The sequence below is a fragment of the Ambystoma mexicanum genome, chromosome 4p, assembly GCF_040938575.1.
Source record: "Ambystoma mexicanum isolate Mex_15411 chromosome 4p, UKY_AmexF1_1, whole genome shotgun sequence".
NCBI classification, from domain to species: Eukaryota; Metazoa; Chordata; class Amphibia; order Caudata; family Ambystomatidae; genus Ambystoma; species Ambystoma mexicanum.
This window is the reverse complement of record NC_090927.1, coordinates 1,031,701,810-1,031,773,898: the sequence shown is the minus strand read 5'-3', so window position 1 is coordinate 1,031,773,898 and position 72,089 is coordinate 1,031,701,810.

Sequence of the window (72,089 nt, the reverse complement as noted above, 5' to 3'; positions counted from 1 at the left end):
CCAAATCGCGTGTGAAACTTCCCGCGCACCCCTGAAATTCACATACCCAGCCAAATCGCGTGTGAAACTTCCCGCGCACCCCTGAAATCCACGTACCTGGCCAAATCGCGTGTGGAACTTCCCGCGCACCCCTGAAATCCACGTACCCAGCGAAATCACCTGTGAAACTTCCCGCGCACCCCTGGAATCCACGTACCCAGCCAAATCGCGTGTGAAACTTCCCGCGCACCCCGGAATACACGCACACATTATTTTTCAGTCAGCGGGTGTCCGTGTTTGTGGGTACCCCTTTGCACGTCATTTGTCCTGGAGGGCCACAGTATAGGACATTCATCATAGCTGTATATAGGTGCTATTTGTTGGCGCACCTTTTAGCGCACATTTATTACAGGCGCAGGGACGCTACTGCCTGCTTTCTTGTGGCGGTCGTGTTTGTGCCTGTGCGCTGGTTTGACTGTTTTGCCCTATTCGATTCCATGAATACGTGTTGTAGGCGAGCGTGTGGGCGTTCCGCGCACTTGCACCCTGGACTTCCCCCGTGATGCCCACATTTTGGCAAGTTGTTCCCCATTCTGAGTGTTACGCCCCGTGTTCCGTCTACTTTTGTTGTGTGCGCCGCGCTATGTGCGATTTTCGCTGTGGGCTGTGCGATTTTCGCTGTGACCTGGTGCACGCCGTTAGATGGTCTGTGCGCCAACGTGCGCCGCGCACTTTTTTAGCGCACCCCAATGGTTTTCTCACGCACGGCCTTCCATGAATCGATGTGCGCTGCTTTTCGTGCGATTTTCGCACTTGCACTGCGATTTTCGCTATTCCACTGCAAATCGCATGTTTTTTGGCCACTTGTGCCGCGCTAATTATTCCATGAATTGGCCTGTAAATGTCAACAGAAATAACGTCTTAAGTATCTGAGGAGGTGAATGGAGTCACACTACAAGCACAGAACCATACTTTAATGATGAAGCATACAAACAAAAGCACACAAATACAATTGCCATACATAGCAGTGGACGAGGTTATGAAAAAGTTAATAATACCATAATGGAACAAGAAATACTGCTTACAAAAATATCCCCAGAAAACTCAGAATTACCTCTCCATTCAACTGAATCAGAACGTCTAGTATACAAATGGCCATGCATGTCAATGTGTAACATTCCCAAAGAATCTTTCAAGTCTTTATGCCAATTCCTCAATCAATGTGTGAAAGTCAAAGACAAAATGAAAATTAAACTACTGCAAAATATGGATACGCAAGTGTGCAATTACACAGGACTACAAGGACATTCATTGGCCTGCATTTCAGGACCTACTAGCAAAACCACCATCTATTATATCAAAATGATATCAACATATCATTCAACTATAAGAAATCTAGTCTATAAACTGTACTATGCTAAAAGTCCTGCTTTAGCACTAGCCAATTTAAATAACATTCTTCTACATGGTACGGCAAAAGACCTTCTTGAAGTGATCTACTATATCCAGGAAAAAAATATTTTGGAAGTGAAAGCCACTTACAGATTGAAATAGCTTTACAACAAATTAGCAACAATTCTATGCATGGCACCCTTCTACTACACACATACAAAAAAGAAATACTGAAATTTAAAAGTACATCTGCTGAAATACGAAACCATGTGTGTGTATGTTGCCGTAGAACTTTTTATAAAAGTAACACAAAAACTGTATACCTAACATACAAAATAGAAGACAATGAAGATTCTAAATGGTTTGAATTAGCTCTCTACCTTATAGCAGAAAACCAATACGAAATAACTGACCTCTTAATACTTTGCAGTTACTGCACTACAAAACTTGATAACAACCAAACTCCTTCACGTGCGATCACAAATAATTTAGAATTATTTCCACTACCAAAACCCCTACAACAACTGAATTTATATGAAAGCATCATAATTCAAACAGTGCACCCATTTCAAGCAATAATACGCCTTCAACCAAAAACAGCAAAATTACCTCCTTCTGAATTAGTGAAAGGTATTCGGGGAAAAGTAGTGTATTTACCATTAGATCTAAAAGAAAATGTGCACACTCTAGGAGTGCGCGTCCAATGGAGCAAGCTTTAATTATCTTAGTAAATGGTGTACTTACAAAAGACAACTGGTAGATTTACATAAAGTTAGACAAGCCTTGCAATATCTAAAAGACAATAATGAATACTACAAAGAAATTAATATTGAAGAAAACTTGAAGGATACCACTGAAATAATTCAAGAGAGACAAGAAGCTGGTCAATTTGAGCTCCTAGATCCTGCTACAATATCCAATACTTTAGACATTATACAATTCACCCATTGCACTCTAATGACACCGTATAAGATGCACTAGAAACTTACCAAATGCGTCAAACAAAAGGATCACCAATCAGCGTATGGGAAAAAAGTATAGAGGCACGTGCTCTTCCTCTACTTTTTCCTACTGGCAAAGGAGGAAGGTATAATGATAGACCGATTCAAATGACAGCATCAGAATATCACTCAATACGAATGTATTCTGAAGATCCCAGATTTAGACAAAATGTAGAATACATATTCCACCTACTCTTTAAAAGTGAACTAGCAACTTTATGTTACGGAGTTGCACACACATTAAAATCAGGATCCCACTTTCAAAATATGTCAGCTACACAATTATTACAAAAAGTGCAACAAAAAGATGAGGTTTTACAATCAAATATTACAAATCTATTAGCAAATATGTGTAGTACTAAAGAATACTGGTTTCAACGTCATGGAGATGTACTTTGTATGATAAGAAACCTTGGCACACCCACTTGGTTTGTTACATTAAGTTGTGCAGAATATGCATGGGAAGATGTACATGATTTCCTACGCATATCAAACAAAACAAAACAAACATAGATATACTAACACCTGGAGAACTTTGTTCTCTAGATCCTGTTAATGTTTCAAGATATTTTCACCATCGCTTCATTGCTATGCTACACTTTATTTGTAATAAAACTGCTCCTCCCCTCGGAGAAGTGCAACACTTCCTTTGGAGAAAAGAATACCAAGCCATAGGAGCACCACATATCCAGATGCTTTTATGGATTAAAGATGCTACTAAATTTGGTCAAGACAGTGACGCCACTGTTTTACAGTTTATTGAAAAATATGTCACTTGTCAAATTCCATCAGAAGCAACAAATAGTGATCTTCATGCACAAATTTTACAATTTCAAATACACAAATGTGGCAAATATTGTTGTAGCAAATACAAAAACAAAGGGAAATACTACACTAAATGCCGCTTTGGTTTCCCTAGACCGGTTACAAAAACAGGTCAAGTGAACAACTTCATGTCTTCAGTTAGACATAGTGTTAAAGGTAAATCACCTAAAAATACATAAAAAGAACAGAAGAAGAACAATATATCAGTGATTACAATGGCATCATTGCCCACTTATGGAATGCAAACATAGATGTGCAGTACATTGCAGACAATTCCACTGCAGTTGCACGATATGTTACAGCATACTCAACCAAAGCAGAAAAAACAGAGCTCCAAGACCTCTGGAATGACCTGTCATCAGACAAAACACTGTCTCAGAAATTATACAGCTTGGGCATGAAAATGGTCTCCCGTAGAGAATGTGGCTCCTATTAAGCAGCAGATCGTTTAACTGGTACTGCTTTGTATGGAAAATCTGAAAATATGGTATGGCTAAGTCTAGGTCCTGCAAAATCTAGAAAAAGAGTTCTAAAATCATATGAAGATATAGAAACAATAGCCAAACATGATCCCAACAGCCAAGACATTTTAAAAAACAATTTGCTGGACACATACTACCCAAACAGAAGTACCACCTTGGAAACCATGTGTCTATACCACATTGCCCAAAACTTCACATACAAAAATAATATAAAACCTGATGAAAAAAAAGGTAGATACAGAGTGACAAATTGTGAAGGCAGCTTAGTAAAACTCACCAAACCAAATTTAATTAATCATATCAAATTGTCATTAAAGACTCCTCAACATAAAGAACTATATTACATGTCCCTGCTACAAATCTTTAAACCATGGAGAAAAGAAGAATAAATACTAGATAACTATGACTCCTATGAAGACGCTTCAAAGCAAATGAAAGCACTATAACTGATGTAACCTTTACACAGTACAAAACAATGTTGCACAATGAACAGCAACAGTAAGAAGAACTGCAGGCCCAACTAGATAAGGACACTCCTGACAGTAGTCAAGCTTCTGCAACAGGAAGCCAAGAACCACTGGGAGAGCCACTAATAACAAATGAGGCAGAATTAGCTATGACAGAAGTAGAAAACACCATGTGTCAGTATGAAGATAAAGAAGACTTAACTATACTACAATCAAAACTAAACAATGAGCAATGTAGCATTTTTGAAGAAGTAACAAAAGAAATTGCACATGGTGTACAACATGAAAACAAAGAATGCACCTGCCAAAATTACAAACCTACACTGCTGTACGTCAGTGGTGAAGCTAGTTATGGCAAAACATTCTTAATCAAAATTATCAGTAAATTCCTTCAACAATTGAGAAACAACAAACTGTCAGCTGTTGTCACTGCCCCCACAGGTTTAGCTGCCTACAACATCGGCAGTGTCACTTTACACTGATTACACCTCCTTCCAGTAGAACACCTAAACAAATTAGACTATTACAAACTTTCTACAGAAGCTGCAATGGAACTACACAGAGTGTTAAAACAAATGAAAATGCTACTAATGGATGAAGTGAGCATGGTCTCCAACCTAATGTTGGCCTTGATTCACCTCAGATTACAAGAAGTACTCAAAACAAACTACTAAGAGCTCTTTGGAGGAAAACACATTATTGTTTTCAGGGATCTTCTTCAATTGTCACCCGTGAAAGGTGAGCCTATTTTGAAAACCTCAGGACACAAACTCTGCCGTAATAATGTTGGCAGCATTGGAAATGCCAACCTTTGGCAACATTTCCAATACAGAGAATTAACTGAAAACATGTGGCAATCTGCAGATCTCACGTACGCCAACATCTTAAAAAGTATTAGAGTTGGTATATTATCTCAAGAAGTACAAGCAATATTGAAAACCCGGCACATTCATGCACTTCATGGCGATAATGCATGTGCTACGGATGTTATGGAACAATTAGCCCACAAAACTGTCAATTGTATGACCTTAATGCCAACTCTTGCAAGCTGTTTCAAATTCAATTAAACAATGTTAAAAAAAGAAATGCAACCAATAATTGAAATTAGCGCCACAGACAAACTAGACATACATGGTATGACACTACCCATGTGTGAACAAGCCACAACAAGACTAAATAGTTTAGAAAATTCAATCTCCAACAAAGCTGGATTAGAAAAAATATTAAAATTATCCTCAAATTGCAGAGTAATGCTTAAACATAACCTTGACGTGGATCAAGGACTAGTTAATGGAGCACTGGGTATAGTTGTTGGCTTTCAAACATACCCACGTGACAACAACATTCAGTTTGTCAATATTCTCTTTGACAAACTTTCAGAAGTGAAAAGGATAGGACGCTCAACAGCTCCATTCCTTCTCTTCAAAGACGTGTATGTACGAAGAGAACAATTTTCTCTAACTCTTGCATACGCAGTCACCATTCATAAATCACAAGGTCTTACCCTAGACAAAGCATTGATAGAAATTGGTAACACAGTCTTTAAAGAAGGCATGAGCTACGTAGCACTATCACGCTTACGTACACTTGACGGTCTATTTCTAATCAACTTTGATGCAAGTAAAATAAATGCCGATATTGCTTGCATTTCAGAATACAATAGACTTTGTTCACTATACACCCCCATCTAAAAACATATCCTATTCCACAAAAAGTAAAATGTTCTAAAAGAAAACTAAATCAAACAGAAATGCAACAGGACGTCACTGCAAATCCTCCAAAGAGATTAAAAGAAACTAATACTTCATCAAGTACCACAATCAAAAAAGAACCTATTAGGGAAAGTAAACCAGGTACTTCTTCAAAAAGGAAGACAAACTCCAAAAAAAGCACTCAGATACAGAACTACCTGGTCCATTTAAACTTTCAAATGTAATTGGTGTAAGTTGCTACACAAATGTAGCAATGAATATTTTATTTCAATTACCACCAATAGTTGACAACATTTACTTACACAGTACAGACCATTTGTGTTTGCAAATGTTAGTACTTCATAGAAACGCAACAAACAATCCTGACAACACGTATAGTGTTTATGGAATAAGACAACAATTGGACTACTGTGCTGGAATGGTAAAATTCACTTTAAACTCACAGGAAGATCCACAAGAATTTCTAATGCACTTACTACAAGTACTGGAAAAACAAAAACATACCTATAAATTAAATCTTGCAGATTTCATACATGTGGAAACATACATGCACTCTGTGCAACAATGTGACACAAGAACAAATCCCCAATGAGCGCTTTGTGTATGTATAAATACCTAATTGTGAATCCGTTCCATTTCAGCGTACAAAATGCAAACCATGGTAGATTATGTACTACCTGCAATTCGGATAATCCCTCCAGCTTACTAATACAAACACAAAGTAAATGCTTAATACTAATTCTTCTACGTGACAATGCAGATGGTACCAAAAACAACTGCAAGCTGACTGCATTCACACATGTCAAGTATCACTTGGTAAAAAAACCTTCACAACAATAGGTATAATCTACCACACAGGAACCACAACCAATGCAGGTCAATATACTGCATATATAAAAAAAAATGTGGATGGTTTGAATGTAATGATAGTACCATTACTCTAAAGCAGAGATTACCTGTCAATCTTACTAATGCTTATTTAATGTTCTTAAAACCTTAATTTATTAACTAAACTGTACTTAAACATTAACTAAACTTCTATTAGAAAAATATAAACTGTAACAAGAGACGAACAGCTATATAACTGCCCCAAGATTCTACAACAACTAAACAGATAAATGAATACCACTAAATTATATAAAAAATAAATAGTTAGAATACACCAACTGGTATCTAACTACCCAAAAATGTTACAATATCCAAACAGATACATCAATACCACTACATTATAACAAACAATAGACTGTTAGAATATGTCAACAGAAATCTAACTGCTCCAAAAATCAGCAACAAGCCAATATATGGAGCATTAGACAGAAACAACAAGTGAACACTGAAAAGAAACAAACAAATAGACTGTATCATAACAAAAAAGGTTTTGTTTTTAAACCAACATGGATTTTTTTTTCTCCCACAGACCCAATTATTTTAGCAACAAACACAGAAACTGAGCAAATTGCACAGTACACTGGTTTGTAATCTACTAAATATGAAGGTAAAACAAATGTTGATTATTCAATGTTATAAGTTGTTACAAAATACCAATACTAACATGATCTTTTCTTTTATCACAGAAATAAACAAGAAATACATGTACTCCAGTTACTAAACCAAACAGTAAGTATATTAAATTAAGTACAACCATCACAGCAAATAACACCCATAGTGACTTAACATTTTGCTGCCTATAAATTTGATTTTGTCCATGCACCCAAGACTATAGGCCCTGTCCACAACCGCCACAGAATATCACACCCATAGTGGCTTATAACTTCTTGCTTATAAATTTGTTCTTGGATCCCAAAGTCATAAGCCACTATGGGTGTGATATGCTGCGGTGGTTGTGGCCAGGGCACAGAGTCTTGGGAGCATGGACATATGGCCATGCTCCCAAGACTCTGTGCCCTGGCCACAACCACCGCAGCATATCACACCCATAGAGTCAAATATTTTGACTATGCCAAATGGACACTTTTAATGTCCGCGGCCATCATGAGTGTTCTTAGAACAGTTTCAACTTGCCTACGAACAGTACGGACAGACAGAGCGTCCTCAGGACACCCTCATTTCGTTTATTTACGAACATCCCAGGACACATAATGTGTTCTAAGAACACTTTGAACGTGCTTGCGAACATGGGTTCTTAGAACAATTTGAACTTGCTTGCGAACAGAACGGAACGGACAGGCATACCGTCCTCAGGACACCCCCATTTTATTTATTGACCAACATCCCAGGACACATGATGTGTTCTTAGAACAGATTCAACTTGCCTGCAAACAAAACAAACAGGCTTACCGTCTTCAAAACACACCCATTTTGTTTATTTTCAAACATTTCAGGACACCGCCAGTGTTCTTAGAACACTTTCAGCTTGCTTGCGAACAATACATACAGGCTGAGTGTCCTCAGAACACCCCCATTTCGTTTATTTAGAACATTTCAGAACATCTGCGTTGTCCGCGGACAAAGCGAACACAACAGGGGGGTTTACCACCTAAATAAATACAACATTTAACCCATCTCTTACTCCCCCACCCTCCCTAAACACTTTTACACACCAACACATTCTACTAAATAGTATTTTTCCACCAAGTTTCACTGCGCTGTCCGCGGACGTCTGCAAATCCAAGATGGCGGGCGTTCCCGAAAATCTGACGCGCTTTACACTCTTCACCGTCCAATCAATGAACACGTTGCATGTCCGCCGACATGACGCAAGCCGGTTGGCCAATCAGGACACTGTCCGCAGAGCAAACAGGGAAATGTGTCCGCGGACCGAACATAGATATCACACATTTTTTGTGACCTACTTTTTGATCATTTTACAAAAAACTACTGGAGGGATTTCACCAAATTTGCAAAAGCATGCTTTCGGGATCAAGCTGCTGCTCCTGGTCCAAATTTGGTGAAAATCCGTCCAGCAGTTTGGCCTGTAGGCGTGAGCACATTTTTTTTCCCCATTTAGTCTATGGGAAAAAAATAAGTTTTGGGACCCCCCGTATAACTTTGCCCCGCCTGGACTGAACCTCACCAAACTTTGCAAAAGAATTCAGAGAGACGCATATACTTTTTTTGTAAAGTTTGGTGAGGATTCGTCCAGGGAGATCGAAATTATGAGCCGCCCAAAAAGGGCTCTTCCTATGGAAACAGCAACTTAACCACAACTACACAGCCACTACCGTGGCTGTGTAATATATATATATATTTATATATGGCACTGCTTGCACTCTATTCACTACATATAGCCAACCTCATGATTACTTAGTATACTTAAGTTAAAGAATATATACATTTATAAAAACAGCCTGCATTTTCTTCACTGCTCTCCGCACGTGCAATCTTCATTTTGCTCATGAAATGTTACTCAATTCTTTGCTTCTCCATCAGATTGTATAAGGTCTATATACTCTCTTCATTGGAATGTCTTCTAGGTGCAACATTTCTGCTTCATGTGATATCATCAGTCTTCTCTTTCATTCATTTTCACACTTCTCCCGGAACCTCCTTTCTCCATGGGTACATCATATAGGGTTTTCTCAATGGACACCTTGTTTCGAGGATTCTTCGCAGTATAGGGACCATTATTGCCGTTGTGCATGTTGCAATTTCTGGTTTCCAACATCTAGGTAAAATAGGGGCGGGACTTCTGGTAGAGGCATTTGGCTCCTCCTCTACACTCCCCCCTATGATTGATTCCTCGACCACTTTCTCATCAGTCTTCACATCTAGACATCCTCGCCTGACAAAGTGCTTCTTTGGAGTCTATGGGGGTCATTACGAATATGGTGGAAGCCACGGAGCAATTAGCTCCAATGCTGCCTCTCATACAAATGACCGTGTCCGGTTTGGTACAATGGGGACTTACCGGTCTAGTCCGACCCTGGCGGGATTGGTAAGTCCTCATTGCACCAACCATTCCCCATTCCCATTTGAGCCTGTATAGGGCTCAATGGGAATGGGGAGGTCACAAATAACGGGCTCGCGAATGTCAAGCCCGTTATTTGCGCCCTGGTCCCTTAATGGGTCCCATCCACAATGGCTCGTCAGACCAGCCGTTACTGGAGGGACCCGCTAAGGGACCTTGTAGTAGGGCGGTAAGGTATTACCGGCACCGGTCTCCTCACCGGTGCCCAGTATCCCTTACCGCCCCACTCGTAATGACCCCCTATATCTTCATTACTATTTTCAGAGATCCTGCTGATTTCACATGGTCAACGACACTCCAGGTCACGAGACTACGTTATCTCTTCGGGCAGCCGTAGATCCATCTTCCCACATACTTCTTGTGGTTTCTTGGATACAGGAACTTTGTTCCCTCAGGTACTAGAATACTCACTTCTATATACTTTCTGATTTCTTCCTCTGTCAGCGCTTTGGGTCCAAACCCTGACTCGACATTGATCATGATCTTCATTCCTACGGATTTCTTTGCTGTCTTCTTACACTGGGTGAATATTATTCTGATCACACAGAATCTAAACCTGATCATCACCAACAATGCTCAGAGGAACTTGAAGATATTCGCCATCCATTGTGGAACCCATGAAAAGGTTGATGCAAACCAACTGTCATCTACAATATCTTCTACGTCGTCTTCCATCTTGATGTGCAAGTTTGTCAGCATCATTATGGCCTCGGTCAAGGTCCCATTCTCCTCATCGTGAGAAGGTAGAATGTGCAACATGATTCTCTGATTTTGGCACAAACACCTCCATCCATGGCTGTAATCATATCCGAGACATAGCTATTTTGCAGGGTCATCAGTCTTATGGCTCTCAATTCTTCTTTGATAGCGTTGAATCCCTTACTGGTAGTGTTGATAATCTGCAGGAGCTCCCATCTGGTAATCAGTAAACATTTGGCATTTGCCATCGTCTGGATCTCTGACATGAAGATTGTTGCAAATACTGCCAAAGTCTGACTGGATAACCTGTGTGCATATGGAATAGAATCAACAGCTTCTATCGATTTAGCTGAAAAGTATTTCTCCCTTTTTGTTTGATTGAGAAATTCAACTGATCTCCTCTTTCTCATGTAAGCATCTATTTTTGGAAACTCTCCAATATTCAGTTCACTCTTCTGAATCCCCAATGCTGGAACATGGGCAATCACTATTATCACTAATGTTCCATCCTCCATTCCTGGTAAATTGAAAAATGTGACTGCACTGCTGATACATTACAACGTTTCTTGTGCCATTGTTTCTGAAACATAATTCTGCACTGGCTAGAGGCACTATCTGCAGTGGGCCTCCTTTATCATCAACCCATGTCAGCAATTTTTCAATCTTTGGCCAATGCTATTTGCATTCTTTCTCTACAGATTTTCTTTTTATACTGGCTCATAGTATCCTAAAAGTGCTGGTGCCTTAAACACAACCAGGCCTTCCTCCCATCCATCTGGAGAAAGTACTGTTCCCTTGATATGCAGCTGACCTCTCTCCTTGCATCTTTGTATTTCTTCAAAGTTCTTTCCTTGACAATTGAGTTTTTTGTTTATTTCCCATCTGATTGCTGCTCACTTTATTCCGGGCTGCTCATATCTTATCACATGATCTCTGGTGTGTGCTCTCACTCTTGTCTTCGAATCTTGCACATAATCATCTTCTTCTGGAGCTGTTCATTCAGTCACCCATACCAAGGATGTGGTTTGACCCTGGAACTGACCTCTCATATGCCAGAGTGCAAGGTGCCTCAAGTAGTGTGCTTTCTGGGCTTCTACTTCTATAGCTATGAATATCTTGGAATTCCCCATAGAATAAGGTAGGAGAGCACAAACATAGCAACTCTCCTTGGATGTCCGTTTCCCACCTCTTTCAAGTGCTTATACCACATGTTATTTGCCAAATGTGTTGTACTGTCTAGATAATTATTTAACTCATAATCATCTTCCCTTGTGCTTCTCATGTGTCTCCCTCTTGCAAGGAGGGTGCATGCATAATGTCCATGAAGTACCCCCATAAGGGTCCTTCCTACAGGGGGAATCATAGGAACACTTTACAGAGAAATGGGTGACCTTACACGTGTCACTGGTGTAGGGATAATTACAAATGGCATTGTTTTTTCTGCAACAGATAATTCTGCATATGTCACTGGAGTGGGAAGAATCAAAGGGACTTCTACCTTACTTGGGCCAATGAAGTAGACAGTATGGATTAGCAAAAAAAAAAAAATGTTGAGCACGCATATATTATGCAGCATTACAACAGTCCTCACCATTTGCGATTCTCCCCACATCGTTGAGTTTGCCCACTTTCTAAAACGGTACCATTCTCGATAGTCCTCATTGTGCCCATCTACTGCTTTAAGGAAGGAAAAAAAACTTTTTAGTCAGGCAACCTAGTTAAATGATCAGGTAGTTGCAGGATCTGTTCAACTATCACCACAAGTAGCCTCCACAATGCAGGGCCATTTTTAGGATCTTGCAGAAAAACACCATATTAGTACTATGCCCAACAAGAGCAGGATAGGCTCAGAGTATGTATACAAAGACAGCGCGAAGTGGTCTATGGTCATCTTCATCTGACAGTACCGTGGGCTTAACCAAAGAAAAACTCAATGAGGAAGGAATCTGGAAACTGTTCTCATTTCAAGTCATAGAACTCGAATTCTAGATTTGGCATATTTAGCACATCAGTACTTTCTAAAGTCAAAATTCAAAGATTCCTGTGAACTTTGCTTTGCACTCCTGCTATAATATCTATAAAGAGTGTCTGGGTGAGTCACAGTCCAAATGCACAATTGCATTTATTTAGTCAGCAATTTTAGCCTCCTTCTTCCGCATCATCGATTGAGTCTGCATGTGCTGAACTTCTTCTTCTTTTCTTGCTATTGAATTGATGGGACGGGGTACGTTGGTTTCACCAGCGTAAGGCTTTACATCACTCAAGTGTATCCATGCATGTCGATCTTGGACATTTACTGCTGAGGGAGTAATGTTCTACACAATATAGGGACCACTAAAACGGGGCTTGTGCCACTTCCTTGTGAAGTTGCGCACTAGGACTGAATCTCCAATAAATAATTTAGGTGCAGGAAATAGTTCTTGAAGTATGGTTGCTGAATGGTCTTCATCTGTGTCCTGCGACCGCCCCCCTTACGCTTGAATTGATCTGAAATGACAGAGATACTAGTGGTTATACATGTCAAATAAGCATGCAAGTCATTTCCTAACATTTCTGTAGTCTTCAGGGCATCGATGGAAGAGAAAAAGGCATTTTTATTTGCCTCCCAGTCACTAGCTCATGGGGTGTGAAGTGGTGGTCCGACACATGCCGATTCCTTAATGCATATAATGCAAGGGGCAGGCAATACAGCCATCACTTTTCAATGTCAATTTCAATTTGCCAATTCACTCTTTAAGGAGATCATTGAGTCTCTCAAAATTCTGTTCACTTGCGGGTGATAAGCAGAAGAAAACTTGTGTTTTATACTAAGCAATAGGCTAATCAGTTCAAATACTTCATTAATAAAATGGGGCCCATTGTCGTATCTCAGCACCTCACATACTCCCCATCCAGGAAAGACTTCTCGGACTAAAAACTTTGCTGTGCAAGTGGCATCATGTTGTGTACAAGGACCTGCTCCGATCCACCTGGAAAACGGACCCACCACTACTATCATATACCTGTATCCACTACATATTTGCAGCATATCAACATAGTCAAAATGTAAATGCTGAAAACGACCATTCGGTTGAGGAATCACTCCTCTGATTGTTCACAGTCTATGCCCAGCAGTAAACATTTGACATATGACGCAATTTTCTATATAAAATGCAGCATGTTCTAACAGTTTGGTATGAACCAGTCCTCTGCAATAGCTGCTGCAAGGCTTTACCTAGTCACATGCACAGGGTAGTGCAGCTGTTCAAGCGCTACCCTTAACAAGGCTACAGGTATCACTGGCTTTCCAGTGCTGTCCTGTCACCACAATGCTTCAGAGGGGGATAAAGAACACCTCCTTGGTTTCCATAATTCTTGCTCTTCCTGTGGTGCACTACCTTGAACCTCCATCAACTGTGCTGCTGATAAATGATGAAACCCTTTGTTTACAATCATAATTGTGATTAATTTTTCCTTTACATCTGGAGTATCGAAACTTGAAATATCTCGTGAATATTCAATCCTTTTGGCCTGTTCGTCTGTGGCTTCATTCCTGCTAGAGATAAACACAGTTCCCCTAGTACGTACTGCACAATTAACTATTGCAATGGCTACTGTGAGTTGTATTGCCTTGATAAGCCTGTGCAATAATGCAGCGTGTTTCAGTGGAGTGCCGTCCGCTCAGAGGTTTCCCCTCTTTTTCCAACATGATAACCCTGCATGCCTGCTTGACGTCACATAGGTGGAGTGACTATACACCATCACATCCTGCCCTGCATATTTCACGAGCATGACAATAAGCCCCACCAATTCTGCTGCTTGTGATGAAAAGTGAGACAGTAGTCTTGCACTTGCTACAGCCTCAAATTCACCATTGACTCTGTGTCTTACCACATCTCAACCTGAATGCATTTAACCATCAGATTAATACATTTTTGAAGACCCACCAACAAAGAGAATCTCCCCCTGCTAAGACATTCCCCTTTATGCGCAGGATATTATCTTAGAACTCCTGGTAGTTATCACAATCATGCACATGCTCACCCTCTGCCACAGGCTCAGCTACAAATGTGACAGGGTTCACTATTTTACACTTGAATGTGGGATTCGATATAACTACCTCATATGTAGAAGAGCTCTGAGGTGTCAATGTAACCTTAGGTTTCTCCAAAATGGCAAACAAAGCATGCTCAACAAATAATGTCATAGAACACCCCTTCACAATACTAGCAGACTTCTCTATCGTGAATGGGGCTGCTGCCAGCGATTGTTTGCAAGGAAAGTGCCTTCTCATAACTGGATCTAAAATCCACTGTAATATGCCAGGGATTTGTACCCCAATGTTTAAGCACTGCTGTCATAACTATGTCATTCTTATGTGAGAACACAAATAATTCCTCTTCATAGTTGGGAATTCCTAAAACTGGAGCTATACAAATTGTTTTATTCAATTCTTCAAACTCTCCCTCCATTTCCTCAGTCCATTCTATTCATTCCTTATTCACTTGTGCTTTGTTCAGAGCCTGCAAAAGGGATCTTGTGTATGAACTATAATCAAATGTCCATGCTCTAACATAGATGCACAATCCCAAAAACTGCTGCATTTGTTTTATCGTGTGCGGTTTTACTGTTTTCATAATTGGTGAGCTCTTTCAGATATGACTCTCTTCCCCTCATGTGAGATTAACTGACCATATACAACACCTTTTTTGTCAATATTGAAAATTCTCCTTGTCCACTTTATATCCCTTGTCTGCTAGAATAGTCTTAACAGAATCTAATCTTGCCTGCACTCATCTTCTGTCATGCTACAAAGCAAAATGCCAACTACGTACTGCAGCACAACTCTTTGCAAATCAATATTGCTTAGGTCCATCTGCAGGACCCTAGTAAAGATCGAAGGAGACTCACAGTACCCTTGGGGCAAACAAGTGCTCTTGAACTTAATTAGGCAAAACTTAAAAGACGTGAGGTCTTGGGATTTCTTATGCAACGTGATTGAGAAAAACACATTTTTCAAGTCAATCATCGTGAAATATTGTGCCTCTGCTTGGATACTACATAGTATCATCGCCGGATTCGGCACAAAAGGAAACTCTGCCTCTACAATCAGGTAAATTTTTCTCATATCTTGAATAAATCTCCATGACCTTCCCCTCGATTTTTTCATCGAATACACCACAGAATTACAGAGTGATTCTGACATCACTAAAATACCTTTTTCCATCAGGGCTGATATAGTTTAAAAAATACCCTCATCCACCTCTCGGGACATTGGGTACTGTCTTGCTCGAGATGAAATTGCTCCTGGCTTCAGCTTAATCTTATCCTCCCCTATCTCCTTCAATAGGCCTACGTCATAGGGGTCCATAGTCCATAAAGAATTTGCCACTTTTTGCAAATCTTCATAAAAAAATGCTGGGCGCTGCCACACTATCACAATTCGCAGTGAGATTTCTCTTTTCTCTATTCTGATCCAATATGTAATACTCATCTCAAATATTACTTCATCATCTGATGGTTCATCTCTGAACATGTCTTTGTCTGTGACGTCAGTCAATCAATACCCTTCCCCAATGGCAATCACTGTTCTCCATGGCCTGCCTTCGCCATCTGTTCCTTCGAGCATGGACAATTCCCCTTGCACTATGGCAGCATTTAACTCTAGGGGAATAGTCTGTCCCCACTCATTATCTATAGGTATCTGTGACCTGAACAAAAACTCATCAGGTATTCTCATAATCTTTCCTACTAAGCCGGGTAGCCATGTCAACAAAATGTGCACCCCATAAAGAAAAAGGTCTGGTTCTAATGGCATTCCTCGCAGAGCCATTTGCCCTGTAAACGCCAATATAAATTTGCTCACGTTCATATAATGTATCCCTGGACTAGAACACACTATGCCTTCATCTGTAAAATAAATTGTTATATTTAGCTTCATCATTAAATCTCTTCCTAGAATATTAAGTGGTGTCTGTCTTGAGTACAATAATGGAACAGATATGTCACATTCTCCAATGGAGACTGGTAATTCATCAGTAAAAGGAACTCAAATTGTAGCTCCAAAGAAACCTTGTGCATTCATGGCATTTCCAGACATTGGATATTATCCCTCTCCTACAGATAAAAGAGTTGTCCCAGTGTCTACTAAAAATGAAAAAGATTTGCCTCCTATCGTTACATCGTTTCCTCCTTTCTGGCTGACCGCTCACAATCAGTGTCTCTTCCTCCTTTTCGCTCTAGCCTAGTCTTATTGTCCTGCGGTGCACCGCAGGGGTCTGCCCTCTCCCCGATTCTTTCCAACTTTTATATTAGGCATCTTCTGGCTCTCCTTCACTCCCATGGCTTACGCTATTATTCCTATGCCAATGACACCCAAATTCTGGTCCGTCTTGACCTTAATCATGCCAATAAGGCCAGTTGGTTTAGGTTGCGTCTTCAGGATGTCGCGTAATGGATGTCATCTAACTGGCTCAAATTAAATGGTGCCAAGACGGAGGTATTGGTCGTTGGTACCACCTCACCTCTCCTTTATTGGACCAATGATTGCTGGCCGGCCTACCATGGCCTTCTCCCAGTCCCTGTGGCATCTGTAAAGAATTTGGGGGTTGTTATTTCCTCCTCTCTTGCGATGGACGCCCAGGTTGCAGCATTATGTAAGAGCGGTCATTTTAAGCTGTGCATACTCCGGAAAGTTCTCCCTTTTGTGCCGTAAAAAAATGCTGTGCTCTGGTGGTAGCAGCACTTGTTTTGAGTGGTCTAGATTACTGCAACTCTCTGTATCTTGCCCAGCCCCGCTATGTGATTCATTTGTTACAGTTACTGCAGAACGCCGCTGTCAGAGCTATCCTTCGACCCCCTGTTGGAGCCCATATTACGCCTCTGCTGGTGCAGCTCCATTGGCTTCCGGTGGACAAGAGGATATTGTACAAATCCTTGCGTATGGTACATTGGGCTTTCAACGGCCTTAGGCCAGAATATATTCAAGAAAAGTTCCCCCATTATGTACCAACACAATGGGCCTCATTACGAGTCTGGCGTTAACCTGATGGTTTTTCCAGCTCGGTTACCGCCAGACTCGTATTACCATTCCGCCTCCGTGATTCCCAGAATTACCATTCCGCCTCCGTGATTCCCATTGATTCCCATAGGACTCAATGGGAATTGGGACCATGGAAACACCGGCACCATCTCCCGATGGTACCAGTGTTTCCACTTCCGCCTGCAGGCGGGCGGTGTTAAACCCTCCAAGTCAGATCTGGCGGGAATGACACCTCCGCCTGCAGGACTCGAGATCACCTGGTATGGAAACACCGGTGGCGGCGGGTTTACTGCCACCGTTATTTCCATACCAGGTGACTCGTAATGAGGCCCAATGTCTCTGCTCTCACTCTGCTTTTTGGTCAAGGTCCCCCGGTTTAGACTGACCCGTACTGGCGGCTGTGCCTTTCCTGTGGCTGCCACCAAGGCCTGGAATGCTAGTCCCCTGCCATTGCACATAACGATTGATCACCTTACCTTTCGGCGCATGCTTAAAACATCTGTGTTCTAATTTGTTACATGGTAGCTCTGTATTCATCCTAGCGCCAGGGTGCCCTCGGGTGTTTGTGTGCTCTATGAATACTTCTAACATACATCAACCCTTGGTTCCTCTTGGGGGTCTGATGTCACTGATAGTACTGAGCACATCAACTACCCTTTGAGCTGTCCTTTTGTGGGTACATGCTTATCCCTGTACCTGTAAAAGGACTTCTTCCTACCACAGTGACACCCCCTGCTCTCTTTGTCAATAACTGTCGTGGGTTTGCATTCTGCTGTATCTGCATGGGTGTGTCCTGTGACTGCCCTTGCATCCAATTCAATGGTGCTTGCTGTGGCTGCAATGCATGTTGTGCTTTTGCTTGATACACTTTCTGATCTTACGCAAACCCATCCTCAGATGTCCCCCCTTGACAATTGCCCATTCTGTGCATACATTTGGCTTCCAAATGTTTGTGTGATATGCCCTGTCATTTCACATGTCCAACATACAGGAGGAGCTCTTCTGACTAGCCCCCTTGATTAAATCCTCCTTGCACATTTTGATTATCATTCTGCATATTCTGAAACCCTCCTTGGTTATTTGAAAGATACCCCTTCCTCTGTAGCCCATTCCTCTGCCTTGTGGTATAAACCCATTCCCTCCCTTATCCATTTGGCATTGATTATTTGCCTGCAATATACCCACTGCTTGCTTTATTCCAAATCCTTCCTGCTTGTCAGTACCACCCCTTCTATGGTGCACTTCGATCATTTCTTCTGAACTAACTTGGCTTCCTCAAGTTTTCTAGCATCTTCCTTCTTCTTATTGTTCTCGTGTAACAGTCGGCAGAGATGTGCTATAGTCAACTGTATTTCTGCCCATGGCTTTGCTTCCATTCCCACTAATTTCTTGAGCTGTCTCTGTGCTTGCTCCAGTAATCCCTGACACACAATGTGGTAGAATACTACCACTGATTTCCCCTAGGGCTCCCTTCTATACTTTGAATATAAGCAAGCAGATCTTTGTCATGTTTCATCTTACGTGCCATAACTGCACCCATATCTGATGTATCAGGATATTGTACCCTGATCGCTCTCCGGACATCTGCTCTACAATTGTTTAATGGTGCCCCATCGTGCACGGTGTCCTGTGCCGTGACACTTGAATAACCTGCTCTCGTCCAAATGTCATCAGCCCTTTCCCCAATAATGGCTGCTAGGAGACCCTTAATGTCCCCTATTGCCAGAGTATTTCCTCCTGTCATTTTCTCTAGCTCATAAATCCATTTCCCTGCACCAATCGGTAAGATGGGAAGTTTGAATCTTAAATTATCCTTATCCATTTGTGGCTAAGGAATATACTACAGTCTGGCCCCTCCTTTCTCCAGTAAAGGGTACTGCGTGAACCCAAATCTGCAATCTGCTCCCATTGTCTGCCTATCCATAGTGGGGACAATGGTTCCTGATTGCCTTCTACCTGGCAATGACCTCAGCCTGCTCGCAAATGGTGGTGACTCTCCCTTCTCACTATGCAATTGTCCTTTAAGTCACACTGCGTCCTACCTTTAGGCTGCTCCAGGTCAGACCATCTCACTTCCTTGTCTGTGTGCAGACATCCCTCAGGACCGCATGCACTTCCTCCCTCCTCCCCATGGAAGTTTTCTCTCTCTTTGACATATCTAGTCTCAATTAGTATGGCTTTCGCCCCAATCACCCTTATTTAAATTCAGATGTCTAAGGACAAGGCTCTGTGCTCGAGACTGAACAGGTCTATTTCCTTGCTTTGTGATTGGAGGACCAGGGATTGTTCTACCTTCCCTCAGCTTCCCAATTTGCAGCTTTCGCTTAAGTCTTAGTAGGGTTTATCGATCCTCTCCCCGATGCTCCCTATGTCAAACTTTTCCTCTAGTGTTACCCTTGATGGTCTTGACGTTGCTCCCTGTGCGGGTAGGAACTCCTCTATATGACTCCATGATATTACTGGACTCGGTTCCATTAACTCTTTCTGAATGTGAACAATGTCGCGTTCCCTTTGTTTTCTTTTTCATTCAGTTTCTTCATCTAATTCCATTCGCTGTTTCACTTCCCATCTAACCCTTTCCTCTTCTTATCCTTTCTCTTCCCTTCTTTCATTTGCTCCACGCTCTTCTTCTTTCCTACATCTTTGTATTCTTTTATCCCGTAATTTCTGTGCTTCCTCCTCTTCTCCCTTCTTTTCTTGCCTAGCTCGTTCTTCAATTGCTCTCTGCTGGTTGCCATACTTCCTTTGCTCCTCTGCTCTTTCTTCCTTTCTCTGCTGTTCTTCCTGACACATCTGTTCTCATTTCGGTTTATTCTTTCTCTTGTGCTCATCTTCTTTCAATCTTTTCTCTTGTTCCCTTTGCCTAACTTCATCAATACTTTTCTCATCAAGCTTCAGCAACATCTGTCCACCCATCCATTCGTTCTGTACGTACGTTACCTCGTTAGCTTTATCCTTTTCTCCTTTCCATCTCTTAGTTTCCTGTTCTATGTCTGCTGATATATTCGGTCATTCACTCTTCTCCTCCTTATCCTGTAAGAACTTAAAGATCTCCTCTTTTCTTTTAGTCTCTTCAGGACTATTGTCACTGTGGTAGGCAGGCAGGCAGTTCATATATCGGATTGTTATATCACCTGTACTATCGCCGTTTACTTCGGGCAAGGTAAGGGGAGCAGAAGGTTCAACAACTTCCTCCCAACACTGATTAAGCATCCAATCCTCAGGACGCAGATCCACCCGCTCCTCTTGGTACATTTTCCAGAGCTCTATAATAGCAAAACTCTTTTCCAATTTCTTCCCTGTGTACCCAACATGCAAGTATGTGGTCATGTGTTGCAAAACCGCTTTTGACAGCGATCCCCCTTGTGGCCATGGCATGAACATTTTGTATGCTTTACCCTTTACCCACTCTGCACTATACTGTCTGAGCTTAGGCACATATTTTGGCAGGGTCTTGCACAGATGCATTAGTGGAGTAACATCCCCCATTGTGACAAGTCTCAATTGACTGTCAATACTTGCCGTTAGTTACTCAGATACTTTTCAGAAATATGAGTGTGCTCCAAACTCGCCGATCAAAGCCTCTGCTTCTCAAATATCCCAACCTAGCTATTCAGTCGGCACAGCAATGGCTAAAATAGATGACTTTCTTTCTTCTTTAACCTCACAATCTACTTGCGTCGCTCTCTTCGACACCTCTTTTTAATTACAAAATACACAAACTGACAAACTAGTCGACTTTTCACATAAACACCATGGTACTCCTTTTCTCCTAGCCCCTAAAATACCCTGATTGGAGGTTGAGTCATTCCCTATCAAAAACCTGTTTATGTGCCGCTTATTTACCCCCTTGGTGTATGGAAATGACTCCTTCTAAACCAACCTTGAAGCAGGAAACCTGGCTCTATAAAACGCTCCTCGTTCAAACGCTCCTGATTATACTGGACAACTCCCCGTTACTTTTCTCTGTTACCCCAATCTCATCCCCTTATTTTGCCAGTCCCCTCAATCTACTCACCATTAATTTTTCAGCTCAATGCCCTCAGTATCGACCTCTCCTCCAATTGACCACCGTCACCTTCAGTACGCTCAGTGCATGTGGAAACCAGGAGGGATTTTGTCAAAGAGTGACCTGTCCCACCTCTATTATTCTTCTTGCAAGAATTCTATTTCGCCGCTCTCCAGAGGAAACTTCCCAATCTTCTTGCTAAATGGCAGAGTGTGTCCGTTTATAAGAAAATGTTGAGACCTACTAATTAATCATTCTGAACCATCCTCCCTCTGCTACCACGTGAACCCATAGGCCCTTTAAGCGAGGTAGCGCTATCTGGGATGGATGGGGATGCAGCTCTTACTCAGACCAACTCAAGAAGTTGGCAAATCTTTAGCTGTTTTATTAACAAGTATCGAAAACAGGAAGTACAACGGACATCAACTGACGTTCGCTCAAGTCTTTCTGAAGAACTCTCTCTCACAGCATTACATAAAAAATGTAATTTTAATAGTAAAAATTCATCGTACATGACGTCATACTACGTGGCAAATTAAGAAAACCTAATTTGGAATGAGATAGGCTTAAGGGGAACATCTAGGTATACTTTCTATGGGGAACAGTACTGTAATTGGATCTCTAAGGTCAGGTGGACAATAACGTATTGGGAAATAAACATGTTGGGTTTTCGTATTTTATTAAATCAATACCGATGAATTATCGGCAATAGGCAGTGACTAATTGACATAGTCACTCCAATCTGAGTATTTAACTGTATTTATACTGTTAAGGTTGAGCTTGTTGAATTTTCTGTTAATTATTTACTTCACATTTATTTGTACAATAGTGGTGTTATATTCCGTTTCTTCCACTGTATGTGAATAGTTGCCTCTGTTAATTGAGATAGTTTGGTGATGTGGTATGAGTGATGTGAGGATGGAGTTTTTGAGAGTTGTCGTAGCTGTTTTTTATGTTTGATGCATTATTTGATTTAATATTTGAATTATTTTATTGTTTACTTTGTGATCAATGTGTTAGGTATTAGTTTATTATTTTATTATTTTTTCATATATACACTTATTAATTGTTAATTTGAATTTTACAATGCAGGTCGGGATTTTTATGAAACATATGTTTATGGAATTAATACACTCATTGTAATATTGTGTGGTTCGGATGTGAATTGAATTCTTTCACCTTCTGGTTTATTGCAATACATGCTTTGTTTAAGTGTACAAGGGTTTATGTAGAGCACCAAATTTGTGACTTTGTCTTTCACCTGACAGAAGCATACACAATTCTGTCCCCCTTGTACTCTGATATATATCGGTTCTTTCCAGGTATGACCGGAGTCTAGATTTACCAGGCTTCCACCTTTTTCTGTTTATGGACAACTATGACTACGTTAGTGCAAGTCATCTCCGCTGTCATGAAATACACAAAGTGTCATTGCCTTTAAAAACTATAGGGCTCTCTGCTATGTGGCCCTCTATGATTGTTTGTCACGCTTGTACCCTTCTGGAATATTCCACTCACTTGCAGCACGCAAGTTGGTACCCCAGGTGCTGGAGAGTTGGACTTGACCATGCCTCCCCATCCAATTAGCCCAACATCCATCATCACTCCTACTGTCTGCCATTCAAATTATTCTTTGAACTCGGCCTTGCAAAATATCACTGCACCTGAGAATAGAAGGGAGTGTGAGCATAGTCTTATCTTCAGGTCTCAGAGTAGCTTGCCCAAAGTCTATTTTCATCTTGACCATGTGACAGGAGACTGTATTTTGAGTTCCTTCTTCTCATTCAACACTATTAAATTAATAAAACCTGGCACTTCTAGTGTTTTTTTTATTACACCTCAACAGGAGCTTGTCTCGCTTCTCACGTTCATTGTATCTTCTCGAATAAATAACCAGTTTCTTGGCTGCCCCAAATCTTGACACTGGACAAGGCAGTCTTTCTCGATTCTTCCCTCATCACCAGCTGGTTTCTTCTACTGTACCACACTTTCAGCCCTTCTCTTCATAGGGTCCTAGTTTGCTAAAATATGTTGTGGAACGTCCAGATTATATATATATATATATATTTTGGCAGCACCACCTGCACTCTATTCACTATGTAAAGCCAGCCTCCTGATTACTTAGCCTACTTGCGTTTCAGCATCTGTGCAATTATAAAACAGCTTGCATTTTCTTCAGTGCTCTCCAAACGTTCAATCTTCATTTTTCTCATGAAATGTTACACAATTCTTTGCTTCGCCATCAGATTCTATAAGGTCTATGTACTCTCTTCATTGGCATCTCTTCTGGATGCATCATTTCTGCTTCATGTGACGTCACCAGTCTTTTCTTTCATTCATCTTCACACTTCTTCCGGTACCTCCTTTAAAAGATTTTAATTTCTCTGCATATACATCATATAGGCTTTTCTCAATGGATCCCTTGTTTCAAGGATTCTTCGTGGTATAGGGACCATTATTGGCATTGTGCATGTCGAAATATCCGGTTTCCAACATATAGGCACAATGGGGGCGGGACTTCCATAGGGGCATTTGGCTCCTCCTCTACACTGATATCGGAGATACAGAGGAAAAAGGTGCAGGTAGTTGGAGTGTAGGTCGGTAGAGTTGAAAGAGTAGACTAGTAATAGGGAAATATCAGTGAGGGAGTGGAGTACATGGGCATGATAAGAAGAAGAGTGAACCGGCAGAGTCTCTGATTGGCACAATCCATTGTCCCTTTTTAATCAATTAACCATTGGGTAGCATGGACACAGTCTAGAAATTCCCTGAGGGAGGTTAGACAGATAAGGCATCTGGCCTTTAGTTATGCACTCCCAGCATAAATCAGAACTTAGAAAGTAGGGATCAATGGTTGGTATATATTATTTGGTGTGTACACGTGTGCGTAGGGTATTGGAATTCCAGTGCTAGGGAGGTTAGTGCTTTCTATATGAGAAAGGGATGGCCCTCAGAAACCGAGAAATCATTTAATAAAAAGTCTCTGAGAGTCTGAGTATTCCTTGAGCCTTCTGAGACAAGTGGTAATTGTGATAGTATGGCATGTTCACATGGAGTCCTTTGGCACTCCAAATTTTGGAATAACTAAAGGGTCCGCTAGATTCAGAATCATACATATTCTTCAAGTTACCTTATGCTTACTGCATGACTGAATAGAAATAACATTTGATCGATTTTCCTGGAGAGATACCACCAAACTTGTATTCAGGGCCAAAGAGTTACATTACAAGTAGTGTGGTAATCGTAAAATTGGAGGCATTTCAAAATACCGTTTTCACCACTCTACATTGTTAAATGTTTGAAAACCTGTATACTAGTTTACAAAGCAAGGATTACCCCAAGACGTATTGCTTCCTGCAGTGTTACCATATGCCCCCAATAGCGTATTCAAATGGGGAATAACTCTAGAGCGGTCTAAATGCTAAACCTAGTAGCAATAATTGAGTTTGGAAGCATTACCGGAAGTAATATGATGCACGTATAGCGAGGCCTAAAAAATGACGGCTTTATTAAAGGTATGCATCATGCTTAATCATGTATCTAAATTGTAACGAAAAGTTATGATAAAGCTTGAAAATGCATCAGTATAAGAGAACTGCTCCTACAAACAATAAAGCTTTTTTGAGTGTCCTCCTTGTTATGGCACTGACAGAGTTCTGGACCCATTCTTCCTTCATCATATGCTCCTGGATCCATCTCTCTTGTACCAGTGGGCATTGCTCTGTACATTGCTCTGTATTGCATTTTAAGGTGGTATTATCTAGTCTGTGAGGAGATTTGGTGTTTTCCCAACAGCAAATCCGACGCTATACCACCAAACGGTATTACCATTACGGCACGTAGTCTGCCGGAATTACCGACAGATTACAAGTGCTGGTAAGGGCTTGTATTCCCCATTCCACGGAGCCCCTTAGGATTCAATGAGTGGAATTGCTGGTATTATCGGCATGGTGTCGGTAATATATGTATTTTTGCTAGTGGGGTGCCATAATTAGCAGAAGCTCAGAGCTGCTGGTAAATCCGGCCACCCCTCCACTAAACTTGGAATGTGCCGGTGCCCGGTGCGGTAACGTACCAGATACCGCCACGTTATTACTGTACTGGCACACTCATAATGAGGCCCTTAAAGTGGGGTGCTATATACGTCTCTGGCAGTTGCATAGAGAAATATTACTCTTATAAAGATGAGGCCTTCTCTTTGCTCCTTTATTCGTTTCTCGCTCGTGCTTCTGGTCATGTGGCTGGCGCGTGAGAATTGGAACTAAGGGAAAGCGGCCGCCTGCAGCACAGCGTTTATGAGACCATACGGTCAGAACCTGATCAATATCTTATTAAGTGAATGCAAATAGAAATAGATTTCTAAATGTGTCAAGGTTGTTGCTTCTAAGCACTTGCCAAAATAAAAATGATGATTTGGGAGGCGATAAGCACAAACAAAACACATACGTAGGCATTTTTATCCAAACACTCTTTTAAACATGTTTACAGATATTAGGTTGTGCAGGTTAGAAATAACTGGCATGTTATTCTTAATTTGTCAACAAGTCATCAGGCAGTACACATTGGATTTCTGCATTATTTTGCTCCATTGGGATACATTTCACAGAGCAATATTGCACATGGTGGTGGCTGGCAAAGATCACTGACCATCATGTCTCCCATGGCATTCACATGTTTTCTTACGTTTAGTTTAAGAATGTGCAAATTGACTTCAAATGTAATCATAAAAATCACACAAATAACGCGTGCCAACCAGTACTATTCACCACCAGCATGTGCAATATTCCCTTTTGAAATGTTGCCAAAGTAGTCAAAATAAGACTGAAATGCAATGGACACAGTATTATTAATTTGCATCATAAAGTGCAGTTTCTGTACTGTATTTGATAGTGACAATTGTACATATCATTTTTTTATTGTCTAATTTGTCAGTCTCACCGACACATGACACCAATATTTCGGGCACAGTTTATTTACTATACTCTGGTGGGCCCTTTTCATTCAAGGTGGGGTGGAAGAACCCACACCTGCATTTGCTATTCGGGCAAAAAAAAAACACTGTAAAGATGAGGAGTGTTTGGTATAGTGGCCTTTCATCAGTGGTCGAAGTGGGCGGGAGCAGTTGCGAGCGGTGCTACGCTACTTTTATTAGTTACGTTTTACTGTTCCTATACTTTCATTTTCAAAAGAAACCTTTCCGGAATGGTTTTGTTTTAAAATAAAAGTGTAGGAAACAGTTGAAACTTGCACTGCAGTGTACTGCACTGAGCGTGCCCCTAAAAAGCAGGTGCATTTGTTTGGGGGTTTGTATTGTGCGTGGAGGGCGTGGGGGGACGGGGGCGTTGCAATGGGATTTGTGGGGATCAAGGCAAGCCAGCAGGGAACATAGTTCCACTAATTCTTTTCATACCCTTCGACCACTGTCTTTCATGCACAAAGTGTTTCAGGCTCCTGTGGCGCACAGTAACGTGTGTGGCTGTGAGATTTATCATCTGCCAGGGTCAACCTTTATAGATTGGAGACCAGGGTTCAAGACTGGTGAACATCTCATCATCTCATCGAACCGTTCATCGATTGATGACCCTTCAATCAACAAAACAGGCTTTTGAACTGCTCCCCCAAGGGTATTTTGTATGTGTTCTGTACCTGTGTTGTGGTGCAGTAAATGCGCGTAGGATGCCTAGGAATGTGTCCAGTATGTTTCCATTCATGGTTTCCCTGATGCTTTTAGAGTATATGCTGTTATTAATGTATTCATTATTTCTTATTCCTGTTGTAAAATATTGCCAAGCAATTGCAGTTCTCTCGTGGGGACCAAAAAACATGGACATACAGTCAATTTCACAAAGGTCGCTTGCCAAGACACCAGGTCTTGTATTGCGGCCTATTGTGTGTTAGGATATACTACAACGGTCAATTATAACTATTGTTACTGCACAGTGAATTAAAAAACAAAACAGAGGGAACCATGCAAACTTACAGTAGGGTACCTGTACATGCTTGTTTTGAAAGTCATGCTGCCAGCGTGGTATCACGTAATATTATCCCCACCAAAAATATCGCTGTATCGTCGGGAATGGCCATAGGCAATATTTTTAGTGGGGATAATATTTGGGGTTATTGGGAGCAGGGGTTAGGGGGGTGTCCCCGCAGGTTCCATGTCCGAATATCACCGCAAAAATATGGCAATATTTTTGTATGGCGATATTTTTGCGGGGATATTAACACATGGAACCGCAAGCGTGATATATAGTTCAGTCAGGAGTCCGAAGGATGCATCATTTCTCTTGTGGCAATGTGACAGTAGATAGAGACTCTCACAGATTAATTACCTTTGAAGATCTAGAACTGTATAACCCACAAGTCTAAGGCACAAGGGTATGTACGACAAACAATGGACCGGGGTGGGCGGGCACTGCTCTATTACAAAGTGTTACCAATCTTACTCATAGAATTAGAATGTAATGGTGTTCAAGTATGGGGTGCACACCCTCTCAAAAAAGTGCCTCCTCACTGGGCACCTACATTTACGCAACAACGGGAACAAGGCTAAAAAAGACGACTGAGAGGGCCGCACTCCCTTTGTCTAGCATGAAAAGCTAGAATATATTAATCAAGTATTCTTGCAATTATTCAATCACAGCATCAACCACGTCGATCATGGATGATATAACAACTAAAGTATGACGATGGACTGATGTGTTGCACCAAGAGCCAGGCCTAGTTGCAAGCCTGCTCATGCAAGTGTGGGAGGCTATGAAACCCAGGCCTGAAACTAGGTCCCTTTGTCTATGAGTCAACATCAATACACCCAATGTCAGAAAGAAATGCTCTTTTGATTCATGGTTTTCACTCGTTGCACTTTTTACAGTCGGTTGTCTTGTGTTTAAATATTAGACTAGGTTTTTTTGTACACATTGCACACTACACACTGAGTTCAACCAACAATGTTCACATGGGTTTAAAAATCAGTAAGCCTGTTTTTGTTCTTACATGTTTTATTTGTTAATCTTTGCTATTTTTCTTTGATGTATATGCTGAGCAAATGAATGTTCTTTAATCTACATGTACATAAAACACTAAAAATTGGCATGTTAACTTAATGCAAAAACTTATGTGTACCTACTAATACTGGCTAAATAATAAAGCTACAGTGTAATCTTTTAGGGCTTGATTGCTTGACTTTTTTGTATGAAAGCTAGCTTAATAAAATAGCTTCTGTCATACCAAGCATGTTGAATAGTTTAGCCTTTACAGAAATATATATGTAAAGTGACCAAAATAAGTGGTAGGACGCCCCGCTTTAGTTTCCAGCCAAACAAGGCAGCATTAGGCAGGTGCAGGTGGAATCTGTGTATCATTTACCATTTCAATTACTTTTAAAACCTTGTGAATCTTAAAATTCAAAATGGTGAACTATACTGGATCATGCTAGGCAAACCTCCATCTCTAAACTATACTATATACTATGAACTATTCTATATTCTACTATACTAAGCTGTACTATATTATACTACACTATAGTATACGATCCTATACCTGTTTCCGTTTCGCAGATGAAAAGCAGAAGAATCCACAGCCGAGATCTTCCAGTGGTGAGGAGAAATCATTGCAACATAGAAAATGTGCAGGTCTGAGACTATTGCAAATGAAAAGGCACCAGCCTGCAGTGAGCATTTATAAAAGAAGGGGAAAGAGAAGCCTGCCTGGCACAAACAACCTACCAGGCCCAGCAGACCAACCACACCATTCATGCACTCATGCATAAGAGCATTAACAAAAGAAATGCACTGTTGCAGGCAATGAATCTCCAGAGGGACCCAATAGAGGTCATGATTGGCAGCTTCAGGCATTTAGTTCTTTCCTCATGTTTCTTCCTGTGAAGTTTTTTTATTTGTGACTGTGACCAAGTGACTTCTGATCTGCAGGAGTACAGGGATGAGCAGTGGCTAATAGTTCCTTCTCAGCCCCACACTTCTGTTAAACCAGCCGTGATCCAGATCATAAAGTCAGGGTCCTCTTAATCACTTTTGGGGCCCTGGGCACAGACATCTTTGGGGCCCCCCTCCACCAAACCAAAGGAATTAAAGGATCAAGAATACTGGTTGCGACCCCCACCACTCACCCATTGCGCTCACAACCTATAGGTTGATAGGCTGTCTCGCAGCATAATAAGCATGCTTACTCCCTTTAAGTCCCCTTGCCCTCTTCATTCTTGCTATAATCAGAATGATAAACAAGTAACATTTGAAGACCGATATTAGCAGTCTACAAAGGCGTTACTGTTCTAGTACATACAGGATACTTTTTTATCAATAAAATCCAGGAAGGTAGATGTAGTATTAATGCAGGACCATATGTAAAAGGTACATGTAACCCATAATAGACAGAGAACTCACATTAGCTGCCTCATAGAATGCAAAAGTGCTCATGCATGGATAGAGACCACCAATTGGAAGGAAGGAGAACGCTACACATACCGTAGCATGGATAGTGGTGGCAGATTAGAAGCTACCAGGAAGGTGTCTTTATCCAGGCAGACTGAGATTAGAAGTGGGATATCATTTTCAAATAGTGTTGCCATTAGATATCAAAGGAACAAATGCCTGTGTTGTGCAATATAAATACACTCACTATTAACACAGTGAAACCATGAATAAGGCTATTATGAAGATGAAACCATGAGAAGGAAATCACTCAGAAGGGTTGACAATTTTGAAAAGTTTAGGGACTGGCAATATTGAGAGGTCAGGCAATACACGATTAAATGAGATGCCCAGGATCACACATTAATTAAGGGGGGGAAGGGGTGAAGCTGGGATGTGTGCCAACTCTTCAATTCCTGCATTTGAACACTTTCTTTCCCAGTTCTTACCATGAACGAAAACAATCTCATTTTATAAGCCAAACAGACTTGGAAATTACACAAAGCACATTACCAAACATGACAATTTTTAAACAAAATATTACAGAAGGCTGTTATGCAAAATGGGAATGATTCTAGCTTCATTCTCTCCATCATCAAGGAAAGTATCTAAGAACCAGCATACCAATAGATGTGATTTAACAAATTTAATCGGGGTTCATCTTTTGTATTTTAAAACTTTAAATACTTCCAAAACAATCGCTTGTAGCATTTTCATTTATAAGCGTGCATAAAAACCTTTGACTTTTATGAAAAAGCAAACAGTTTTTTGTGTCAAAGAAGCAGACCTTAAAATATGTTTGCCTGAGGCCTGCAACATATGGCCCACTCTCTTCTGTCTACCAACCCTTCCACCCAAATGGTCTACATAAGAAGAAAGATCAAGTAATGGGCTAAACGATACCAGCAGCATGTAAGAAGGCAAACCTCACAGAAGACAGCACGTTAATGGAAGATATATTAGATGATTTGACCAGGATCACTGTGTCGTCTGCTGGTAAACCCAAGATACAAACATGAACGCTGTTGTTCCATAGTCTTCAATTTGGATAGTTATTCACCTCTTGGACTAACAGTGTATTCCATTGTTGGAGGCGATTGCCTTGGTTTTACAACACCCCATATGATCAAACCAATTTGTAGACCTTCACCATACGGATGATATGTTAGTCTGGTAGAGGTACATTGCTGATAATAGATGTTGTTCTGCAAAACCGAGTACATATGCAGGCAGGTTTATAAACTTTAGACATAGGAAAGGCTCAGCCAGCCTTGCTGGAATGTGATATTCTAATTTTGCATATGAACACATATCTCCAATGAGTGCTCCAAACAGTGAGCTAACTTCTGAACCCTTTTGGCACTCAATTTATCAATATGCATTTCACCATTGCCTATTGCACATGATCAACATCATTACCACAGGAAGGAAAGAATGCTACAGAGTTGTGCCAAAAGGAACACACAGACTATGTATACCACATTGAACATAGAAAGCAATACATGATGAATTGATCAAGGCAGAATGCACTTGCCAAAACAGAAAGGCAATGGGTTTAGAGCCTCAGCAGCACCCCATAAAATATCCTGAAGTGTGCTATTTAAGACTTGTGAACAATGGAATCTTACTTCTTCAGATCAGCTAGCCTTGTGGGGCCCCCTCCAAGGTGGGGGCCCTGGGCAAGTGCCCCTTTTGCCCTACCATAAAAATGTCTCTGCATAAAGTTCAAACAGGGACAGTCCAATAGGTATACCCCTTTTCCCATTTGTGTAATGTGGGCCAAGAACAGGCTATACTCTTCAGGAGCTGGAGGATAAATAATCCAAACAACAATGGTATGGTGTTACCAAAATAAAAGAATGTCAAACCAAGATTCCATGAAAATATCATCTTTAATCAACAACATTCACAGAGCTAATAATAGAACTACCAGCCCAACCCTGTGAGGGAAAACATAAGGTAAGTATTAATTAAAATGAAGTTCATGAAGATGTCTTTAAAAAGATAGAAAATGGATTTTAAAATATACTAGGATCCGTTAAATTGGACCAGATGGTCAGGGCCTCTTCAAATACCTTCTTTCCTTATCTTTGGGGCACTAAAACATCGAGCAAATATTGTTGCTCTTGGACTACGAGTCCGGAGGCTTTCAGCACTATCCAGGGTGGAGTCCGGTAGCACTGATGATTGGTTATAATGATGTGGAGCTGTTCGGCAGCAATGCCTGCTTGCTGGTGAAAGGTGCTGGGAATGGCAGGGGGTGTGTGGTCGGCACCATTGTAAGATTCAGTGACCTAAGATCAGGCTCAAAATGGCACCGAGGCACTTCAATGGCATAGGCTTGGAGGTTACATGTCTTTCCATCAAAAGATGTATATCAAGGTGATGTTACATCAAATCTTTTTTAGAGAAAGATTTTTCAACAAATTGCCATACATAAAGTGCAAAGTGTTTATACATCAAAACCCTTTCATCGAATAGAGTTTCGTTATATAAACACTTTACATTTTTTGAATGGCAAGTCGCTGAAACATGCATAACGTTATAACGTTACAGGGAGCTGTCCAGTACTGTAGTCGAGTACATAAATTAACAATCTTATCCAGCACTGGACAGCTCCCTCTAACTTGTGTAGTGTCAGCGAATGCACTTGACAATTTTATTTTATGTTTTAATGGGGGTCCCCCCAACCCCCAATACAATAAAATAAAGGTCCCCAGTCCTGAAATTTCTCGCTAACACTGCTCAAGTCAGAGGGAGCTGTCCAGTGCTGAAATCGATTCAATACAGTTACAATGTATTTCAGCACTGGACAGCTCCCAAAGCCCCCAAAACGCCTGTTTCACAATTGAACCCTTTCCCCGACCCATTGAATTTCCAACCCAAACATCCATACATCTATTTTTTAAGTTATATTTAAAAGTTTAAAATATTTTGAAAAAAGCATTTTTAAAGGTATGTTGGAGTTGGAAATTCAATGAATATTCATTTCGATGGAAAAGCATTTCAATGAATACATTTCGATGGAAAAAGAGTCTATGAATCTTTTTTGTGAAAAGATTGTATACCATGCTTGGTGCTTGAAGAAGTTGGTGACAAGCTGCAGCGTCAGGTTTAGGACACAAGAAGACTCTGGGGTCTCAAATACGGAGATAGCAGATTGTTGTCATTGAGAAAAACTCAGAGATGAGTAGGCTGTCGAGGGTCGAGGTCAGAGATGACTCCAGCGGTTCCCTTGCAATAGCTTGGATGGCATACAATGTGTCCAAACTGGCATCAAGTAGCTCAGAGACGCAGGGAGAGACATGGGTTGTTTCCTTGGTTGTCTGGTTGCTAAGAGACCCATACAAGGGTGCCAAGAACAAGGTGAGTACTTTCTTCTGCCGTTCCAAAACATGACGTTTATAGATATATGGACCGCTTGCAGGATTCCGTCACCTCATGGATGTAGGGTCATGGGGACCAGTTTCTCAGATGCAGTATCTGTTTTCCAGGCAGCTTGTCATCCTACAAAGGCCCAGTTTGTCATACCATATAGGCCCTGGGGATAGTTAGGGACAAGAGTCTGCACCTGCTTGGAAATCTCTATCTTCACCTCTATGGCAGATGACATTGGTATGTAGAAATCACCCCTGCTTAGACGGATGTAGAGGGCGGGTAATGGCCTGCCATCCAGAGCCTAGGCAGGCCTGAGCATAGCGTTGTCGAGCGCTCAGGAATTTTAACGTACCTGTACGTTGCTTTAAGGGGGGGCGAACTGTCTATCTGCAATTTAGGAATGGTGTGCCTCCAACGATCTCTGTCTTATTGCCAGTAAGACCCAGATCCTTCTCATTGGGAGCCCTGCTCCCACTTTCCCTCATTCACTCTGGCCGCCCTCGTTGGGCCTTCTACCTGTGCCTTCCTGCGAGGCCAAAAAACTTGGTGTCCCACTACCAGCTGCACCTCCTCCTAAGTGGTATTCTTCATTTTCTCACATTCCCCCAGAAGCTCACTGTCTCCAGAGCCGTGGTTCTCTCTAGGCTGGACTACTGCAACAGCCTCTTTCTAAATCCTCCTCTCTCAGAGGGGCATATGCTTCTCCAGGCAGATAGTGCGAGGTAGATCTCTCTCCTCGGCTGGTGCCTCCCTCTGGAATAGCCTCCCTGCCTCTCTCAGACTTGAGCAGGACTCAAGACCTTCCTTTTCGCTGCTGCTTTATCTCACTCTCTCCTGTGCTGATATTCTTGTATGCTGCAATAACTGGTTACATGGCCTCCCTCTGAACCTTATGGGGACCAGGCTCCTTCACGACTAGTAGCCCCATGCACTGTCTCTGGGTCTACCATGCACTAGGAACTGTATCTGTAACCCAACGGTCCCCTGCCTCCTTGCACTTACTTAGAGCCGGCCAACCTGGCTGCACTTAGTTGAGCTTTGCTTATTGAATTTGCCCCTTCCCTCCTCATGGCACTTCTCTTCTCCCTTTCCCTTGCCCGATCAGAATGAGACACAGCCTAGTAAGACTGTTGTTTTGTGCTCCTTTGTCCTCACATTCCTTGTCTTCTCGGGCCTAGAAAAACTTGTTTACAGGCACACTGTAAGTTACATATCATATCATATTCGCACCCCGGGGATCATCTGGGGTGCAAATTATGTATTTTATTTTTGTTACTGGGGATGGGCTCTGCACAAACCAACATGACCTCAGCCATAGTAATTGAAAAGGGACCCTGTCCCTTTTCCATTTCTATGGTGGCCGCGGGCATGGTGAGGCAGTGGGACTGGAGCACAAAGCTGAGGTCCAGCAGGTAAGTGGGAAGGTCGGTGTTGTAGAGCAAATAAGGACAGTCCTCCTTAAACCAGGGATGACTTAAAGGAGCAAGAGGAAGGACATGGCAAAGGTATGAGGGAGGTGAAAGAAGGGCTGCTAGAGCTTGGGACAGAGAGATGTACAAGAAAGGTTCACTCTTCCAGTGTCTCTGTCCTGTTTATATTATCTGTGGGTCATTGAGTAAACAAGGATAAAACATCTGGTGACAAAGGGAAGCAATCTCGTCAAAGATAACATCCCTGTAAGGGTAATCCGCCTGGCCAATTCCGACTCCTGGAAGAATAAAAGGGCATTCCTTCCAGAAAAAAAGAAAAGAAAAGAAAACAAGAAGGGCAATCCACCCTCCAAAACATCACTGCCAATCCCAGTGCAACTTTGGCACTTCGATGCCATCCGAATACAGCAGTGCTTGGAGTGGGAGAGGTCAGGCAGCTGGCAAGTATTTCTCCTGGTCCACGAGAGCAAGTCTGAAGACTGCAGCAAACGGCTGCCAACTGTGACATTCACCGCTACAGAGCCACTAACAGTAAGCTGTCCACCACTCCCTGCATCCCTCAATAGCATGGCACTCAGCCGCCTGAGGTATAAGGTCCGGGGAAGATGCCTCACACAACAAGAAGAGGTCCATGTATAGTGGAGAAGAGAAATAATCATAAATAAAGGTGCCAAGGACCCTGCATCCCTCACAATTGCAAGGGACACAGTCCCAGCGTGCACACCTGTAAGCACAGCTACAACCTTATGCTGCACACAGCCTCCCACAACAAGACTCCCTCTGTGTCTGCAGCTCACAGCACTGACCTACTCCACAAGCAAACCATCAAAACAGGGAAAGTGATCACACACAAGGATTACAGAAGACGCCAAAGAGCGCAGGCATCCAGAAGATGCCTAAGAGAGTGCATGCTTCCGGAAGATGCCAAAGAGAGTGCACACATCCGATTGACGCCAAAGAGAGTGCACACATCCAATAGATGCCAAGGAGAACACACTCACTCAATAGATGCCAAAGAGAGCACACAGCTAGAAGACATCCAGAAGACGCCAAAGAGAGTGCATGCTTCCAATCGATGCCAAAGAGTACACACATGCAATAGACACCAAAGAGAGTGTACAGCCCAAAGACGCCAAAGAGAGTGCACACCTCCAGAGAACACCAAAAAAGGCACGCACATCCAATAGAACAAAGTGAGCACACATATCTATGAGAGAAGACGCCATTGAGCACACAGTGAGAAGTGCAGAGTGCATTGGACACCCCGTGTCTGCCCTCCAAAAAATAGAAACTCCTACATCTAGACATCACAGTAGGAGGGAGCAGACAAGCAGCGATCCATCACAATTCGCTGTTCCAATACTGCCGAATGAAGTAACACCAGCACCAACACACGCCGTGACAATAAAAGGCCTAGCACAGATGGGAGTTCTCCCAATGGAAGAGGAAAGAAGAAGAAACTGTGAAACTAAGGGTCGGGTTAGAAGGAACAGACTGCTGCCGCAAAGGAGAGAGAACAAAGGAAAAGAAACACCCTTGTCAAGGAAATAAGAGGAAGAGCGCTGGAGTATCTAACACCAGTTCCAGGGACTGATCTAGCAAATATCATAGAGGAAGATGAGGGTTACAAAGAGATAATGAAAATATGGAAAATGAGGATACAACAAAGAGATGGAAATGTGAGTGATGTAAGGGAAAGAAGAATGCAAACGGGCCAGGAAGGGAAAGGACAGACTTCAGCTCCAGTGTGAAGATGCAGGAGAGAAGATTGTAGGAGAGCAGCAGAAACAAGAAAAGAGAACAGACCAAAGGAGAAAGGGAAAGAGATTGAAGAGAGGGCAGAGAAAGCCCCAGAGAATGCTCCTGAAGTGAGCGACAGGAGAATAGTTGGATAGAAGATGAAGAGCAGCTAACAAAGAAAAGTCCAAGATGAATACTCCAACGACCACCAGAAAGAAGAAAGGTGATAAGCAGGGGGGACATGTTTAAGAGCAAATAAGGACAGTCCTCCTTAAACAGGGATGACCTTAAAGGAGGAAGAGGAAGGATATGGCACGGGGATGAGGAAGAAGAGGAGGGGCTGCTAGAGCCCAAGACAGAGCGATGTACAGGGGAATAAAAATCAACATCCCGCAAAATCTCTCGGGTTAGCCTGCCTTCACCTTATTGTATTCTGTCATTGTGACTAAGCACTGTTACTTTCCTGATGCAGATCCACAAAGTACTAGAGGCCGATGGTCTGATCCACTATATAACCTTCATCTTAGTGAACAGCAGTAGAAATAGGAACATGTTTAAGTCTCCCAGGTGTGCCTGCTCCAAGTCTGCATCAGCTGGAAAAGTATATGTGTAGGATAAACAATTCTAATTCAGCATGGGTAAGATATCTAGGTTTTTGACTGGGAGATTTGTCTTTCTTTCTCGGTTGATCACTCGTGCTGCCTTAATAAAGGGTAATCCTTTATTGTCAGAAGTAACACTGTACTTCAGTTATTGCTTAACCACTTCTTCTGCTCTCATTTATTAATTTTGCTGTGCCATGACTCAAACATCTGGAATAAAAAATAAAAAAGACACATTTGAATGTGTGCTGCTGTTCTCACTGGTGGCAAATGGAGTCATTGCAGAGGTAAGTTATATACACTGTGCTGGGAGTGTAGTGACCGTGGTGTGGTTGTGTTGTTGCCTCTGGATCCACTCTGTGTGCAGGATGAAGAAGAATGCATTTCTGAAGTTCATTTCCTGGGAAGTTGGAAGGGAGATTTCTCAGCCCCATAAACCACAATTCAGTCCAGGATCCAGTTCTTGTATTTTTCCCTTATGACTATCAGATAGAGACAAATACCTTGACTAGTAGATCTGTAGTCGGAGTTTAACATTGTGGCACTAATTAAATCCTCTTTGACAACTTTGTGTTGATCCTGGTATTGGCTTCTAAATGTTGGTGTATACCTTTGGCCAGATCCAAAGCTTTGAAATCCTCTTCTCTCATTATGTGCCATCATTATCTAGTGTTTGAACACATGAACCAGAGGGATTGCATTTCCAATGGTAGTATTTACATCACTAATGGCCTATGCTAGAAGCTGGATGAGCCACGTGACGAGAACCTTTTTCTAGAAGTCAAAGAGATGGATGACTGCGTCACCATATGTGTCACATCACATGATTGTTGGCTCCTTTGTGCTGTTAAAAGTGCTGTTGAGTTAGGTGCAGGGTTGAATTCAAGTGGGTGAAAATCTGCTGCATGAGACTGACCTTGAGAAGGTCATTAAGGGGTTGAAGATTTGTCAAATGTGTCCATTACCTTGGCAAACGCTGTGCCTGTTTTCAGGATATTATGTACTATGCGCTTCAATCAGTGCACACAACATGGAGCTTGATAGTAATTGTCATCTTCCAGTCCATAAACAATGTGTCTACAACTGTCACTTACAATAAAACCAAATGTACAATATTCCTGGACTAAACTTTTCCAAATCCTTGAATGTGATTCCTGCCAGGATGTTTGTTGCTATATGTGACTTGTCCATAGCAAACATTACAAGATGTGCTAGAGGGCAATTTCTCTTCTGTATTGCAATTGAGGGCGGGCGGCTGCATGGCGAGTGTGCAGTTCCTTAAAAGTAGCTCAATGCGCAATAAAGCACACAGTCTGCTGCCTATATACTGTTTCAGATGTCCGTTGTCAAATTAATGTTGTGCATGGCTGACTCCATTATTGTTTTTCTGATTGCCTCTACACATGTTCTTTGAAACCAGGCACTTCAACAGTGGGAAAATGGGATGTATGTGATGTTAACGAAAACATTTCGGCGAGGGATATTTTACCAAAAACAAAAACAATGAAATAAATCACCACATTTTTTAATTTCTCTTTGGGGGGGTCCCCACCCAAGCCCCCCTTGCTTTATGATTTTAACGCCACCCCAAGCCTTCCACGCCCATGTTATCCCCTTACCCCACCCCCATTGATATATATATATATATATATATATATATATATATATATATATATTAATATATATATATAAAACAAATATGTGATTTCTTCATTGTTTTATTCTCTGAAAAATATCCCTCTCTGAAATTTGTTTTGTTAAAATCACTGGCTGGCACAAAATCTGTGCAGCTGGGTAACTTCTATTTGCAAAAACAGCTGGAATCTGTTGCTGCCTACCAAAGAACAGGGCAGGAGTTGAACGCGCAACGTTTTTGCCAGCTTCCAACGGGATAGATTTTGTGGTACTTTACAGACGTGATGAAAAGAGTCTTGACATGTGTTTGTTTTAGGGACTTTAGCTGTGAAACTGTGCTGTTAGGATATGTGTCTAGATCATCAAGAGATGGCCACTAACAAACAGGGATGTATTGTATTTATGTTGCTTTATTATAGACATTTGATGTACCATGAACCTCTCCAGCTGAGTACTGTACAATAAACATACTAAAACTCTGTAAACGTATGGCACAGGCAAATACAAGAGATCCACATACAAGTACATCACAAATAGGTAACAGCAGTTACAACAATAAAAGTTTAAGGACAATTAAAGATGTCTACCATTCACAGAAAATGAAAGCGAAGATGTCAAATTCAGGGAAACATGAAGAGCATTCTATGTTTGTGAAATTATACCAGACAATACGTGTTTGTCAGCAGAACTTGGTCTCACTTGTCATATTTCTAATTGTTCTAAACCCTTGTTTCTGATTTCTCATTGGCAACAAATGTAATGTTTTCAAATATGTACAGTATGTACACATTTTTTAATTTTTAAGGAACCAAATGAGCAACAGTATGGGAAGCTAAACTTCAGAGGTTTCATAGCACATTTAGTTATTCACAAGAGTAAGGCATTTCCCAATCAATATGTTATAGTACAAAAACCAACCAAAATAAAACATTAACAAAATAGTACAAGAGCCTGTACAAGCGACTGAAAAAGATCTTGAGGAAAACAAGTTTTGATATTCTTTCAACGTTTATTCGGATTCCTCCATTAACAAAAAGGTACAATAAATCAGTAGGCAGTTGCACAATTAATACCAACCAAGCAACAACTTATTTACACTTGAATAAAATATAAAATCGTTATTCAGAATCCGTATAGTCCAACATCACATTAAAATTTCCATAAGGTTTCAAGTTCAAATCACATTCTAGTATTTATATGTCATCGTTAGTCACCAAACTCAATTTATTTTTAAGCACTCTCTCGTTGAAAGTCGAATCTAGATACTTAATAATGTCCAAAAAAACTGGGGTTCAGTACAATTAAAATCATTGCTTCCATGCAAAATCTAATATTATAAGCAAGAAAGTGAGGTATTAACAACCTCGACCTCTCAGCTTTATAAAATGGACAGATCAAAATCAAATGTACCAAGTCCTCATCCAGCCCCATATCGCATTGGCATTTTGGCGAGGCCTTAACAGGTTCCTTTGGCCAACAGCATAAAATTTAACCTGGTCATAATCATTAGTCTTTTACCCTTAGGTCAATTAAGACCAACAATAGGGCCGAAAGTCTCCCTTTGGTCTCCACATACATAGTTAATGCCCTATGTCTAGCCCAGATTTTAATTCCAAACTTGACTTGTGCTAAATTATCTGGATGGTCCTCCATTGCTGAAATCGCAGCTGTGCATTTGTGTTATTTGAGTATCCCAATTTGAGTTTGGAAAAATATATCAAATGTTCGGTTTGTGCCATGGAAGCAATGGTCAATAATCCCAGCTCTATTCATAGTACGCTGCTCGGGCACCTTAGTGGAAGTCCCAGGATTTGGCACTAGAAGTGCGACTGTTCTACCTCCAAAGGCATGCAGTTGTTATGCCTCCATATTTCACTGCCATACAATATCTGTGACACCACCTTGAGATTGAAAACCTCTATACACTGATCTAATTTACGAGCTCCATATTCAAAATAAAATCTTTACAGTCCTTGGAGCCTAACCTTGGCCCTGTCCACCTTATATTTGATGCGATCCATCCAAAGACCATTCTTTGTGAACTTTAGGTCCAGTTAAGTATATGAATTGACAACTTCAATGGGATCTCCTTGTTTTTCCACCATGGCAATTTCTCCTTTTACCCAAAAATCAAAATGTTTGTTTTATAATTTTTTCTGCTTTAATGTGTGTGCTTCCAAGAAATCCATGGCATAATTGAGCCCTTGCTTAAGGCCAGCCGGGATGAGTGCCAAGATGACACTGTCATCGGCATAACGTAAAGCACTATATTCCTTGTTGCCCAGCCTCAGCAGGAACACCCTTTTATTATGTCTTGTTGGATCAAAATCTGTCATAAAAAGTCATTTGTTACCCCCATGTTAGTCTAAAACCAGGGCATGCTGTATCTTACTCCTCCATATCTTTCTGCCGCCATAGTCTGATCAAAACAGAGTTAAACCAATCTTCATAAATTAAACAGGATCGCCAGTGTTGTAGGTGATTTCAATCCGGCACACATCCAAGGCAACGCCTAGCATGTAATGCACAACTGAAATCCTTATTGATTTTTGTCTAAACGTTCTTTATTCTGAACGATATACCACTCATATCACGCCCCTCTCCTGGAACCCCCCCCAGTCACACTGAACCAGGAATCAGGCTGCTTTGCAAAGTTAAAATATTTATTTATGTATTTACAATTTAATCACACTAGGTTTTAATGGGTACACAATAATCACCAATGGGGTGATGTAACACTCAATAATCTCTTTAATACACAAGGAGTAATAGTGAGCAAAACAATTCAGCACAGAAAAAATACTTTTGTGTGTGTGTTCAGATCAGATAAGACTGTGGTTAAAGGTTCTCCCTGCACACCCCTCAACCCACAATATGCAATGTAAAGAGATAGGAGGAGAGAGCAGGTATTCAGGAATGGCAAGGTATTCAGGAAAAATCAAACAGAATATCATTCCCACTTTCCCCCGGCAAACAAAAGAGAAAAATGTAATTGACTGTCAAGCTGTCAGAATGACTTTTAAAGTTATCTTAGAATGGACTGGGCAAAAACAATGGTCAAAATCGCTGAAATTGTATAAATTCTTATGGGAGCCACTTTGGATAGTTGCACATAAACAGAAGCAACGATTTAATACCAAGAAGCAATTTGAAATCTGAAATTCAAGTCAGAAGCAATCAAAAGCTGTTTTACACGTGTCAGAATTTCCCTAAACGAAAATTTGTGGCAAACCTTTCACTGTGCGATAATCGTGATAACGGGAGAAGCATATGGATTTAGGATGCAGTTTTAGATGTGATTTAAAGCTGTGGATGTTATTTAGCAGAAGTTGAAATATTGTTTCTAGCACAGAAACTGAGGAAGTTATGGACATTTTAGTGGAGGTCGTTTATTCGAGATAAGCGCAAGAATGGAAAACAGGATAGCACTTTTAAAATGACAAATGGATTTCTTACACTAGAGGATGACTATGAACAAAATGAATACCCCACAGAAACACAGCCACTTGATCAGAATGACTGCCTGCTAAGGACTCGCCCGCTTCAGATGAGAAAAGATCAGTGCAGAGATAGTTTTAGCAGTACTAGTACAAGAGGAAGATAGGAGGTTTGGATAGAGGATTCAAACAATTCAAAATATTCCTAACAATGCATGTTCTGAATACAAGATAGGATGGGTTTAAGATAGGGAGTAACTAAGCAAGGTACATATGCTAGTAAGTAAGTATATAGGGCTCAGAAGGAGCCCTGCTCCACTTGTAGGTCAAGCGCCACAAAATAAGGAAAATGCAGCAAACTGTTAGATTTTCATAAAAGTATATTTTGCAAACAGTTGCCCTATAGAGACACGTGTTTCGGCGAATCACTCGCCTTTTTCAATCAGGGCTAATTAGTAAGACAGAAATCAAAGGGAGGGGGAGGGGGAAGGATTATTAGGAACAATAGAGAAAACATCACAAAAGGAAAAAACAAGAGAAACAAGTCATTAGATATTTTGTATGTGCAAATTATATGTGTGTTAGTGTTCATAAAGTACAAAGAAATTGCTTACCTAAATAGTGAGAACTATAATTCACTTTTTCAAATATGGTGATAAATTTCATGGGATCAATCCCGCCTGTAAAAAAATGTGTTATGTATTATACCCAATCATGAGTATACTCTTTTTGGATATAAAATGAGCATTTATCTGTTTTTACGAGCACTGTGCCCCAGCGAGTAGTTACAATATCGGTACTTGGTAACTTATGTCAAAAGGGATCATACTTAGCTTATTTCGTGTCATACCGCTACTAGTACCCTATAGTGCCGGCACGAGTGTATTTAAAAAAACAATTTTGTACTAAAGTGAAGTGCTTAGGGCTCACCTCTCAAAAAGATGGTCTCCTTCCTAAGCGTCGGCGTCTGGAAACGAGCACAGACGCCGCGCTTATACATCGGTATTGATAATGCCGTCGCTATGGTGACGGTAGTCCTTCTACCTTTTCAAAATAACGGTCAAAAACCAGGCGCCATTTTTTAAAGGTGTAAACGTTTCAAATTTAAATTGTATGTAAATAAAATTAAAAATTAACATGGACATCCGATCAAGAATAGGACTAATTCATTATGTTTGAGCACAGTTTCCCCATATTAATGGGCGAGTTCTTTATATTAAATGTGATTAGATAGTATTTACATTAGTTTTATACAATATTAAACAAGTTTTGTTCCTTAAATGTGCGTAGTTAGCGCATTTTTCGTAATATACTGCTTATGATGCACTGTAGTGCCGGCTCGAGTACATTCAAGGACAATTTAATACTAGGATGAAGTGCTTGGAACTTACCTCACAAGAGGTGGTCTCCTTCGCAAGCGTCGGCGTCTGGAAGCGAGCATAGACGCCGCGCTATGCATCGGTAATAAAACTGCCGTCGCTACGGTGACGGTAGTCCTTCTACCCTTTCACAATGGCGATCGAAAAGCTGGGCGCCATCTTTTAAAGGTATGAACATTTCAAATTTTAAACTGTTTATGTGAAAATCAGGTCAGGACTTAATATAGACACCTGATCAAAAATACGACTAAGTAGATTATATTTGAAAACAGTTTCCCCATATTAAAGTATAGTACGAACGTGAATTGGAATTCTATCGGTGGAAGCTTGTAACTAATGGGTTGTGTATTATATATGAAGTAACTCATTTACCACTTGCATATTAGTATATATGATAGAAGACCAAATTACCATAAACTATTTCTAATGTTAGTTAGTATCCACAACTCTCAATCCAAAAATATTATTCAGTATTAATATCGTAGAAAATATTACATTGCAAAGAAGCATAAATTTCATTAATTCAGAGGAAAACTCCCATCTCATTGTCCGAGTTAAGGCCCACTCTTGTAGCTCTGAAGTGGCATATGGTACGGGCTTCCTGTTGTCTCAAGGAAAGTTCTCGATTTCCCCCTCTTCTTCCTATGCTGATTTTTTTGAGGCCAATAAATTTAATACCATTTTTGTCATCCATTTGATGGCTCAGTTGCCAATGAACTGCAAGTGGAAGTGAGGAGTCCTGGCTCCTTATTGATGAAAGGTGTTCTCTTATCCGTATCCTTAACTCACGAATAGTGCTGCCCACATATATCTTGTTGCAAATACAGATAATTGCATATATTACAAATTTTGATTTGCAATTAATATTTTCTTTGATCATGGTGGAGATACCAAAACTGTCTGTAAATTTTATGGTGGGACCATGTGCATGTTTGCACATTGTACAGCATCCACATTTTCTAAACCCCATGTTAGTTGTTTGTAGCCAGGTATATCTTGGATGTTGATCTTCTTCCGGTAGCATGGAGGGACTAATAGTTGATTTGATTGTTTTAGCTCTTCTATAGATCATTGTTGGATGGTCGTCAATGTATTTGCGAATGTGTTCATCTAGTTTCAAGAGATGCCAATTTTTGCGTAGTATTTTTCGTATAATTCTATTGTTTGCACAGAAAGTGGTGATAAATTTTACAATATCCGATCTTTTTTCTGCTGCTAATCCTGAGTTTGTTCGGTTAAGAGTTTGGTCTCTAGTGATCTTATGGGCTTTGTCCGAGGCAGCTTTTATAAATCTTGTCTTGTATCCTCGTGCTTTAAATCTGTTATGTAGCGTTGTGCATTCATGTTCGAATATTTGTGAGTCGGTACAGTTTCGTCGAGCTCGGATGAACTCGCCTTTAGGGATGTTGTTCTTTACAGGATCAAAATGGCAACTTGTAGCAAAAAGGGTTGAGTTAACTTCTGTCTGTTTGCGATATGTTTTTGTTAGTAACTTATTTTCTTGAACATAAATGGTGAGGTCTAAAAAATTGATTTCTGTTCTACTGGAAAAACCAGTAAAGACTATTCCAAAGGGGTTGCCGTTTGCTCTCTTCATGAATTCATTTAGTTCCTCCGATGTTCCTTTCCATATTAGTAGTACGTCATCTATAAAACGTGACCACATCACCACATTCTCTCTGTACATTGTATCCGTGTAAATATGTATATCTTCAAACATTCCCATGAATAAATTGGCAATGGCTGGGGCAAATTTAACTCCCATTGCTACTCCTCTTTTTTGTCGATAGTACTGGTTATTAAAAAGAAAGATGTTATTGGTTAAGGTTAGAGATAGCATTTCTTTTAACATTTCTACAAAGTGATAATAAGAGGCAGATTCATCTTTGAATGTGTAGTGTAATGTTTTCATTGCTGCCTCATATTCTATCGAGGTGTACAGCGCCTTGACATCCCAGGTTGCTAGTAGGTAATCAGATTTCCATTCAATTTCACTAATTTTCCTAATTGTGTCTGTAGAATCCTTTAGGAAGGCCTGTATTTTTGGTACCCTAGGTCTGAGTACATGGTCTAGATATTCTGCAAATCTTTCGGTGACCCAGCCAATCCCATTGACTATGGGTCTACCTTCAGGTATGGTTTGGTAAGGTTTATGAATCTTGGGTAAGAAATAAATTATAGGTATGATCGGCTGTTTGATCCAAATCCATGTTTTTTCTTGTTCAGTTAATAATCCTTTCCTGTACCACAATTGAATTTGTTCTTCTACTTCCAGTTGTATATTTGGTCGAGGATTGGTTGCTAGTAATTCATAGCAACCCGGTGTACTTAGATGGTTAGTAGCCATCATCAGGTAATCAGATCTGTTCATAATTACAATATTCCCGCCTTTGTCGGCTTCCTTAATTACAATATTTTTGTTGTTTTTGAATTTCTTCAGAGCTTGTTGTTCAAGAGGGCTCAGGTTATTTGTCCAAACTCCCTTCTGGATTGAATTATTTTGTCTCTTTCTATTGGTAAGTTTTACCTTATCTAAATCATCTGTCACAGCTTTGTAGAATGCATCAATCGTGTTTTCAGGGCTCAATTGAGGAGTGAATTTAGAACAAGGTTTCATTTCTTCCTTGATAAGGCTGATAGGCTTAATTTTCAGTTCTTGTAATGTTTGGTGTATTGAATAAGAAGATGGTTCTTGGAAAGACCTGATTGCAAAAGTATTTTCCAAATTTTGAATAGTAATGTCACTCTTAATCGGTAGTGGTTCCTGAGGTCTTTGTTCTGATACTAGGGTTTCAAAATACTTTTTTAATTTTAGTTTCCGTACGAATCGGAAGAGATCTATATGTACTTCCGTAGTATCATAGACATATGTGGGGGCAAAGGACAATCCTTTATTTAAAAGTGAGGTTTCTTCTTCACTCAAATTTAGACTTGAGAGATTAAGCACTAAGTTTGTTATTTGTTGCGGCGCGCTGCTTCTCTGGTATTTGCTCGTGTTTGTCTTCTGTCTTCGTTTATTTCGCTTATGTTGGCTAGGTTTCCCCCGCCTTCCTCTTCGCCTGATATAAATGGTTTTTTGTATGGTTGGGTCGGTAGTTGAAAACGGACTTGTTTGGTGAAATTTGCGTTTCGAGTTCCTTTCCTGTATCTGCGAATCTGATTGAGGAAGCCTTGTTGTTTGTTGGTTACTTGTTCTGAGATATTAACTTCTTGATCTTTTTCAGGATCTGATTCAACATCAGAACTGGCCGACGAGGTATTCGGTGTACTACTTCTTGAAAGTGGTTTATTAAATTGATTATATTTATCTTGAAATGTGTAAACCCGATCGTCGCGATAGTCTCTTTCATCTCGCCAATATTTTCTGAGTTTACGGATTTTAATTTCTTCTTGATAGTCACTGAGTATTTCGTACATTTTTTCAAAATTTCTTTCCTTTGTTGCTTCCAAAGCTTGTGTATTAGCTATCTCTTTTTTCAAATTTTCAATTATTTCAGTGGCTCTCTTATGTTCACGTGTGGCATGTTCCACAAGCAGTTCCATCATAGTTGCTAGTAACACAGTTCTTTCTATAGATACTCACTAGATATGTTTTTAAATGGAACTGTCAGGATTCTGGTCCATCAAGATTCTGGTCAGGGAATTGGATCTGGTTCTAGGACAGATGACACACATCGGATTGGATTTGCAATCAGCAGGGCGCTCTGGTCACAGCACGGCACAGGACTGGATTGGATCTGCAATGCACTCTGATCACAGCACGACACAGGACTGGATTGGATCTGGCCTTCTTGGTTCTGATGATAATTATTTCAGCAGGCAAGCAGTACAGCACAGCCCGGCTGTATTTTGATACTTCCCCTTAGGTTTGTGGGGTTCTGGTTCTGGAATTTGAAGCCTAGCTGAAAATGGTTCAGTTATGCAATGGGTTTCTGCTTTGCCAAGTTTCTGGAGTCTGGAGCAAGGAAGATGTAGAGTTCAGCAGCAGGGTGCTCCGCCAGTATCAGGCTAGTGGGTGAATCTGTCTGTCCTTTTGAGTGGTGCACTGTCTCTATTTATGCTATGGTAAAGGGGTGTGTGTGGGCTGGTTTATCCTAAACTTTCCCCTTTGACAGGCGATTGGATCAGAGTCTCCTCTCTGCCTTGATAGGAGGAGAGAAACAGTGCGTCACCTTTATGGTGTGATTTTATGAGGCTGAGAATCCACCCCTAGCCCCTTGAACACAAAATCTACTTTTGACACCATGCATATTTACACATGTGCAACTGCAACCTCTATAACAATCACATATACAGATTACATATTTTATATGGCTGCTATCCCTCAAAACCCCGTAGCTGTGGGATCTTGTCTCAGCTTTTCACAGAATTTTGCCCTTTTCATCAGGAACACAATGTCCAATTTATAAGCAAATTTCTACAAGTGTGCATGTTTAACATGGGTATAAGGGTATAAAGTTTCATACTTCTAGCAGCAATACATTTTGTGTAAAATCACATTTTCTGTTGTTTCTTTCCAGAACACGTCACACGATTTTGCCGCCTCTTGAAACGTGCAGCCAAAATTTACATTCACAAATCTGTTACTTTTATATTTTTCACAATTTTAACTGGCAAATTATAAGTCTTTTAAAAAAGTGTTCTTTGTGAAGGTTCAGCCACAGATGGTTGTTCGGGTCTGCCTCTTCTGTCTCCCTGCATTTCAAGAGCAGTCTCCTCCCTGTTTGCTCTTGGCAGAGGCCATTTACGACTGTCCTCGCACCTCGCATTTCCTTGGCAGCAACTGTTCATTGTTCCCTTTTGGCTCTGTAGACTAAGTTCTTTCCAAACCCTATAATTAGCACTTTGGTGTGATTTCCTGTTGGAGTAAAAAGCCTCTTTGAGGAAACCTGTTATTCCAGTATTCCAGTTTGGTTAGCTTTAGCCAGGCTTGATTTAATTGTTAATTCTGTTGCATGTTTCCTTAGGTTAAAACAAACTTGTGATTTCAAAATAGCAGCTAGATTTCTCATTCGAGATTTTACACCATGGAATGAAAACAATTACAATATGGGTTACTATCAGCAACAGGCCTCTTAGATTGCAAACATTTGATTTCAGTTTATACACATGTTTAAAGTTTAATCAGGCATGCTCTTGACAGCTGTCATCCCAGCAGCCCTCTGCTACACAGAGATTTTTGACATCCACAGACATGCCGCTTTTGCTGTGGAAGTCCCTTTATGCTTTCAGCTTTTCAGGACCTTGCAAGTTCACAATGATTTCTTAGACTAAGGGCCTCATCACGACTTCAGCGGTAACCGTTAAATCCGGCGGTAGCACTATTACCGCCATATTTAAGGGTCCGCCGAATCAGGGCTTTGGCGGATTTCGCCCCAGCTCTGAGCTGGGGGGAAATCCGCCGAAAATTTGTGCAATTACCGCCGGCGGGAAATCCGCCGGCGGTATTAGCGCAAAGATTCCCCATTGAGCCCAATGGGGAATGGAGCATTCCCGAATGGGGTCAGTGGGGAATGGGGACTTACATTACCGCCGAACTTGTGATCCGGCGCTATTAGCGCCGGGGAGTTCGGTGGTAGGGCTAATACCGCCCGCGCTAATAGCGTTACCGTTACCGCCCAAGTCGTGATGAGGCCCTAAGTGAATTGTAGCACCCAGCAAGAATTTTGGATGTTTGAGGGAGTTTTGTACCAGCATTCTGCAGTTTCAGCAACAAACAAAAGGGAATTAAAGCAAGATTTTGGGGTTTCATTAGCAAAACACTGCTTTTTAATTCTGTACTCCATTTACACTTGTTGTGGAGCCCAGTGACATATTTCAGGAGTGAAATCTCTGTTCCACCACTGACATCATGTGTGACAGATTGGGCATCCATCTTTTTGTGCTTTGCAAAGCGCGCTTTCCAGAGGTTTTGGCGCGCATAACGGTTTTGCGGCCATTTTGATGTATCTGGCACCATCATAACACAGTGCTGCAGCACAGTAGAGCAGAAGTGGGTTAAAACATCCCACAGTGTGACTAATTTCTTCCACAGTGTGCCCCTATCGATTTCATCTGAGGCCTTTTCAAGATCAAAAAAGGCAGCATAGACGACTCTGCCTCTTAATCTGCAATATGTATCTATAATTGTTGATGAAATAAAGCATTGATCTATCATTGCAAAACCGCACCTAAAACCTGCTTGTGATTGATCCAAAATGTTATTCCCCGAGACCCAGTCTTCCAGTCTGCTCAAAATACACTTTGCATAGATCCTAGCCGAAAAATCCAATAGCAAAATTGGTCTACAGTGGGGTTATTCCGGGTCCCCTTTCTTAAAAAAAAAGGGACTATTATCCCACACAGCCACCTTGTAGGAATTTTCCCAGTTACACCAATTGTCTGAAAAAGTTTAACCAATATTGGCCGCAACAATTACCCTGACCCACGAACCCATCTGTTGGTAGCCCAACTGGGCCCTCTGCTTTACATTTTTTTAATGTTCAATAGCCGCTGAGACCTCTGTCTCAGAGAATATTATATTATTATTTGGGCAAACCATTTGTAGCTCGATCTAACCACCATTGTCCATGTAAAAATGTTATGTGCTGTGCTCCACACAACTTTCCTTTTCTACAAAGCCACCCTGTTGGGTGCCCATCGTTTCCCAAACTTTTGCAACTAAAGTCCAGAATAGCCTATGATAATTGGTGCACACTGCGTGTGCTAATATGTCCCAGTGTTCCGTAGCCTCTTGTTTCTTTCTTTTCAAAAACACCTTATATTCCTTTTTGAGTGTGTATCTCTCTCCAGCCATGTGTGATGGTGCCCACATCGACCGGTTCTGCATCTATTCTGATCAGGTCTTGCATTATCTCTCCAGAACTTTGCTGCTAGAAAATGCCTTGGAGAATACCGGACAGGTTGCCTAAACGAAAACTACATTTCCCAGCATGCTGTGCACACATGTCCACACGTTTGTGTCCTGTGATCGGAGGTCAGACGCTGGATGCATAAAGCACAGTGTTTCTCATTGGTCAGCGCTTCTCAGCTGAACTGTATGTGTGAATGGTGCTACTTGTTATTTGGCTTTGTTCGGCCTATCCTCCTTAATACAAGATTTCTTAATCGCCACTCTTTTTACTATCTGCATTTCATTAAGAACCCAAAAATCAATTACAGCTTTGCAAATGTTTTGTGTTAGACCAACCTATATTTAGCACGATTTAATCTTTGCCAGACTCGAGAATAACATTCAATGAACTGATAATGTTGTTGTGATTGAAAGACAATGTTATCGATAACTTTGGAAAGGTACTATGAAGCACATGAAATCCACCATATTCTGGTACTCCAAGGTTCCAAGCAGACTATTTACAAGTAGACAGTCGGGAGCACTGATATGTTAACACTACAGCAAGAAGCGCCAGAATCTTCCATTAAGACATATCCATGTTTACAGGTTAATATATTGCTGTGTCTCATTGGAAATATTGCTTGTTAAAAGATATAGCAATGTGTACAATGCAATCAGCCATTGCTCAGGAATGATGTCATTACCTGATCAATGTCGTCTAGTTGTACCATGTGTGCAAGTATCTTTGACGGATGGAGTTGATGGTTAAGATCACATGTCCAACCCAACATCAAACCAGCTGTCAAGCTGCTTCATCTAGAAACACTTTCCCTGGCCAAAACTGACACTCAGCAACCGGCCTGACAAACGTGGGGAATATAGAAATGCCCACACCGGGGCTCTGCATTGACTTGTCAGGAAGAAATCCTTCAAATACGAGGATGGATCTTAATAACAACTGTACATAATAACATCTCAAATATCCAATATCAGACAAGGTGAACAAAACCAACCAGTTGCAACCTGAGACTCAGACATGAAATAGAATGCTTCATGTTTTATGAAACAGATGATGACTGAGGAGAGGCATGTTCCTGTACAATGTGTACATTATTGATTCATTTTCGGCACAGATAAAAATTGATTCACACTTAATCCCCGCTGATCTGACGACTGTCAGCCTCAATCAGATTTCAACAGGCCGATCTGAAAGGGAAGGAAAGACCGTACTTTCCCTGTTTTCTTAGTACTCTGCAGTTTTATAAATGAAAATAATTTACTTAGATAACCCAATCCTTGTTACTGAACAAGGTGGTATGAGAAATGGGGGGTAGTGGTGGAGAGGGAAATGTATAGGGATGGCAGAGGAAAGTAATAGGCAGAACAGGGATATGATGTAATATGGCATTATATAGCATTTATAGCGCACCTATACACAAGTGTTTCAAGGCGCGACGAGGCAAGTGAGGGTGAACAGAGAGAGGACAAAAACCAACATTCTTACTAGGACTAGTGACATTGAGATTGTGGGCAGACCACCACCCAATCCATGCTGTTTCGTGTTTGCAAGGGATTCCAATGAATTAAAAGATCAGAGTCCACCAAATTGTCAAAAAAGGTGTAAGCCCTATGAAGTGTGTGGGTGTGGTCGATTGTATTGTGTTCTAAGGTGCATGATATTACAGCCCCCAATCATGCAGCCTGTTCAGATTTTGTAATTTTCTTTATTTTATCATTATTACTTTTAGGGTATATACTGAGCACGGATCTCACTTCAGGATTCAACAGAGCTATTTACAATCATAGCTGGAAGAACATGGTGGGGAAGCAGAAAATCAAGGGAGTGAAGTGCTAACAACAGGGGAGGGCGGGCAATATGTCAGCAGGGGCTCTAGAAACATAGGCATTGCTAGTGGGGGCTGAGGGGGCTATAGCCCCAGCTCTTTTGGTTGTAGACCCGGATAGAAGTTTAGGAGCTACTACCAAAAGACTAGCTAGCCCTGAGTCTTGACGGTCGCAACATTAGAGTAGCCCCAGATCTTTTCCAGACCTACCAACACCTCTTTCTAGAAGCAACCTTGGGAGGAATTGTCAGGACCAGATCACCCAGTCTCTGATAGGACGGGCATTGAATGGTGTGTGGGCCTTGTTGCTAGGGAGGAGCCGTTCCTTGAAGAGGAGGGTCTTGACCTCCATCTTGTACAGTAGAATTGAGGGGGTGAGTCTGATGTTGATGGGGCAGGAGGTTCCAGAGCCTTGGGGCATAGACAGGGAAGGCCTGCCTTCTGGTTCTTTCCTACCTGCACCGACACAGCTCAAGTATGCACATTTCCTTACTTCTGGTGGATCATAGGCCTCCCGAGATGCTGAGCTTTTCAGTGAGGTAGCTCAGGGAATTTAGGCTGACAGTCTAGAAGTTTAGAAACCTTATCCACTTACATTCAGCATTGTAAGTGTTGTGATACAAATCTTCCTCTGTATAAAGGAAGAGACTTGAGCATTTTTAACAATGCAGGCTGAGTCGACTATAAAGACTTCCTGCACAACAGAATGGTCCAGTTCTTTTTTATTTTGATTATGAAGATACGTTGACTGAAGCACAAACGTTCAGGTAATTTTTCTTGAATCTGACAATTTTAGTGATGTGGGGGAAGCTGGTAGTCAAACCCGGCTCTTATGGTTTAAAATGCTCCCACCCTCTGCAATAATTTGCCACACAAATAAATTGTGAGAGCAAGCAAACTCCATATGAACTCCATATGGACTCCACATCCCACATATATTTATAGTTCACAGAGAAAAGAAAAATGATTGTCATTACGTTCACAGCGCAATGCCCTAGGGAATCTCTCCCACCTACCAAATATCCCTGTATATCATTTATTTGGCATTTCTGAAAGAAATTTAGCACCCAACGGACATGCCATAAGTGAGATCTGCGTGCTCACAATAGGTTGTCTTGATTTGTATTTATGGAGCAACCATGCCCTCTATTTAAACATACATGAATGAGTCTTTTTGTATAGTGCACCCTTAACAGGAATCACTTCTAGGTGAACCTAATTTTTAAAATCAAGCCACGGTGAAGAAAAGTGTTTTGTCCTGATTCACAAACGTTTGGTCAAGTGAGGAGCCGGTAGCTGTTTCCTGGTTCCTCTTTTTGTTTAGTTTACCGACATCTCCTCCCATCACAGCTTTACTTTCACAACCATGTGAAAGGATGTCTGTCTGCATAGCTCTTTTTCGAAAGCTTGACAAACACTCGCAGACAAAACTTGTGAACTTGGCAAAGTTGTTAAATCCGCAGAGATCCCACCAAATGGATTTAGCATTGCTGCCACTTTGTCTGACGGAATAACTGCCAGATTTCAAGTGGCAGTATGAGTTGGTCCTCATTGATGTAGGACTCCATTGGGGTTTTGGTGGAATTACCATTGGCGGTAATTCTGCCAAAATACCAGATTTTTGGTGGTAAAGTGGCAGAATTACTCCCAGCATTTTGCTGGATGTTTTTCCTCCGTCTTACCTCCAAACCTATAGTTCGTCAGTGCAGTAATGTGGCGGTAAGGAAGCAGTAACAGAGTTACCACAGAATTACCACCATTTTTGCCCACAGCAAAAAACTCATAATGAGGCCCAAAATGTTAATTTTGCGACTTTACACTCTGTGGGTGGAAATACCTTTGAGCTATCATTGTAATGAAGTTATAATTGTTCAAACGCTACAGAGATATATATGCTCGTTCCTGGGCAGACATTTTAACCAACCACAATATTCGGATCTTACAACTGACAGAAGGGCTTGGGTTCTGATCTGCGGAGGTGGGGGGCCAGATGAAAAACAGAATGGTTATATATTTCATGTCTTCTACCTCAACATTTGATTGCTTAGTTCCTGATAAAAATGTTTTTGAATTCACTGTATGCATGCATAGTACACCTTTAAATACAAAGAAGGATAAACGGTTAATAACTATTTGAAAAATGGTAATACTTGTTGAAATACACGTTGTCCACATATCAATAGATGTGGTGGTGACATTCTTTGTATATTAATTAAACAACGGGAGCACACCGCAGTTCAGAGTTACGCCTGTGCACTTGCATTTTCATTCAGTGATGTCCCCACCAATGGTGTATTCCCATTTGCCCCCGCAATATGCACAGCTTTATTAAAATGCCATTAGATTATTCTAAAGGAATTCATATTAGCAAGTTTTGACACATTATAAAAGTACGTTCATTATCTCTTCCAGGCATGACAGGGATAATGTAGATCATCCACCTAAAGCCCGGCCATAACAGGCTTTACAACTGTCCCTGAAATGACATAAGACGTGAGATGGCTGACTCACAGCAGTTTAGGGTTGCAAGGCTGGAAAGAGGAACAGCAGTGAAATCTCCAAATGAAAGACTGCTACTTGTATTGATTGAGTGAAGACCTGTATTCGGGAAGCGATTGAGTGCTTAACAAGCCACGAGGGGTGCAGTGGGGGTGGAACACGAGAGGAAAGTAGGTTGCGAGGGATCAATACAAGAGAGCGGGGAGGTAACACTGTAACAATGTGGAAGGGCGACGGTGGGCATATGCACAGCTCATGACATCATAAACACTTTTTTCAGATAATGACATCAATGTACGTAGGCATCTGTTTTAAGTCTGTCTTGCTGAGATTTCTATACGCCTCATCACGACTTGGGCGGTAACGGTAACGCTATTAGCGCGGGCGGTATTAGCCCTACCGCCAAACTCCCTGGCGCTAATAGCGCCGGATCACGAGTTCGGCGGTAATGTAAGTCCCCATTCCCCACTGAGCCCATTCGGGAATGCCCCATTCCCCATTGGGCTCAATGGGGAATCTTCGCGTTAATACCGCCGGCGGATTTCCCGCCGGCGGTAATAGCGCAAATTTCCCCCCAGCTCAGAGCTGGGGCGAAATCCGCCGAAGCCCTGATTCGGCGGACCCTTAAATCCGGCGGTAATAGCGCTACCGCCGGATTTAAGGGTTACCGCCGAAGTCGTGATGAGGCCCAAAATCTTGACATATTTTGTGGCCATGAACACCGTAATTTCTGTCTTTTAAATGTACTGAAATGTGACTGCTGAATTAAAGAAAAATCTTCAAAATGTGGGTCTAGAATCCCTTTTTTGGTTGTTCCTTGAATAATAATGGAAATCCGTAGGGGGTAAGACGAACGTGTCTTTCTACAAACATATGCGTACCTCTGTACGTAGCCACCCAATCCCACGTGAAAAGTAACAAGGCCATCCGTTTGGCTGATACATAGGTTTGGTTATGCACTCCATTTAAGTGCTACAGACAACAATGCAGCCAGGAAAGATCATGTATCTAGTATGGCCATGATATGTTTAGGTACTCAATCATTTGAGAGGTATTAGTGTCATACAGTAGGCATTGATATTAATAGCACAGGTTATCATTCCCTTTCTAGGTTTTGCTATCAAAACCCCAGGTATTCACACCATTTCCATTCACGCCATTGTGGAGGAAATTAACAACTAGCATTGAAGAGACAGGGTGCATGATGGGCCGTTAGCAGAGCAGAATCAGGCTCCATTATGTAGAAATACAGAGACAAAGCAATCAGTGCTCAGGCAAATGCAGCAAAGCATTTGGCACCCTGACACCTTCGGGTCTGGCGCGCAATACAAATAAATAAACAAACAAACACACATATAACAGTATAATTCGGCTACTTCTTGGATACAACTAAACATAACAACATGATTCACGTCACTGTACATGCCATATTGATGCATTTGTTCCCAAACATCTATAATACAACTTTACAAAGCTACAATGATACAATGAACACAGACGTGCAATCATGTTCCATTGAGTGTGAGGGCAAGTATTGACCATAAGAAGGTGTCCTTCGTGCTTGATGCTGGGGCTGAAGCTCAGAGTGAAACCCTGACAAATGCCATCATGCATGGACATCAGGAACATGCACATTGCACCCTCACTATGGTTGTAGATATTTGGCAAGTATGCCTGCTACTCCCCAGCCTCCCTCCATCATTAGAAGAATCTTGGTAATTGCTTATATGAGCAGCGCATTATGTACAGGGTTATTGGGCGAGGTTACAGCATATATAAGCTACAGTCCCATTTTCCAGGACCAGAACATGAGATGAGGCTGAACAAGGCCAGGCAATGAGCATGTCCAATTCATTTGATCCGAGTCACATGTTAATAATTAAATCCACAGAACCACAGCAGCACTGCAGGATTCCACCCTGTTCAAAAAGTGGGAAACACATTTGAAAGCACACAGCTCCTTGATGCCAAATCTGCACAACGTGAAACAATTAGGAATGGGTATTGTAGCCTTAACCCAGAAAGAAGGCAGGCCAAAAATCAAATGTTCAAAATTAGTACTCAGCGAAAGGTGGATGTGTGGGGAATGTTGGTTCCCAGCCTATCAGGAGGCTCAGAATGGGAGCTTTACTCTACCACATGCTAAAAGCCCCGCTCCGAGACCCTTCAGAAGCAGGAGGCCACTAAGTTCTCACTGGGGATTCAGCTAAGTATGTCGTTCTTCCCTTCCCCTCCTTCTCAACACTCTCCTACTCCCCATTTTCCACATCCCGGGATGCTCCACTGCCCCTCCAGTTACTGGCACTCCATTGTCTCTCGTCAACGCCGGGAACACTCAGGGGCCGATTCATAGAAATCGGTGCACAAGTGGCGCACGCGGCTGGCGCACAGTGTGCGCGTGCGGTAGTCTGCGCCAGCCGCGTGCGCCAAAACACATTCAGGCGCACAGCGTATTCATGGATTCCAACATCCACAACCAGCCGTGGCGCAGAGTGGCGCAGCGACCCTGCAGCAGCGTCAGTTACGCCCCCAAGAACGCCCCTCGCGCAGGGAAAAGCCATCAAAATCCCCAATCCAGCGCAAAGGGCAGCAGCAAACGCAGAGCGGGGAGCGTGTATTTCAGGGGTGTGCGGGTGTTCTCACACGCGATAGGCCTGTGTACGTGTATTACAGGGGTGCGCGAGAAAATCTACACGCGATTGGGCTGGGTACGTGGATTTCAGGGGTGCGCGAGAAATGCTACACGCGATTGGCCTGGGTACGTGGATTTCAGGGGTGCACGAGAAATTCCACACGCGATTGGCCTGGGTACGTGTATTACAGGGGTGCGTGAGATAATCTACACGCGATTGGGCTGGGTACGTGGATTTCAGGGGTGCGCGAGAAATGCTACACGCGATTGGCCTGGGTACGTGGATTTCAGGGGTGCGCGAGAAATTCCACACGCGATTGGCCTGGGTACGTGTATTACAGGGGTGCGCGAGAAAATCTACACGCGATTGGGCTGGGTACGTGGATTTCAGGGGTGCGCGAGAAATGCTACACGCGATTGGCCTGGGTACGTGGATTTCAGGGGTGCGCGAGAAATTCTACACGCGATTGGCCTGGGTACGTGTATTACAGGGGTGCGCGAGAAAATCTACACGCGATTGGGCTGGGTACGTGGATTTCAGGGGTGCGCGAGAAATGCTACACGCGATTGGCCTGGGTACGTGGATTTCAGGGGTGCGCGAGAAATTCTACACGCGATTGGCCTGGGTACGTGTATTACAGGGGTGCGCGAGAAAATCTACACGCGATTGGGCTGGGTACGTGGATTTCAGGGGTGCGCGAGAAATGCTACACGCGATTGGCCTGGGTACGTGGATTTCAGGGGTGCGCGAGAAATGCTACACGCGATTGGCCTGGGTACGTGGATTTCAGGGGTACGCGAGAAATTCTACACGCGATTGGCCTGGGTACGTGTATTACAGGGGTGCGCGAGAAATCCTACACGCGATTGGGCCTGTGCGAGTGGGGCAGTGCATTACGTGGGTGTGCGGGAAGTTGAAGAGGTGAATTGCCAGTGTGGGTCCTCCCAGGTCTCCCCTCTACCCCCTCCACGACCTCTGCAGGCAGCCCACACCACAGGGGACTACCCTGCACCCCTGGTCATGTCCCGCAGGCAGCCCATCCACCATGGGCATGCCCCCCAGCCAAGCCACATGTCCCCTTGCACCCCCACCCCCCAGCACTGTGGGGCACCTGCCAGCAGGCCCCCAACCATGTCCCACTCATGTCCCCTTGCACCCCCACCCCCCAGCAGGCCCCCACTCATGTCCCCTTGCGCCCCCACCCCCCAGCACTGTGGGGCACCTGCCACCAGGCCCCCACCCATGTCTCACACCACCCCCACCCCCCAGTCACCAGGGGCAGCCTCCACAAGGCCCCCACCCATGTCGCCCACCACCCCCACCCCCCAGCACTGTGGGGCACCTGCCAGCAGGCCCCCACCCATGTCTCCCAGCACCCCCACCCCCAGTCACCAGGGGCAGCCTCCACCAGGCCCCCACCCATGTCTCCCACCACCCCCACCCTTCCAGTCACCAGGGGCAGCCTCCACAAGGCCCCTACCCATGTCTCCCAGCACCCCCACCCCCAGTCACCAGGGGCAGCCTCCACCAGGCCCCCACCCATGTCTCCCACCACCCCCACCCTTCCAGTCACCAGGGGCAGCCTCCACAAGGCCCCCACCCATGTCTCCCACCACCCCCACCCCCAGTCACCAGGGGCAGCCTCCACCAGGCCCCCAACCATGTCCCACTCATGTCCCCTTGCACCCCCACCCCCCAGCAGGCCCCCACTCATGTCCCCTTGCACCCCCACCCCCCAACACTGTGGGGCACCTGCCAGCAGGCCCCCACCCATGTCCAACTCATGTCTCCCACCACCCCACCCCTCCAGTCACCAGGGCAGCCTCCACCAGGCCCCCACCCATGTCTCCCACCACCCCCACCCCCCAGCACTGCGGGGCACCTGCCACCAGGCCCCCACCCATGTCTCCCAGCACCCCCAGTCACCAGGGGCAGCCTCCACCAGGCCCCCACCCATGTCTCCCACCACCCCCACCCCCAGTCACCAGGGGCAGCCTCCACCAGGCCCCCAACCATGTCCCACTCATGTCCCCTTGCACCCCCACCCCCCAGCAGGCCCCCACTCATGTCCCCTTGCACCCCCACCCCCCAGCACTGTGGGGCACCTGCCAGCAGGCCCCCACCCATGTCCAACTCATGTTCCCCACCACCCCCACCCCCCAGCACTGTGGGGCACCTGCCAGCAGGCCCCCACCCATGTCCAACTCATGTCTCCCACCACCCCCACCCCTCCAGTCACCAGGGGCAGCCTCCACCAGGCCCCCACCCATGTCTCCCACCACCCCCACCCCCCAGCACTGTGGGGCACCTGCCACCAGGCCCCCACCCATGTCTCCCAGCACCCCCAGTCACCAGGGGCAGCCTCCACCAGGCCCCCACCCATGTCTCCCACCACCCCCACCCCTCCAGTCACCAGGGGCAGCCTCCACCAGGCCCCCACCCATGTCTCACACCACCCCCACCCCTCCAGTCACCAGGGGCAGCCTCCACTAGGCCCCCACCCATGTCTCCCACCACCCCCACCCCTCCAGTCACCAGGGGCAGCCTCCACCAGGCCCCACCCATGTCTCACACCACCCCCACCCCCCAGACACCAGGGGCAGCCTCCACAAGGCCCCCACCCATGTCTCCCACCACCCCCACCCCTCCAGTCACCAGGGGCAGCCTCCACCAGGCCCCCACCCATGTCTCCCACCACCCCCACCCCTCCAGTCACCAGGGGCAGCCCCCACAAGGCCCCCACCCATGTCTCACACCACCCCCACCCCCCAGTCACCAGGGGCAGCCTCCACAAGGCCCCCACCCATGTCTCCGACCACCCCCACCCCCCAGTCACCAGTGGCAGCCTCCACAAGGCCCCCACCCATGTCTCCCACCCCCAGTCACCAGGGGCAGCCTCCACAAGGCCCCCACCCATGTCTCCCACCACCCCCACCCCCCAGCACTGTGGGGCACCTGCCACCAGGCCCCCACCCATGTCTCCCACCACCCCCACCCCTCCAGTCACCAGGGGCAGCCTCCACAAGGCCCCCACCCATGTCCCACACCACCCCCACCCCCCAGTCACCAGGGGCAGCCTCCACAAGGCCCCCACCCATGTCTCCCAGCACCCCCACCCCCAGTCACCAGGGGAAGCCTCCACCAGGCCTCCAACCATGTCCCACTCATGTCCCCTTGCACCCCCACCCCCCAGCAGGCCCCCACTCATGTCCCCTTGCACCCCCACCCCCCAGCACTGTGGGGCACCTGCCACCAGGCCCCCAACCATGTCCCACTCATGTCCCCTTGCACCCCCACCCCCCAGCAGGCCCCCACTCATGTCCCCTTGCACCCCCACCCCCAGCACTGTGGGGCACCTGCCAGCAGGCCCCCACCCATGTCCAAATCATGTTCCCCACCACCCCCACCCCCCAGCACTGTGGGGCACCTGCCAGCAGGCCCCCACCCATGTCCAACTCATGTTCCCCACCACCCCCACCCCCCAGCACTGTGGGGCACCTGCCAGCAGGCCCCCAACCATGTCCCCTTGCACCCCCACCCCCCAGCAGGCCCCCACTCATGTCCCCCTGCACCCCCACCCCCCAGCACTGTGGGGCACCTGCCAGCAGGCCCCCAACCATGTCCCACTCATGTCCCCCTGCACCCCCACCCCCCAGCAGGCCCCCACTCATGTCCCCTTGCACCCCCACCCCCCAGCACTGTGGGGCACCTGCCAGCAGGCCCCCACCCATGTCCAAATCATGTTCCCCACCACCCCCACCCCCCAGCACTGTGGGGCACCTGCCAGCAGGCCCCCACCCATGTCCAACTCATGTTCCCCACCACCCCCACCCCCCAGCACTGTGGGGCACCTGCCAGCAGGCCCCCAACCATGTCCCCTTGCACCCCCACCCTTCCAGTCACCAGGGGCAGCCTCCACAAGGCCCCCACCCATGTCCCCCACCACCCCCACCCCCAGTCACCAGGGGCAGCCTCCACCAGGCCCCCAACCATGTCCCACTCATGTCCCCTTGCACCCCCACCCCCCAGCAGGCCCCCACTCATGTCCCCTTGCACCCCCACCCCCCAGCACTGTGGGGCACCTGCCAGCAGGCCCCCACCCATGTCCAACTCATGTCTCCCACCACCCCCACCCCTCCAGTCACCAGGGCAGCCTCCACCAGGCCCCCACCCATGTCTCCCACCACCCCCACCCCCAGTCACCAGGGGCAGCCTCCACCAGGCCCCCAACCATGTCCCACTCATGTCCCCTTGCACCCCCACCCCCCAGCAGGCCCCCACTCATGTCCCCTTGCACCCCCACCCCCCAGCACTGTGGGGCACCTGCCAGCAGGCCCCCACCCATGTCCAACTCATGTCTCCCACCACCCCCACCCCTCCAGTCACCAGGGCAGCCTCCACCAGGCCCCCACCCATGTCTCCCACCACCCCCACCCCCCAGCACTGTGGGGCACCTGCCACCAGGCCCCCACCCATGTCTCCCAGCACCCCCAGTCACCAGGGGCAGCCTCCACCAGGCCCCCACCCATGTCTCCCACCACCCCCACCACCAGTCACCAGGGGCAGCCTCCACCAGGCCCCCAACCATGTCCCACTCATGTCCCCTTGCACCCCCACCCCCCAGCAGGCCCCCACTCATGTCCCCTTGCACCCCCACCCCCCAGCAGTGTGGGGCACCTGCCAGCAGGCCCCCACCCATGTCCAACTCATGTTCCCCACCACCCCCACCCCCCAGCACTGTGGGGCACCTGCCAGCAGGCCCCCACCCATGTCCAACTCATGTCTCCCACCACCCCCACCCCTCCAGTCACCAGGGGCAGCCTCCACCAGGCCCCCACCCATGTCTCCCACCACCCCCACCCCCCAGCACTGTGGGGCACCTGCCACCAGGCCCCCACCCATGTCTCCCAGCACCCCCAGTCACCAGGGGCAGCCTCCACCAGGCCCCCACCCATGTCTCCCACCACCCCCACCCCTCCAGTCACCAGGGGCAGCCTCCACCAGGCCCCCACCCATGTCTCACACCACCCCCACCCCTCCAGTCACCAGGGGCAGCCTCCACTAGGACCCCACCCATGTCTCCCACCACCCCCACCCCTCCAGTCACCAGGGGCAGCCTCCACCAGGCCCCCACCCATGTCTCACACCACCCCCACCCCCCAGACACCAGGGGCAGCCTCCACAAGGCCCCCACCCATGTCTCCCACCACCCCCACCCCTCCAGTCACCAGGGGCAGCCTCCACCAGGCCCCCACCCATGTCTCCCACCACCCCCACCCCTCCAGTCACCAGGGGCAGCCCCCACAAGGCCCCCACCCATGTCTCACACCACCCCCACCCCCCAGTCACCAGGGGCAGCCTCCACAAGGCCCCCACCGATGTCTCCCACCACCCCCACCCCCCAGTCACCAGTGGCAGCCTCCACAAGGCCCCCACCCATGTCTCCCACCCCCAGTCACCAGGGGCAGCCTCCACAAGGCCCCCACCCATGTCTCCCACCACCCCCACCCCCCAGCACTGTGGGGCACCTGCCACCAGGCCCCCACCCATGTCTCCCACCACCCCCACCCCTCCAGTCACCAGGGGCAGCCTCCACAAGGCCCCCACCCATGTCTCACACCACCCCCACCCCCCAGTCACCAGGGGCAGCCTCCACAAGGCCCCCACCCATGTCTCCCAGCACCCACACCCCCAGTCACCAGGGGCAGCCTCCACCAGGCCTCCAACCATGTCCTACTCATGTCCCCTTGCACCCCCACCCCCCAGCAGGCCCCCACTCATGTCCCCTTGCACCCCCACCCCCAGCACTGTGGGGCACCTGCCACCAGGCCCCCAACCATGTCCCACTCATGTCCCCTTGCACCCCCACCCCCCAGCAGGCCCCCACTCATGTCCCCTTGCACCCCCACCCCCAGCACTGTGGGGCACCTGCCAGCAGGCCCCCACCCATGTCCAAATCATGTTCCCCACCACCCCCACCCCCCAGCACTGTGGGGCACCTGCCAGCAGGCCCCCACCCATGTCCAACTCATGTTCCCCACCACCCCCACCCCCCAGCACTGTGGGGCACCTGCCAGCAGGCCCCCAACCATGTCCCCTTGCACCCCCACCCCCCAGCAGGCCCCCACTCATGTCCCCCTGCACCCCCACCCCCCAGCACTGTGGGGCACCTGCCAGCAGGCCCCCAACCATGTCCCACTCATGTCCCCCTGCACCCCCACCCCCCAGCAGGCCCCCACTCATGTCCCCTTGCACCCCCACCCCCCAGCACTGTGGGGCACCTGCCAGCAGGCCCCCACCCATGTCCAAATCATGTTCCGCACCACCCCCACCCCCCAGCACTGTGGGGCACCTGCCAGCAGGCCCCCACCCATGTCCAACTCATGTTCCCCACCACCCCCACCCCCCAGCACTGTGGGGCACCTGCCAGCAGGCCCCCAACCATGTCCCCTTGCACCCCCACCCCCCAGCAGGCCCCCACTCATGTCCCCCTGCACCCCAACCCCCCAGCACTGTGGGGCACCTGCCAGCAGGCCCCCAACCATGTCCCACTCATGTCCCCCTGCACCCCCACCCCCCAGCACTGTGGGGCACCTGCCAGCAGGCCCCCAACCATGTCCCACTCATGTCCCCTTGCACCCCCACCCCCCAGCAGGCCCACACTCATGTCCCCTTGCACCCCCACACCTCAGCACTGTGGGGCACCTGCCACCAGGCCCCCAACCACGTCCCACTCATGTCCCCTTGCACCCCCACCCCCCAGCAGGCCCCCACTCATGTCCCCTTGCACCCCCACTCCCCAGCACTGTGGGGCACCTGCCACCAGGCCCCCAACCATGTCCCACTCATGTCCCCTTGCACCCCCAACCCCCAGCAGGCCCCCACTCATGTCCCCTTGCACCCCCACCCCCCAGCACTGTGGGGCACCTGCCACCAGGCCCCCAACCATGTCCCACTCATGTCCCCTTGCACCCCCACCCCCCAGCAGGCCCCCACCCATGTCCCCTTGCACCCAGGTCCTGACGAAACGCAATCATGGCAGTAATGGGCAGCATACCCAGCACAAACACCCAGCCAAGGATTGCATCCACCCACATAGTAGATGCAATTACATGATACAACCCCAATGGCAAGTATGTAAATGAACACATGTCCGTCACACACACATACACAATGGGTGCAAGTGAATGTCAAAACGCATATCATGACATGCATGAAACCAATGAGAAAATACCACAAATGTAAGTAATAAATATATGTATTAAAGATGAAAATGAAGTAAAGAAATAAAACACACAACAATGGGGATGACAAAACAAATGGTCCATGTCCGAGAACTAATAGAAAAAATCAAAAAACAAAGGAATCCAAAAACTAATGTAGTCCAAAGCAAAATAATGGGGGGAAAAAATAAGGAAAAACCATTGCCTCATGGTGAACACAAATATAAATCCAACAAATGTTCTCCAAACATCAAACTATGTACAAGAATATCCCAGGGTCCATGAGCCCAACACCATAAATGAAACCTACTACTACTAACTAATAAAAAAAATATATACAGAAAAGTGGCCATTGTCCGAGCGGTCCAAAGAAAACTCAAAAAATAAAGGAAACCTAACACTAACTAACTAAAGAACTATATACAATGGCAGCGGGCAAATCCTGCGGCTCACTCTGTGATGTTGCCGGCCAGGGCATCATCGAACTCCATGTCGATGTCCCGGAGGCGGGACTCTGTCCTGGCCCCGAGGTCTCGCAGGGACAACCCCGTGTCCACCTCAAACTCCCTGCGAGCTTCCTCGAGGCACTCAGCCCGCCTCAACGCCCGACGCATGGAGAACTCCGCCCTGACCATGGTGAGCCGCTCCTCTTCCGCCCGCTGCCGCTCCGCACCTATCCGCTGGACCAACTGCTCCCACACGGAAGACACTGCCATCCCAGGGTTCTCCTGCCCTCCGGCCGATGCCTGCCCCTCTGATCTTGATGGCCCCGAGCCATGATGCCTCCCACGTCGAGCCTGCTGCTGCCTCCGACGCCACTGCCTCTGCCAGCACGACGGCATCCAGGCTGATGGAATCCACCGATGCCGTCGTGCACGTGCCCTGCCAGATGATGCCGGCACATCCTCCATCTGCAGGGGGACAGTTGCTGGTGTGTACACCCCTGCTGGACCTTCGACTCCCGACTGTGGCAGGGATGGGGTCCCCACCGAGCTGGCTGCGTTGGTCGGGGCAGGTCCACAGGGGGCCCTGGTGGCATCTGGGCCGGAAGACGGCATGGAGCACGACTGGCGCATAGCCTCCACAGAGGAGGAGAGGGTCGCCAGAAGGCCACACACATGTAGGAGACCCCCGACCATGGCGGCTCCCAAATGGTTCACGTATGCACGGTGCTCTTCGTGATGATGTGCATGCTCCTCCCGGGAAGCATGCACCTCATCACGAATGCCAGCCGTGCGCAACGCGACTCCAATCAGGACCCTTTCCACACGGCCAGGGGTCCCCTCGTCCGCAGGTAGAGGAGTGTCAGATGACATGGACATCTCCCCTACCTGCGGACGGGCCTGGGATGGGGCATCCCTGCTGGTGCATGGTGGTGCAGTCACAGTGTCAGGGACAGTGACATGCACAGGCCCCTCCACGGCGACCTGTGCTGCCTCCTGCCCCTGGCCCTGGACTGCACCACTTGCACCAGCGGGGATGCCCCCACCAGGCCCCATGTGTGGCTCAGTAGCGGCGTCCTCCCCCTCTGTGGAAACCACCAACCTGGATGTCTCCACGCCGTCTTCCGCCGTTGCAAGCCCCTGTGGGGGCTCACCCACCCCTTCCGCTGCAGCCGTGGCGCCATCCCCGCCGCTCTGCTCCACAGCGCCTTCTCCGCCCTCTTCTTCACTTGCCACTGTGTAGAGGGAGACATAGAACACAAGCATCAGGGTACTGTACAATGGTCCCCTAGACAGGAAGCAATAGCAGATGAGTGGCACTGTCATACATCACTTCCATCATGTCCCTCCACAACACATGGGTCAGTGCAGGCAAAACACATACAGTAACAGGCATGGCGCATGCCATGGACATTGGCATACATGACCAAGGGACTCATGATTCATACAATGTTGGTTTTAAACTCACATGCATCATGGGCCTTGCCATCACATGCACACACCTCACCGTAGTTCCATCCATCTGGCCTCGTACACCACAGACGCAGTGGATACAAGGATGACTAGGCTGCATCAGTGAATCTGAACATTGTCACAGACATGTGTCATGCATCCATGGCATTTACAAGTCACAGACACGCAGGTCAGACACACACACATGGACACCATACGTGTACATGGGACCAGCACCCATCCCTCACCCCCACCCATGTCCAGGAACAGAGACTGCCATGCTTCCATGTGTCCATTCCGCACAGAGCCCCCCATGTTGCAATAGAACACATGCACCAACCATGTGGTTCACACATCACTGTACTCACATGCCTGACCATGATGTCCCTGCACACACACATACGTACATGGCCTATGTCACACATACAGGCAGGTATCAGACAACCAGCACACTGCAACATGCCCTGTCTCACACAGCAATGCTTGGCCACTTACCGCTCAACTCCAGACGGGTCAGCCTCCGAAGGATCTGGGCGTGGAGCGCTGGGTCTACGCGTTCCAGGACCCTCATCTGGATGTCACTCAGGCGTGCCCTTAGCGCGTAAGCGCGTCTGCACGCATACGCATTTTCATTGGACCAAAGGCCCTCAGCGCGTGAGCGCGTCTGTGACGTGACGTGCGAGGGTGTATCCCTCATTGCACGTGATGACAGAACACACGTGGATTTCAACCAATCGCGTGTGAAAGTTCATGGCACCCCGGAACACACGTACCCAGGCTAATCGCGTGTGGAACTACCCGCGCACCCGGAAACACACGTACCCAGGCTAATCGCGTGTGGAACTACCCGCACACCCGGAAACACACGTACCCAGGCTAATCGCGTGTGGAACTACCCGCGCACCCGGAAACACACGTACCCAGGCTAATCGCGTGTGAAACTACCCGCGCACCCAGAAACACACGTACCCAGGCCAATCGCGTGTACGCTCGCTCCCCTCCGATCACACGCGATGACACCCGAATACGGGAAACACGTGCACGGCAAAAGACGTGCACAGGCGTCAACGAGTCCGCCCACACGGAGGCGTCCCGCGGACAGCATAAAAGTGCGCGCAAACAACAAACGCGTATATACAGCGACGATGAATGCCCCATTTGTTGCTGCACTGATCCTGGGACACCGCAGGAGGAGGAGAATAGCCAGGGCACGCATTTTTGCACCACGGACAAGCCTTTTTGGGATGCCTGACGACCAGGTCTACGGCAGGTATAGGTTTCCACCCCATATCATCCTAGACCTGGTCAGGGAGTGGGAAGATGACCTCACATCCACCACCCTTTGCTCCCAAGCATTGAGCCCCTTGGAGAAGCTGCTCAATGTCTTGCATTTTTTGGCCACTGGGTCGTTTCAGCGGACCACTGCCATAGTGGGGGGGGTCTCACAGGCCACGCAGTCACGCTGCCTACACCAGGTACTGGCAATCATGACAGCGCACCCCTCAGTCCGCAGGCACATATACATGCCCAGAACACCCGCAGAAAGGCAGGCCGTTGTCCTGGATTTATTCAGGGTGGCACACTTCCCCAAAGTGCTCGGTGCCATAGATTGCACCCATGTGGCCCTACGTCCACCTAGGGCCACTGAGCACATCTACCGAAACCGCAAGCACTGGCATTCCATCAATGTACAGGTGGTATGCGATGCAAAGGGAATCATCACCTCTGTCTATGCAAACTACCCTGGCTCCACCCATGACAGTTTCATATACAGAATGTCCGCCCTGAGCCGGGCCCTGGAAGCTGGGCAGCATGGGGACACATGGCTCCTAGGTCAGTACAAATGCCCTTGCACATGAATGCAAGTCACACACAGACAAATATCCCAACCCTAATAATCTCAATTATTATCACCTCCCCAGGGGACAGTGCCTACCCTCTGAGCAACCACATGATGACGCCAATCCGGAACCCCACCACACCACCCCAGGTAAGATACAACGCCGCCCATATTGCAACCAGGGGCATAGTGGAGCGCACATTCGGAGTGCTCAAGTCACGTTTCCGCTCCCTTGACCGCTCTGGTGGGCAACTACTCTATGCACCACCAGTAGTGTGCAGGATCATTGTGGCAGCATGTGTCCTGCACAATGTTGCAACACGGCAGGGCGTCCCGGTGGACATGGTGGTGCCCCCACATCCCCAACCACAGGCACAGGCGCTGCCCATGGGAGGGGACAGGGCACGTGGCGAGGAAGCCCGGACCCAGCTTGTGGCCACATTTTTCACCTAAACTCCCACCCCTGCGGAGTGCACACAGGCCTGGCACATACCAGGTGACAATCGATGATGACAAAGTGACAGTCAACTGTCACAACCCTACCACCCTGAGATAGTTGCCATGGAAGTGCCACATCGTCTGCATCCCTAGCTACTTAAACACAAGCTATCCTGTGCAACCAAAATGCACACATATGACATGTGACATGACATGGGCCATACACAAGTATTCCAAGGCGCAATGAGGCGGGGGGGGGGGAACAAGGGAACACAGAGAACGGTACTACTAGGCCAGGTGTCATTGAGATTGTGCAAGTGCAGGGGTAGGGGGAAGGGAAAAGTGCAAGGGGAAGGGTGGGGGGCAGTCCAGTACAGGGGAAGTAGGCCAAAAAAATAATACATAGGTCGCCTGGTGGCAACTGCAAAGGTAAGTGCAGACAAGTGCTGGGAAGGGAGGGCTGTAGGGATAGAGAGACAGTACTGCAGTGCAGGGGTTGCCAGGGTGGCAGTGCAAGTGGACAGTGGCTGGGCCAGGGACCGAGGTTGGTGAGAGTGTCCCAGTAGCAGCTCCTGTGCAGTTCCAGTGAAGAATTCTGCAAGGGAGAGGCAGAGAGTAAGCAGAAGCAAAGAGGAAGGTCTTGAGGTGCTTCCAGAACTGGAGATGGTTCCCCTCAAGTTCAAGTCAGGCAGGAAGTCTGTTCCAGGGGGAGGGCCCTGCTACGGAGAGAAACCTACCCCCAGGTAGTTGCTCTGAGAAGCGGATGACCTGGACATGCAAGGTGTGCATCACACACACCTGCAAAACAGGCCATGGCCATCACTGTCATGTCAGTCAAACCCTCCCAAACATCAACATGACATGGCAAGCAATACCCATACACTGACGCAGTAACAATAAGGCACACATTGCCATGTCCTAAATGTACAGTGGCATCGGACAATGATGCCTGACCCGGAATCAGATGAAATGACAGACCAACAAAATGTCCCACCCAAAATAAGTTGTTTCCAAATGCATTGCAACAGTCGTAGACGTAACATCACAATGAATGCCTGTCTATATGCACATTATGCATTGCAAAATCAACACTGCAGCTCATGTGTGCAGTGTCCCACTCCTGCATCACACTGCTCAGCACACAGCACCGTGAACAGCCATTGCGTGTGATGCACACCCTGAGCATCACATCTAAGTGACAGACTACATAAAACATCAAATTAGGCATGTACTGGAACCATAATCGGTCACAGAACATGTGCTGCCGGGACACAGTGGGCACCAGAAGGCAAACAGTGTACACGTGGATATGCAAGGGTGGGAGTACATGGAGTGCATCCGAGTGCAAGTGTGTGGTTCTGCAGGGACATGCACTCCACATATGCATGTGCACTCAAGTGACCATCAGTGTTCCCTACACATCACATGTGAACATCCACCATGTGTACACCCCAGCATGTCAAACCACAACTATCCCCTCGCACCTGAAAGGAAAACACAACACATGAACAGGCATTGATCAGCAGAACACAACATGTACATAGGACAACAACATTACAATGTCAGAGTTCCCATGCAACTATCAACAACAACCCCCCCCTCCCGCGCAAATGACCATGACCCACTGAACAACTGCACCTGGGTCATGGAGCCTCCAACCCTCATTTCCACCTGGCCACAGCATCACCTTTACCCTTCGTGTCCATCTCCCACCTTGTGTGTAAAAAGATGCCTGAACCCTCAGAATCCAGACTCATTTCCAAAATCACAAAATCCAAGGCATGAAAACGAACCCAAACACCCTCCAGTAGATGACTTGACGTAGCAGTACCTCACAAATGCCAAGTACTACCACAATGATGCAACAACCAAGTTAGCACAGCAGAACAATGTCACGACAGGATGTGAGACATGTGTGGTACAATGACATAGGATGATGCACCATGAATGGATGTGTACTGTCACAGGTCCCCTGTACAGGCGCGGGAGTCTCATGAAACAACCACCCACACCATGTCCCGGGTGCCTGCAAGGTCAAACTCACACAGGCCCCTGAGATCATGGTGGGGAATGAGGTTCAGGGATATGCAGTCGGGACAGGTGTAGACACACTGGATGACTGGAATGAGTGGCAGGTGAGGGGAGGAGGAATGACACATGAAACTAGGGAATGCACGAAAATGTACAACCTGCAAGAACACATACACAATCCAAACAAACTTGGACATCATTGTCATGGCCTTCTGTAGTCCAGGCTCAGGAGTGGTACGAACCAACCACCCCCTCTAGGGTTTTGGCGCCTGCAAGTTCGGGGCTTACACAGGCATCCGCAACCCCAGTGGGGAAAGAGGGTCAGGGAACGTTGCTTAGATAGGCACGGGAAGCAGGAACACCGGGTAGAGGGTACAGGTTTCATAATTGCATAGGATCACGGGTGATTAGGGAAAAAAACATACCAAATAGGACCACACATACATCCATGCATCAGTACACTCCCCAGCAAGCCTATGCAGGGCAGTTTGTAAGGAAAACAACAAGACACTTAGCTCTGGTTTTGAGTGCTGGCCTCCTGCCTGCGCACTCTCAGGGCCGGTTACAGGAGCACTGCAATGCTGCAAAGAGAGACACAGTCAACAACCTGTATGTGCCAATTACACGAAAACACTACACAAAACATGCCCCATAGCAACAAACTACTCTACAAACAGACAATCAGTGCTCGATGCTTCGTACCCATATATAACATCACCCCTGTGACGGGTCATACACAGTCAATGCAGTAAGCCAGGCGCTGGTGGGTGCGTGGCAAATGGAACACCAATGTGTCACTATTCACACAACATGCAATGTTCCCTGGGTAAGCAGACAGACCCATATGGCAAGCCATGACTACAGAGCAAGTTGCGTACCACCATGACCAAAACAAAGTTGGCAGTGCATTTATCATGAAGTACGTGGAATAGACATGCACTGCACCCAAGTATGTCCCTTGCTGTATGTCCCTGTGAGCTGCCCCTTTCCATGTCTCGGAAGGCTACATGGTTGATACAAGTGCCTCAATGAACCTTGGTGTACCGCAGGGTATGTGCCACTGCCCCTGCATGTGTCCCAGACAACCCTACTATCAACAGCCATCAGTCCACAAACACATCTGAGCTGCATAGTGTGCTTCAACACCAATATTCGTCTAAGCTCACCCTCAGTGCTGTGACTAAGCCTGCATGTGCAACTCGCCTGGTGCAAGCTTTGCTGTGTCGTGGCCCCCCTGTGATGCTCACCTTGCCTGGAGTTCCTTGGAACATGTCAGCAGTTCTAGGATGTGGGTCTGCAATCACTGTGG